A 72,089-nucleotide genomic window follows, 5' to 3' on the forward strand; every position below is an offset into this window, starting at 1 on the left:
TAAAAATCTTTCGAATGTGGTCGATATGTTGAGTTAGGGATTTTGAAAATATTACGATGTCATCCATGTAAACAAAGCAGAATTTGTAAAGATAGTCACGTAGAACTTCATCCATCATTCTTTGAAATGTGGCCGGCGCATTTTTAAGACCGAATGGCATGCGTAAATATTCATAATGGCCGTTGTTTACCGTGAAGGCAGTTTTTTCAATAGAAGAAGGGTCCATTCCAATTTGATGAAACCCCTGAGCTAAATCTATAGTGGAAAAGTAAGCGCATTTTCCTAGGCTATCAAGGATTTCTTCGATTCTGGGAAGAGGGTATTTTTCTTCGCAGGTGACGTCGTTGAGTCGGCGAAAATCGAGTACCATTCTGAATTTTTTCGCACCCGAAGCATCTGCTTTTTTGGGAACTATCCACACTGGGGCGGAATATGGAGATATTGAAGGTTGGATTATTTTATTGTCAAGGAGTTTTTGAATTTGAGCTTGAATTTCCTTGTTCATGCTAGGGGGATGTCTGTATGACTTTACATATATGGGTCGATCAGCGTTTGTTCGAATCACATGTTTCGTTTTGGTGGTACATGTAAGGTCACAGTCCTCGTGATAGAATATGTCCTTGTATTCATGGCAAAGTGGAAGGATTTGCGAAATTTCTAATGATGTTAGATGGTCAAGGTGAAGATGGTCTTTAGGATTAAATTTTTCTGGAGTAGTTTTAGGTGGGTTGATTAAATCAAATTGGTCTTGAGGAATTACTTTTAGGCGTTGGTGAAAATTAACATGAACATTGGGATTCGGGTTTGGGATTTTACATAGTCCATTTTCGACATTTATAAGACAGTCGGGGATCACATGCTCATTTATATTAAATGACGGCAAGATAGCTGTTCCTTTTTCATAATTGACTGGAATGACTAGATGTTGATTATTAATATTTGTAATTGGTCTATATAAAGGTTTATTGTAGGCTAAGGAGAATGGAATTTTGATGTTCTTGAGGGTAAGAGTTTTATTTTTGTAATCTATCAGGGCATTGAGTTCTCTCAGATCTTTTGTCCCAATAAGGGCATCAAAATCATTGTGCCAGTTTAAGACTTTCATTTTAAAAGATTTTTGAATACCTAGCTCTGATAAAAGTGGGATGTCTAAATTTTTGTTCTCCTTGTACGTATTTTTACATGATGTTACTTTAAAGGGCTCATAAAAAAAATTGTTTGGGAATTGCTGTGCCAACTTTGGAGATATTATGGAATCGGAGGCGCCTGAATCTATTAGGACAGTCATTTGTTTTTGAGGTAAATAAAAATAAGGTAATTCGATTTGCTGGGCTAAGTTATTTAAGTTGACTCTTGATTCGAGGCTGGGTATTGAAAATTTTCTTGATTATCAAGGTTTTCCTCTTCCTGGAAGGATTCGTAATTTTTGTCAGAATAAAAATCACATTGTTCCAGTTGGTTCTGTGTATTCCCGTCTTCGGAATAGAAATAGGGTGTGGGCTGTTCGTAGGTCTCGATGTTGGATAATTCCTCAGAGATAAAGTTTTTTGGTCCAGTACGTTGGAAAAAATTGGTGTTTCTGGCTGATTGTGGTCTTTGTTGGTAGATACGGGAGGGCCCAGCTGTCGAAATTGACATTGGGATTGGAGCGTCCTGTTGCGGGGGTTTATAGGGAAGGTTGATTGGCTTGGATTGATTGCCAAAGACTTCAGCATTGGTAGGATAACGCCTTGGGATAGGTCGTGGTTGTACAAAAACTGGTTGGCTAGGGAAAGGTTGTGGAGCACGGGGTGGGACTGGGGCACGGGCTTGATTATTTACGCTGAAATGTTGGTTATGTGGGCCTGCATTTGTATTTCTATGAGTGGGATTGTAATTCGGATTTGGGAGGTTAGAATGATGGTTAGTAAAGCTTATTTGTGACTCTATAATATTAAAATTTACAACATGAGCATAAGCATCATTTAAGGTTTGAGGTTGTTTAAGCATTAACATCGTTTTTAGTGTTTGTGGTGAGTTTGCTGTAAGAATTAAAACTGATGTCGTTTCGGCTTGACTTAAAAGTAATAATTTTGAAGCTTCATGTTCAACTTCGGCATTTATTTTGCAGATAATTCTTTGCATAAAACATTTTAATCTTTCAACAAACTCTAAAATCATTTCACCTTTATTTCTTTTAATATACTGTAATTGCTGTAACAAAATCAAATATGTCACGGGATCACCAAACTTTTTTCTTAATTCTGTTTTGATTGAAGGCCAGTCATTTAAATCTGGGCGTGACAATAAGAAACTTTGTGCACTATCAACTAACTTTGACCTAATCGCAGCTAATACAACTTTTCTTTGATCGTCAGAAGTTGCGGTAATGTAATACAAATCGTAAAATTCATCTATAGCTCTAATAAAGCTTTCTAGATGTTCCTGGTTTCCTGAGAACATCGGTAAAAGAGAAGTGAAAAATCTAATATTTTCCATTGTATTATTATTTAAATTTAATTTGTTTAATAATGAAATAAGTTCTTCTTGAACTTCAGAAGTTTCCTGTGTCACAGGTGTTAAAGTACTATCTAAATTAATTTCTTCTACGTCTGAGTTTTCTGAGCTATCTGAATCACTATCAGAATTAATGAAATTTAACCCTAAAGCAACCCTATTTTTTAACAAAATTTTTCTCAATCGAGCAGAAGCGTCAGACATTAAATGGCAATTTGACAATTACTTACAGTGGTGACATGGTTTGATCCACAGAGTCTATACTGCAACAATTTTCCTCAAATGGTACCAATCTTATGCCTGGATAACGTCGAACTGGTCTAGATAGGATATGGTTTAACACACAGCTACGGTTATGTTTTACCAATGTCCGCAGAACTGCAATCTCTATATTTAGTTGGAAAAAAAAAATTCTGTCTATTTTCCACTAAAAATGTTGAAACACCTTTGCAGTTCAATGTTTTTGGTAGCGCATGAAGAATTAAAATTCACTTTCGCACAACGGAACTTCCGATAAAGGACGAAATTGCGCTATCCTGTTCGCAGCGCCAGTTAAATAACAAGATCGACGGAGCTTCTTTTAAAAAACATTTATTAAAATAAGGTTAACTAGGAGTACAAACGTATGGTGAACAATAATCCCGAACAGCGAGCTTTGACACGGAACTAATGCTAAACTTAACCTAACGACGATTGTATATATAGAGACAATTTACATAGTCAGCTATAATGACTATTCTAGGGATGTGACTTGCTAACTACTTTTTTCAGGTTTAAAACGATCATTAAGTTTATAAGGTCAAATAGTTTATCCAGGCTTATTTACGCCCCGAAATTGGGAAATTCCCAGTGATTCCACAGAAGCGAATAAAATGGGTTTTATTACTCTTCACAAATTTTGAAAATATTATATATATATATATATATATATATATAATCCTTTTACCCTTAATTTAATCGTTTGTTCTTTCTCTTCCATTTCTAAGGCAAAATTAATAATATTATTATCTTAAATCTGTATTTTAAGACAAATATTAAAATATAAATTTAATAGTAAATATATTTAAATAAAAAAAAGTAAATATATTAAGCTATTATAAATACACACTAGGAAAGAGATAAGATAAAATTAGGAGGATCCATCATAAAATTCTCCGTCTTATTGATACCTAAAATTACTTAAAAAATCTATAAGAAAACTTTTCCCTTATCGGCATCCCTTATGGATATAGGATGAAAACAGAAACAATAACAAAGCATACTTATTACTTAAAAGATCGATAATGTCGAATGACATTTCAGTAATTGACATTATGGGCTGTGAAAAATCCCATTAGCTATAAAAATAGGCTAATGTTTGTAGATTGGGTAGTACAAGAATGTCTAAAGACGAACGATGCCGAGTGACAAAGAGAAAAGGTTAGCGAGTGCTAATCGCGCATAGAAAGATATTTTCTTTCTATATTTTTTCTTGTCTATTTCTTTGTTTATCGAGTTAGAGAGTACCGCTGCAGATTTCTTTAGATGGTCGCCGGGGTTTTGGCCCAGCGTCCTCTCCAAAGTGAAGGACACTGCGAGACGTTTCTTTGACGTCCTCGCAGAACCTTTCTTCATGCCATCTTAGCTTTGCGTATAGTCTTTTTGTAGTCGGTTTACGCCCTACGGTATGGCTCATAGTTGTTACTGATTTTGGTATGGTTGAACAATTTGCGTACTTCAGACCGTATTTTGTTAAGATTTAATTTAACTGATCATGCTTCTTTATAGTTTTCTCAAAGGATTGTAAGTTTCACTGTAGGGTCGATTTATATCGTCCGGCCCAGTCAGTACTTCTCACGATCCTTTACTGAAATATGGGTTTGTTACCGATAGTAATGTCAAACCGTATGTGTCTGTGACCTGAGCATTATGGGTCCGATGACACCACCAAGTTCCTGACCTTGATGCCGATATAGTTTTAACTAATATTTAGGCCTTTAGTTAACCTCGGTGAAAACCAACATCCGCCTAAAAAATCAGCGAAAAACAACAAGACTTCCAAATATCGAAAAAGGTCTTCATGTTATTTTTTTTTGACAAAACGATGAGACGCTGGAGACTATTTTATATATTTAAAGAATGCCTATGTCAAATATAATTAATCAGTTCCAAAAGACATGAGATCTATTTTAGCCTAAATTTGAGCACCGACCGATAGAGTAGCAGGCATCTAAAAAAATTATACCTTGCTCACAGCCATCCGCAGAACAAATAAATCCGGTTAACTGCATCTAAGCATATTATTCATCAAACATTTTAACAAATATGATGCAACATTTTATAATTAAATTTAATTAAAAACTAATTTATGTTTAAAGAATCCAACCAAAATGACCTACATTTACGGAAACGCATTTTTTAATAAACCCTTAGTTAAGACGGTATTAAAACTAAAAGTTAAGAAAGTTTCAATGTTATGCAGTTGACAAACTAAAAAGTTAGTATTGAGAGAAAAGTTTACTTCCACTTCCGCATTGCTCTGCTATCTGCTTACAGCACTTGAGAAGTCGTTTAGAGCTTCACTTTAATTTAACTCTTTTTTTCATGCACAAGCGCTTTGACTTTTATCAATTTTTGTTATTAATTTAAAAATAAAATATATGTTTGAATTTAAATACAAAAAAGAGAGATATACATATGTACATACAGATAAATTCCAGTACTAAAATCTTTCAGCGAAGACAGCGTTGACCCTCATATTTTTATATATTTTGATCTCTCTTTTAAAACGGCATTCAATTTTTTTAAAAATAGCACTTAGATTTTAAATTTAATCTAATCTAATGCATCCAATGGAATTCTTAGCCTTTTACTAAAAAACACTTTCCTAACAGAAAAATGTCATATTTAATATCATATTATTCACATTTTTATATTTAAAGCCTAACTTTAGCCTAACTAAAGCCTTAACCTTACTGCACCATTTTTGTTGGTGATTATATCATTGTTTTTACAATCTAAGGACTTATTTTAGGTATTTATTACTATTTTTATGGGTATTTTCTGTTTGAACAAAGATATCAAAATGTGATTTTCACTGAAATTTTAAGCTTTTAGTTATTTTACAATCAAAAAAGGATACATTGCTCCAATTCTATAACTGCGTAATACATGTTTAATTGTAAAATGGCGCCTTCTAGCGTCTACTGTCAAATATATGTTATCATTTTGGATAGGGTATGATAAATTATTTTACTAAAATTATATTAATGATATCATTAAATCATCTTTTAGTTACTTTTAGCTTTTACAACAAAGGCGATATTATGGTGACAAACAAGCTACTCTTATTTATAACTTTGAAAGTTAAAAAAAAATCAATAAATCAATAAGTCACAATAAACCAAAAATTATTGTAAACCAATTTTTAAATAAAGTATCATTATCACAACTAAAGCAAACTAAAAAAAATAAACAAACAGTACATGAGTAGATATGCAATTCTCTCGCTAAACAAAGATTGCTATAAAATAGACACATAAAAGTGTGCTTTGCAACTGTGATATGAAAAACTGTAAAAATTAAAGTTTTAAACTAAGGAAGAGCTCAAAGTTCGTAGCATATGATATTGCTTCTTTCTCGGGTAATAAGACTTTCGGGTCTATAAGACCTACTATAAGATCTCTGGTTGAAGCATTTGAATAAGGTTTATATGTATACAGATCGTGTTATCGTGAGCTACGTATTACCCAAAATAATGGCAACACCACTTGGTTACGGCTTGCAGGCGGCGGAATTTTTCGTTTTTATTTTTTGAACCGGGAGTCAGCAGACCTCACTTTGCTGTGTTACTGCACGTTGCATTAATAATTTTTGAGCGGTATTTTCGTCTTTTTTCACTATGGCTGTTTATGCCCCTTCCGAAAGAGTTCAACTAATTAAATGGTTTTATGGAGGCAATTCGGCAGTACAATGTAGAGATTTGTTTTCAGTGACATTTGAGAATAGACCGACTTCTTGTGCAAAAACGGTTTTAAATGTGGTTACAAATTTTGAGACATCTTCTTGTCTTCAAGATTGTAAGAAATGCCACACAAAACGTTATACGATATAACAATATAGAACGGCGGGAAGAAATGGTTTGCAGTACCCTAAAACTTGATTCGACGAAGAATGGAATTTTGTGAAACCATGATGGAAAAGGCAAATGAAAACGAATATTTAAAAAAAAATAGTTTGTTTTCTGATGAATCTTCTTTTCCATTACATGGCAAACACAATCCTTCCATTGTTCGTTATTGGTCTCAGGAAAACGAGCACAGAAGTTTTCAGTTTCGTACCCAGTATCCTCAGAAATTGAATGTTTGGGCAGGTATTTTGGGCGACAATGTTATAGGGCCTTTTTTTTTTATTGATGGCACTTTAAACGCCCAAAAGTACCTTGAGTTGCTGCAAAACCAAGTTCTTCCTGCCGTTCAAATCCTACCTGATGTAGACCTGGGATCGGTCTATTTTCAGCAAGATGGCTGTCCTGCTCATAACGCGGCTAGGGTAAAAGAATTTTTAACAAATACTTTTCCTAACCACCTTATTAGTGGGACTGGCGATATTAAATGGCCTCCTAGATCTCCAGATTTGTCTCCAAATGACTTTTATCTGTGGGGTTACCTTAAGCAGACCATTTACAAGCATGAATTTAGTAGGGCAACAAATTTAGAGGAGTTGCGAAATAAAATTGTCGAAGGTGTAAATTCCATTTTACCTGAAACTCTCTTGGAGGTGCGAAATAGCTTTTACGATAGGTTAAGTTTTTGTTTTAGCGAAAAAAGGCGGTTTATTTGAGCCTTATTTAAAAAATGATATGTTGTTAAGTTTGGTTATTAGAGTTTTATTTCTGATTTTTTATTATATTTTTTATCAGAGTTGATATTTTATTTTTTTATTAGAATAACGCTTTAATTTTTATTATGCAAAACACAGCATATTAAACATTTTAATCAGCTCTCAACAGGGCACAGCTGAAAAGAAAGAACCTCTGCGGTTCTGAGAAAAGAAGGAGAAGGAAGGCTAGAGCTGCAGAAGAGGCCAAGGGCTCTCTGGGCTCGGCTTCCGCGGCGGCCCTGGCACCTACTCCCTCAGAGGCTTGCAAGCCTGGGGCTTCCACTGAGGAGGGACCAGGCACCAAAAGGCTCAGGACACCCGGATATACGCCTACCGAGCGCGCTGGCGGGGCTAAGGGACCGCGGACCGCTGAGTCCCGGCCTCAAGTCAGCTATGCGCGATCGGTCGGCAGCGCCAAGCTGCAGCTGGCAGTGTGCCGAACGGGACAGCCCGAGGTCGGTTTCACTGGGGATCAGCTGCTACAATTCGTGGACTCGGTGACTGAGGCCATACTGCGGACATCGTCCGGCAGATCAGGAACCATGTTCTGTTAACGGCCGCGAACCAGGAAAGTCTGAAGTGACTCCGTCGGGCACTCCCAAGTCTTTCTCCTTGGGAGGGGGTCACGAGTGGATCCCTCCACGCTTCGCTTACGCCGCGCCATCTTAAGGATCCCGGGTATTAGACAAGTCTGACAAGGACACCCTTGGACAAGGGACCCAGGCTACTGGAGCTTCAAAATCTTGGCCTCCCGTGCTCCCAGTGGAGAGTGTGGGAGCGCAAGGAAGAGGCTAAGAACCTCAGGCTGATGGTGGGGGTGGATGAGGAATCAGCCAAAACGATAAGGGACAGACAGGGCTCGCTATTTTATAGCATCACGAGGGCCTCTGTCTCCCTTATCGAGAGCAAGAAAGCGGCTGATGACACCGGGGTAGCTAGTTCCACAATGGCCCCCGGGCCCTCGGCCGCCTACTTAGAAAAGGCTAAAACCGCAGCTTCCGAGCGGCCAGGGTAATCCGTAGACGATGGCCCTTCCAGCTCTAAGAACTAAGCGTGCTGGCAGTCAGCCAGCCCCGCTCCATACAGCATGCCTTTAACATTTCTGCAAGCGAATCTACAGCATGGAAGAGCGTCCACCGCTGTTCTGTGCAAAAGGCTCACTGAGCTCCATATCGACGTCGCCTTATTACAGGAGCCCTGGACTTACCAGGGCTCTATTAAAGGCCTGAGTTTAATTGGCGGCACACTACATAAACATGTACCGTGTGAGAATGCCCGCGCAATCATCCTTACTAGGAATGTGCGGTGCTTTCTCCTCTTAGGTCTCTGTACAAGGGACCTAGTAGCCGTCAAACTGTCAATGGATACGGGAAAGGATCTGGTAGTCTGCTCTGCCTACTTTCTCATCGAAATTGAATCACCCCACCCTGGCCGTCACACTTTCGAGTCGGTGGTCGAGAACTAGTCGGTGGTCTTGCGGATATGCCGGTAAGGTACACACTTCCGGCCGACACAGAGATCGGGACTGTCAACCTGACTCGTGCAATAATCGCGGCATTCGAGTGCAGCTGTCTCCTCAGACGGAGACCCGCCAATGCCAAGAATGCCTGCTGAAACAGTAACACGGAAAAGCACCGTGACACTACGCATCGGTTCCTTCGCAGGGCTGAGCGTACTAAGCTTGCCACTAACTGGGATGCGTTCCACGCAGCTCAAAGGCAATACAAAAAGACACTCAGGGACTCCAAAAGACAGTGCTGGAGGCGGTTCTGCGATGACGTGGAAAACACACCCTCCGCAGCACAACTGTGCAAAGTACTGTCCAAGAAACCTGGAACTAAATTGGGGTTGCTGTCACTTCCAGATGGCGGCTTTACTACCAATGAGCGGGAGTCACCGGAGGTCATGCTGCGCACTCACTTCCCAGACTCCAACTCATCTCGGGATCCTCCTAGCTGTTCTCGGGCTCCGATTCGCTTAGAGCTCGAGACTGCTAGAAGAATAATTACCTACAAGAGGGTGAAATGGGCAATCAAGACATTCCCCCCCTTCAAATCTCCGGGCATGGATGGATTATATCCATGCCTTTTGCAAAACCGGTTAGAGGTACTAACCCCACACATAGTCAGATTATTCAGGACGTCCCTTGCTCAGGGGTACGTCCCAAAGTTATGGCGTCAAGTGAAAGTCGTCTTCATTTCGAAACCTGGAAAAAGCGGTTTTACAGATCCCAAATCGTACCGACCTATCAGCCTTACCAGCTTTATGCTGAAGGCAATGAAGAGGCTGATTGTACCGATCAATATCTTATCCTTAAGGAAAGCATCAGGCAATGTACTCAAAGCAGTACTTAGCAGGTCATCTAGCTATAAGGTCTGATGATGCATTATTAGCGAAACATGTCACCTGATTGATTAAAAAGACATTTTGAGACTGAGACTTGGAGTTTCCATTTTTTTCTCTAGTTACGTAGGTCTCTTTGAGATAATGGACGAGTTCTTTCAAAATGATATGAATAAAAAGTATCTAAGTAACAGGTCTTAAATAAATAACTAATATTGGCATAGTATTTATTTTATAATTTTAAAACTGCATTTATTAATAACATCACCTTAGAGTGCCAATCGTTGGGTAATTTACCCCTTTTCTGGAAAAATGCATATGAGTTGCTGGTATGTGCAATCAGTACTTTTAATTCACGGTAATATTAAAATTATAAACATGTGAATTAAAGTAACGGCAAACAAGTTTCCTAAGGCAATATGCGATGGACTTATAATAGCCTTTTAGGGAGTTATTTACAAGTGTTGTTTATCAGTTTGACAAACACAGTTAAGTCCTAATTAAGTTAAAAATGTGCAAATAATTATTTGACGTGTGAAATATATCGCTGCATATCAAACTCGGACTCATGAAGCAATTTACGAAAGCTTTAAATAAAGAAGAAAAGTGTTTTGATTATTTAAAAACTGTTTTCCCGAAATTGAGCACAAATAAAATAAGCGCTGGAACTTTTGACAAGTCGCAAATAGGATAACTTATGAAAGATGAAAGTTTTCTCAAGAAAATGCCAGGAAAAAAAGGCGCTCCTGGTCATCCTTCGTATTAATTGTATACAATTTTCTCGGTAGTCTTAAAGCGACTATTCGGAATTATTCGGAAACGTGCTCTTAAACACCATGATTTGCATATAGTCACTTGAACCATATCTTGACAACTTTGGAGAATATAGTGAAGATCAGCTTCACCACGATATCGAAATTATAAAAAAAATATCAAGGAAAATGGAAAACTTACATGATGGGGGATTTTTGTTATCTTTAGCGTTACCGACTAGGTGCATTAGTTTCCAGGAAATAATTAAAGAGCAGTTTTAAAGTCGTCAAATAAAATGCATTAACATAATATACTAACAAAAAATGATTAATAAAAAATCATTATGTTTTTCCTAAATAATAGTGAAACCTTATTTGTTGCAAGTATCTTCCAACTAGTCTCAGAAGTCTATTACAATTAAAGTTGTCTTTCCCTTTTGTAGTAAAAGTGGCAATAAGCAAGACTTTACCCTTGCAATTAACAAAGGGTACATATAACCATAAGATACATTATTCATACTAATTCTAATAAAAATCATTAGTTGACTATTATTCTCTTGACTTCGATCAGTTTATTTTATTGATATTAATTGAATGCTATAATGATGAAAATCCTTAAGTATGATATCGTTCACGCTTATTGTAATGCAAAAAATAATGAGGGATTAGATAATTATGTCTGATTTATACCTTTAAAAAATTTATCCATAACTTGATTTTTAAATATATTTATTAACGATTAAGATGTATTAAAGTAGTTAAGTTATTATTGCGAAAAATTACTTAAGTTTTTAGCCTTTTTTTTTAGGTGAAACTAAGTTTTTTGCATTGTGTCAAAACTTCTCCGCAGAAATTAATGTTTAAAAAAAGTTATTTTCTCTCTTAATGGCTTATCATTCAAAACGGCTTATCTTTAGATACTTAAGTTTTAATCAGATCATATTTGCTTATTAAATATGAAATATTTTTATTAGAAATTAAGATATTTTTATTCATTCATTCATGTTTGAAGTAGAATAAATGTTATGCCACTGTAATTAAAGAGCGTTATTTTCAAATGAAGTTCTGATAATGCTATTGTACTCCTAGTATTAATATTACATATATATAATGATATCTAATAATTTTATCACATAATATATACGCTGTGTCTAGCCTCCCGGTACCGGTATCCGAATAAATCCCGGTAAAATGATGACGTATATAATGACTTAAAAATCTACCGGTATTTATATCAAGCTGTACTCGCCTCCCCGTACCGATGTCCGCATAAATCCGGGTATGTATTGATGACATAATAGTATTTCGCCGGTGTTTCTATAAATCCCGTTAGATTTTATAAAATAATTAGACACTATTTCAATATCATTTTCAAAATTTGTATAATATTCTTTATAATCAGTATAGTTTAATTTTAAATTCTATTAAAAAACTTTTGAGTACAGAAACAGATGCTACAAAAAATAAAATGATTTATTAATAGTTTAATTTAAATAAGTTTAATTTAATTTAGGTTAATTTAATAATATTAAACAACAAAAAAAAAACAAACAAAAATTGTGATAAAATTTAAAAAATATTGTTTTTTACAAAAGGCGCAAAACCAAGTTTTTGGCTTCTTTTTCACTGTAGTACATTTAATATGCCGTTTAAGTAGGTATAACATGTAATTTTTTCTTCTTTAGACAATATATATAGCCACATACAGAGCAAATTAAAGGACGTTGGGATTTTTTCTTACATAACGTTGTGACCAAATTCCATGCATCATCTTTAAAAAACGTTCTATAATATAAAAATAAAAACTTGTAATATTATATAGAAACCATATTTAAGACATGGTTACCTACCTTATTAAACTAATGTCTACATATTCATCTAGAATTGAATGAGGAACTCTTTCTATGTCGGTCTTAACAAAAGTTTTCTCAATAAGCACAGTACTGTCAATTGTTTCTGAAAGATTCTTTTCTACCACCCAGCTTAGAATTCTCTTCTGTTTTTCTTGAAAATGTAATCGATTAAAAGGAACTATACCATTGTTTTTCTTTGGTATTCCAATGGCAGTTAAATCCGCGCCCTTTGGTCGACCTCGTCGTTTAAAGACTTTTGGAAGCTTGATATTTCGTAAAATTATAATTTTATTTTCTAAAAATGATTTGTTACGGATTTTTTGTATAATAAATAAAAGATAAGTTGAAATTTACCTTTAGGTGTATCTGTCAAAATATCAGTTTGAACATTAAACTCTTCAGAAACTGAATTACCTTCTGTATACGACATACTATTTAAATCATTCGTGGCTTCACTTGAAAAAGGGGTATAGTGAAATATGTGTAATGGACAAAAAAATATTTTAAGCTCACCATAATTTTGATGTAAATCATTCTGTTCCAAATCGTAGTTTTCCTCTATAGCATTAACATTAGTTTCGCCAGAATATATTACTTCCATATCGTTAATATTAAACGTGTCTTGAACACTTGATTTTTCACCTGAGGCTAAAATTCAACATTATTATGATAATATAAAAATAAATATGTATAATGAAAAAGGGCCCTTACTCAGAAAAATTTCCCTTACTTACTAGGCAAAATAATGTCGTCCTTAGTATCTTAATTTTTAATTTTTAAAACTACTTCATGTTCTTCTTTCCATAACATTTCTAGAGTTTTGAGTGTATCGAGTCTATCTTCAAATAAAGTATCACAAGATTGTCCCATTAAATCAGCAAATAAATCTGTGACAAATAGGGCTTTCCTTCTTTTCTGACTATATGTTTGAGGCTTATTAATTGGTAAAGTATTAATATTAATATCCTACTCCATTTCTTTCGAATTGTCATTGTTACTATTAAATTTTAAAATCTGTTTATTTATAAAAAGACGTTGCGTTGTTTTGTAGTATTCTAATGTCCACCGCTTATTTACGACTTCTTTAGCAAACAGAGGAAGACCCAATCCTTTTCTTAGCGCAAAAATATGTCTACATGGTAATAACATTCCGGTGGAAAAATTGCATGTACAAAAATCTATCCCACAACTAATATCTCCTTCAGACGTTTTAAAAGTGTATTTATTGCTAGAGTCGGTAACAGTAAACACTGAACGGTTAATTTTGTTGCTAAGTTGTAATTGCTTAATAACAATTTTTGCTGATTCTTGAGTTAAATATTCTATATACTTTTTTTCATCATAAGATATATCCAAATTGTAAAGAAACTGTGTAAAAATTCTTCGAGGCTGCTGTTGCGTTTTATTACAGATTTAAGTTTAGAATTTATTGATTCAATGCGATTATTGGTAGTGTTTAGGAAATTGCAGTTAAAATAATTTTTTGTCATGGACCATTCATCTTTAATTCTGTACCAGTTCACATTAAAACAGTCTAAAACAACTTTGGGAACATGTCCTCACATAGTTTTGTACAAGTCTTCAAATTCCTCCATAGTTTTTGCGTAAACCATCTTTTGAATAATTTCAAGACTTAAGTTTCTTTGCGTAGAAGATATTCCCATTTTTTTGTAGGATATTTGCCTTTGAAATGTGCGCATGGAGTGGAAAATACAAATAATAACATTAGCTTCAGGAAAACACTTTTTAACAATTTTTCGTTCTAGTAAGTCTTTATCAATCATCACACACTTTATTTCGGCCCATTTAGGATTTTTAAGCTTAAACTCATTTAAAAACCATTCAAAACTTTCTTGCGCAAGTAAACAAAAGGCGACTACTTCGGTTTGGCAATTTCCATCTTCACATATAATTAAAAATAAGGGAATACTTATATTAATTAACTTATAAGTTCCGTCAAGACTTAAAAACTCTGGAAAAGTATCGAAAGTCATCTTTATTTTCTTGGTTTGAATAAACATACCTTTAAAGTTGTTAGTTTCGTCTTTTAAAGTACTGACTTCACAGTTATATGATTTTCTTAAAATGTTTACGCACTGCTCTAAATCTATGGGTGTTTTGTTGGCGGAACTTTGCTTTATGTTAGACAGATCTTTTAATGTTAGCTTTAAGCCGGTATCTTTCTCCAATTTTTCCTTAACTTTTTTTTATTTGCATCTAATAATAATAATTCTTTTGCCGGGGTAACTTGCGTTGCTGTGGCAAAAAATCAAATAATATCTTGCTGGTTTCGTGATTGTGTTCTTTTTGAATTGCTTTGACTTCTAAACATTTGCCATTTTGGAAAACTCGGAAAGCAATGCTTGCAGGACAAGGATTTTCCTTCTTTAAATTTCTTACCTCTTTTATATTACTTCCCTTCTTTCGAAATTTTTGGCGTCCAAATATGCAGCAGTACTTTAGCTCATAGTATTTTAATTCTGGTCTAATAGTTTTTTTAATTCTTGACGAAGTAATAAGCCTCGCGTCTCATTTCTAATACTTTGAAAATGTTTTACTTTCATATTCCAGATTCATTTTCAGAGCTCGGTTTACATCCTCAAAACTTTTAAAGGTCTCGCCCACAAAAAACACCATCGTTACACACTTTTACACCACTTAATATGCAACAAATCAACCAATACTTTTATAATAATTTATCTAAACACTGTACTCATAAATGAAACTATCGAATTATTTATAGGTTATGTTTCTGTCAAAACTTCTACCGGGATTATTGTAAATACCGGTAGACAATTACGTCATCATACCGCCATTATATTTTACCGGCATTTATTTGGATACCGGTACCGGGAGGCTAGACACAGCGTAATATATACTTAGATTTAAAGCAACATCGATATTATTATGATCAGTTAACGACTCCGATAAATTTAAAACCTTTTAAATTTTTACTAGTTACGGTCCTGTTGAGTTATTTAACTAAATAATAATTCTAATATGATCAGTTACCGTTAAGTAACATAACATAAAATCATGATTTTATGTTGTAAAACTTTTTGCCGCTATACATAACAGCTGTTTGTTATAAATTCTTTTGTGTCAGAATATTGCTTTAACTGCCAAGCGCAGAACATGGCTTCGCCTAGGTGTACAGAATAAAATTAGAAAACTTAAGGGTAGTGGACAGATGTTTTAATCATATTGCGAAAAAGGTCGAGTGATTAAATGAAAACGGCAGCAATCCTTGTTTATGTCTACGAAAATGTTTTGAAATAGTACCCCAGGCTATTGCGTCTAAACTTTTTCAAGATTTTTGAGGTTTAGCAAATTGAAACCTACAAAATGCATATCTATTTGGCTATATTAAGTCCAACCTGATTAAGAGACGAACAAAAAAAAAGAGATACGGTGTCGAACCTGTACGAAATCATACGTAGTAGGACACAATTCCACTTATTAAATTTGCAAATGAGTATTTAAATCAATCTATGGAATTAGCGGAGGAAGATGTGAATAGCTTGTAAAAAAATTGTATGAACAACATTCGGTTCCTGTTTTGACTCAAAAAGAAAAACACCAACAACCCAAAGAAATATAGTGAAGCTGATCTTAAAGATATCAAAGATTTACTGCCAAAATACGAGAGCCATTACAGCCCCAATAAAAATCCTAATGTAAGTTGTACATGAGTGTTAAGTACAAAACCGCATCTCTTTTTGAAGAATTTGCAATGAAAGTCATTCAAGAAGGAAAAACTCAAACAATATCTCGTAATAAATTTAGGAGAATATTTACTGAAGAAAATAATATTTCCTTAAAGGGTCCAAAATCCTATGCATGTAATGAAAATCAAATCAAGATTTTTACGGTCAGGAAACCAAAAAATCAAGAGCTGCTAAAAGAATTGGAAGGTGCTCAGGATCTGCGCCTCAGAGAGACTGAAGCAGCTAGAAATAATTTAAAAAATGCTATTGAAGAGGATAGGACCATATTAAAAAAGATCTACGTCATTATATTTGATGAGCAAGTACTTCCGACTCCAAAGTTAACAACCGGGCCATGTTTTTATTAAAAAAAAGTTGTAGTATTAAAATGTTAGCATCTACTGCTGTAATGAGCTGGAACAGAGTTACTTCTACCTATGGAATGAGTCTGTAGCAAAAAGAGTCTGCGATGAATTATAAGTAAGTATTTTAAGACATTGGATATCAACGGTGAATTTTTATGTGCCGTTTCTGACAACTGAAGCGGACAAAATAAGAACTGGACCATTGTGGCGCTGTGGTTACATCTTTTAGCCCAAAAGAGATTTTCCAACATATTTCATGTCTTTCCGGAAGTCGGACACATAATGCTGCCTAGTAATCGTGACTTTGCACGTGTTGAAAAAGCAGCATGAAAGCAGGCGGCAGTCTATTCTCTCCAGCAATGGGAAAGTATTCTTAAAATAGTTCAGAAATAAAGACGAAGGTTTTTTTTATTTTCTGAACTTCGTAAGGACTTTAAGCGGCCTCAAGATATAAAAATAAGCTCTGCCATAAAACTGGATTTCCGTTGTAATGATCCTTTACGAAGTTTTATGCATGAATTTCTAACTGAAGGAAGGTGATATCTCCATTTTCTAGCAAATGTAAACATGCAACATGTGTTATGAGATGTTAGCCATTAAGTTAAATTACGCAGTTGAGTTATTTATGTTAATAAATGATAATTGGAAAAAAAATCCGGTATAAATTGAGATAAAAATTTAAAAAATGAGTTCAAGCGAAAGTGATGTAGAAATTTTAAACAAAACAGAAGTTTTGTAAATAGTGCTAAATATAAGAGAAATGTTATTAAGAAAGCTAGAGTATAAGGATTGGAGTACGTGAATTATTCTGGCAAACAGATTCCTGCAAAAGTGATTGCTCGTGATCTATGGTAAGATTTATCAAATCATATTTTTAGTATGGTTAAAAATATTATGATCTACTTTTAGTTGCCACAAGAAGTGTCTGAGCAGTATTACTCCAGATGAAAAACAAGCTATGCGTAATTTGTTTTGTAATATAGAAAGTAAGGACTTGCAAGACGTGCATTTACAAAAGCTTATAGAAAAAAGTAATGTTTTTTGGAAAAGACCTGTTATAACTGATACTAGTAAGCCAAAGTCAGTGAGTGCAAATTATTTTATTCTAAATGGGGTCAAAAGGGTACACACAAAAGAGCGTTTTTAGCAGTTTATGGTATCTCTAAAAAGCGTTGCGGACAAATAGATAACTTCTGAAAAATAACCAAACACAATGCAATCAAAGGAAATGTTTTTTTGGTTATATTTTAAAAAGAATTATGATCTGAAATTTGTCCTGTAGTATCTGCGAGAAGCTTAATGCCAAAATTAAAAGTGACACATTTAATGAGAATGTCAAGCGAGTTGCAATTGAGGAATTTATGGTCCACAAGAGAAGAAGAGTCTGTATTGATTTTATGCCCAATGTTTCGCTTTCACAAATTCCTGTACAAAATCTGTATTATTTCTGTCAGCTTACTGTTTGCACTTTTAGAATACATAGTTTAACAAGTAAGAATATTAGATGTTACGTCTATCATAAAGGAGAGGCAGGAAAAGGTGCAAATGATGTATGCTCCATCCTTAAGTATTATTTGGTGATAACTCTAGTTGTCAAAATTAAAATAAAACAGTTGTTCCCTTTCTAATGAGTTTAGTGGAGCTTAAAAAATGTATAAATATTCAGATATATTTTCCCATGAAAGGACATTTTTTATGCCCTGTGACCGAGATTTCAACCTAATAAAGAGACAGCTTAATAATACAGAACGATTATACACTATCAATAAATATATTGTACTAATTTCAAAGGCCTCCAAGAATCAAAAGAATTTTTTAATTATTGTGTGCAGTAAACTAATATATGATTTTAAAAATTGGTGCCCGAAGTTTTATAAAAAAATCATGTTTTAGCAACGAATCTTATGAAAAATCGGTTGCACGCTTCTTTAACTATTTTATTATTTTGACAATTAATAAAATAATTTGCCAGGAATTTATAGGCTGTCCCTTAATTGACACTTTTCGTCTTTTAATAAATACTGAGATGGGTTAAGCCCTGGAAGTTTAAGACAAGCTTACATTGAGAAACTGCCTATGAATAAAAATATAATGGGCGACATATTAAATACAATAAAATTTATTTCTGAAAAATTTTCGGAATTTTGGCAACAAGTCTTATCCTGGCCACAAGCGAAAGGGATTCTAATTTAAAGTATTTGTATGCATTAATATATGTGATTAACACTAAACTATAAGTTAACACAACTGAAATAAAGCAAATGTCAAAAATTTCAGGATTGATGTTTTATTTTACTGCAGAAATGGAACATATCTATAAGCCAAAAATGGCGTTTTCTAGAGATGCAAATTAAAACTAGGTGATAGCATTTCATTAAACCCACCGAAAAGTACAGTTCATTGATAATTTAAAATGAAAAGAATGACCACTAAAATTAAGACTATTCAGTTTTCTTCTAAGCCTAAAAAAACATTGAAGTTAATATTTTTATGTACGATTCTGTTTAAATAATCCTTCTCATTAAAAAAAATAGAATAAAGAAAATGAGATCTTTGAATTAGTTAGTATAGTCAGAATATGTTTTTTGAAAGTTTCTCAAATTTTCTTTTATGTTGCATATTAGGTTTTATAGCTGAGGTCTTTAATTATGCTCTCATAGGAAGGAACTGACATATTAATATCATCTAGCTAAATAAATATTATCGCCATCCTCAAAAAATTTAAATTTCATTAACTGACGTTATAGTTAAGTCCATTCTTTAAGCTTATTTGAAATGCACTTAGTTCAAGAGAATTTAGCTATTTTAGTTAGTCAATTTAGTTAATCGTATTAAAGTACTTGTGATAGTGCACCGAATTTTAAACCATTTTACCACTACATAAAATACCAATAGTCACATCGAAAGAGTCCATTAGTCGCTAATTGACGTTTATTATATATATATATAATGACGTATATTAACGTTTTAAATTTTAAATACCTAAATGCATCAACGAAACAATTGATTATTTAAGCAATTAAAGCTTATAACATTGCCATACATAATGTTACTAAACAAAACCCTTTTGACATATTTAATGAAAGTTTATATACGTTAAATCCGTTCGATTTAACACACGAAAAAATTTTAGAAAAATACATTACTGACTGCAAGGATTGCGTAAGGAATTTTTTATGACAAAATAAATTTCTTAATATAAAATTACATCTAAATGTAAACCAACAAAAAATTTAGAAAATTCCATAAATTCTATGAGGCTCAAATTATTATGAGAAAATATCTGCGCGAATCAAAGATAAATGCGTATTTAAATACGTTGAAAAAGACATAAGTAAACATATTATTTCTAAGAACAAAAATGTTGTACCTAAATCCATGATACAAAAACCCAAAAGAAATCCTATTGTCCATTGTCCCTCGGAATAATAAGCCTCCTTACTTCTGCTGAGCCTCGCAGTCAATATATAATTATCGACATTAGTGACAGCGACATGTCCTATCATACTCCACAATGAAGCCTAATTTCCGCTTTAACTAGGAAATGGGAGAATTGCCTCATTACATTTATTTTATTACCAATTTCAAAAGCACTGCGTATTAACTATCTTTAGGCAGCATAATTCTATATTCTACCAAGCTATTTTTAAATGGACGACTACGTATATTGTTCGGATAAAGAAATAAAATTTCTTAAGTAGTTATGCACTATATAAAAATATACAGTGCTTTCATTTCAAAACGATCCACCCTTAATAACTTTCTTAAAAAAAAAAAAAAAAAAAAAAAAAACCACGTCAAATTAGATATACAGGGGGACGTTTAATTATGCAATTACTGAAGTTCTGTCAATCACCTCCTCACCTCCAGCTAACCTCACTTTAATATGTCAAATGGCTACCCCATGGTGTGATACAGTATTTTAAAGGGCATTCATTATGCTATCAATGGTTGTAAAAAAAAATAAAATTGATTGACCAAGAAGCAATTAAAGTGTAAATCGGTAGGGTAGAAAAACAAATTTAATTAGTTTAACAAATTTATTTTATTAAATGTTCAAAATGCGCGCCGTTATTAGCAAGACAATAAAAAAGCCTATTTTCAAACTCCTTACATTGGCAAGGGTCTGCCCGCTAATTTCTCTGCATTCTTGAAATATTCTATTTTTTAAATTCTCAATACTCTCAGGTGGGGTTTTATAAACTTTGCTTTTTAAGTAGCCCCAAAGAAAAAAGTCTAGTGGGGTTAGGTCCGGAGATCGCGCAGGCCATTCGATTGCACCACGTCTGCCAATCCACTTTTCTCGAAAATTTTCATCAAGCCACTCTCGAACTACCATAGTGCGCGGAGCTCCATCCTGCTGAAAATGTAATTATTTTCATTCAATAATATAGCACCATGTTGATCTACTTGATTTTCCATAGATTGGATGATGGAAGGGTATATTGCATTTTCTAAAAGGTTTAAATAAATTTCGCCGGTCAAATTCTCTTCCAAAAAAAATGGCCCGATTATTTCATTCTCATAAATTCCTGCCCAAACATTAATTAAAAAAAATAAAATTAATTAATTAATAAATTAATTAATTAATTAATAAACATTAATTTATTAATATTTTTGCAAAAAATTTGAAGACACTCTTTTTTTTCGCAAATAACGGTACACATTCTTTACCTAAAAAAATAAATAATTTGCTTGAACTAAATGTACTGTTTGTTACCACAAATTTTAACTTCTAAATTGCTTGTATTTTTTTTTGATGATCTATTATAAAAAATGTAAGAATTTCAAAATGATGTAGGTACCACACTAAAAGTATTCATTTAAAATACCAAATTTTGGGGTAAATAAAATATTCAATATTTCTAGACATTTTCCCTAACTATTTGCTTACACATTTACCGATTTCATTTTTTTTGGTACCGTAGAATAGAGAATTTTACGCTGCTTACTATGATGTATCACACGATGGGGATTCCCATTTGACATATTAAAGTGAGGTTAGCTGGAGGTGAGGAGGTGATTGACAGAACTTCAGTAAATGCATAATTAAATATCCCCCTGTATATCTGATTTGACGTGTTTTTTTTTTTTTTTTTTTTTTTTTTTTTTTAAGAAAATTATTAAGGGTGGATTGTTTTGAAATGTAAGCACTGTATAAAATTTTTAGGTTTGAGTATGTAATATTTTATTTTAAATGGTTTGGTAGAATATAGCAATTTTATTACCTTTTTAGATAATTTAGAAGATGCGTAAATATGTACTAACAGTGTTTCAGAGGATTTTCACAGATTTTTTCTTAAAAAAAATAATGCAATTTTTCTGTATGTAATGTAATTTGCTAATGATTAGTAGGTATCAATCGTAATTTTCTTTTGAACGTTATAGTTCAACATAGGTCTTGAATGTATTTTCAGATTTAAAAGTGAAAATGCATAAAAACCTATGTGTGATCGAACTTCATTGCACCAGTAATCTGTGGACGCGAGTTCATAAAAACTGGCATTTAGCAGAATATAAAAACGTGCTGTTTACAGTGTTACGGTTTTGATTAGCGAGTGATAACTACCGATATATGATTTTTCCAGTATTTTAAAACGATTTAATAGAGGTAAATTATTTTATAATAAAACATACCTAATGAAAAATTAAAAATTTGTGTAGATCTTTTAATACTTTTTAATACCGAAAATGGGCATTTATTAATAAAGCCTTATTGTAAACTAGACATAGGAACAAAAACGACACAGAAATATAAATGTTTTTCATAAATATATAGAATAAAAACGCATTATAGTAGTAAAAGTACTATAATGTGCTTACTACTTTTACTACTATAGCATGCAACTCCAGTGCACGGCATCGTCTACTGGTCTGAGCAAAAAGAACATTTCCCGCAATACGAGAACTAAGGCGAGCATGTTGAAAATTATATGTGTTAAATGCGAATCTAAATTATCGCAATTGTTCCATTTACAAGCGCTATTAAAGACTGAAACTGGTAAACTTACCGAAAAGATATCATTACTAGACAGCCGGTTTCAGGATATTCGCGATAGTATGGGTGGTAGCGACGGTAATGTTAACTTGTCACCGTTAGATTTTGAAGAAATTATTTCCGAGTCAAACGAGCGTAATATTCGTAAAAAAACATTGTTCTATTTAATGTAAATGAACAGCCCGCAGACTTGGATAGGGATCAAAAAATTAGTAGAGAAAAGGCTGCAGTTGGTGACATATTAAACCTTATTTTTCGAGTGATATATCTACAAATATTGTTTTGTCTCATAAATTAGGTGCTTATTCCTCAAGCAGTAAACGTCATAGGCCAATTAGGGTTACCTTTTCAAAGGAATCTATAATGTTTATAACATAATTAGGAATACAAAAAAATTAAAACATAATAACAACCTAAAGAACATATCGATTTTTTTTATAAGACCCCTAAACAAATAAGTTTTTATCAAGAGGTTAAGGCTGATCTTAACAGAAGGGTTAATAGCGGTGTCATATATTAAAATTAAGTATGTTAATAGAGTGCCCAGGAATGTTTCTTTAAACTTAACGAGTCACCCTTTTAAAATAACATAATACCATTTTATTATCAAAATGTTCGTTGTTTAAATACAGAAGTAAACATATTCTATAACTCCGTCTCTGTCAGTTTTTTTGGTCTTCTTACGTTAACGGTAACTTGGCTTCAGGGTGATGTGTCCAGTTCCGAACTTTTTCCTGACTCTTATTTGGTTTTGGCCTAATAGAAACTTGTGTATCTACGGGTGAAGGAGTACTCCTTGCAGTCAAACAGGAACATAGGACAGTACCTCCTGATTTTTCTAATATTTCTCAACCATTCTCTTTAACACGTTAACTGCCAGTCTCAATTAGAAAAAAATAATTACCGGGTCCTACGGTAATTTTTTTTTCTAATTTTATTTATCTAATTAATTAAATTAATAATTCTAATTTTTTTTATCTAATTTTTACGGGTGTGCATCAAAACGAACGCATGTGTAAAAATTTATGTAATTTTTGCTTTTTTTAGTTTAAAAAAGCTGTGTCCAAATATGGTACACGTGGCACCTGATTGCACAGGTTTTATTTTTTGATGTCGTGTGCCATGTGTACCTTATCTGGACACGTACAAGGTCAATGTTGATTCGCCTGGAGAGATAGCAGCAGTTGTACGGTTTTCACTAGAAGCGCAAAGACTACATGCATTTTATGTTTGTTGCCTTCTTCAGTCATTCTTTCTATAAAAATTGGTGTAAAAACATGTTGTTTTGTGGGCTATAATTTGGAGGAGCAATGGCGGCAAAGAAAAGAATTATTTCTGATACTGAGATGCAACAAGCAGTGGAGGCTGCAGCAGAAGAAATAAATATTTATAGAGACCTCGACATGAGTGACGAGTTTTCAAATATCTCAGATTCTGATTTGGATCCGACATATTTGGCCGGCGAAATATCTTCAAGCAGTTCTGAAGAAGACCGCCCTAAAAAGAAAAAGATGAAGTATGTACGTCAGTTAGGTACGTAGGAGGTTTGGCAATTTAATTTTTTATACATAGTTTATTTTCTAAAATATTATTAGAAAAAAACAGTGTTGTAAAAAGTTTCAATATACTAACTCGCGTACGAAACTAAGTGGAATACTTATGTATATTAAATTTATGTCTAAAATTCATATTTTCTCTTCCTAGTAATGATTATCTTCTTATACACTACCCTCCATTTTTTTAGATACTTCCGAGCCTTCAACGTCTGCTCAGTTAGGTATAGACATAGATTCTTCAGGCAATGATGAAAGACCGGAGTGGAGACCAGTTTCAGGAAATTTTTCCACATTCGCTCTACCAATGAATATTGGAATTTCACTAGCCTTGCAGACCCCAATGCGCGGTAAGGATGAACTTCATTTTTTTGAATTACTTGTATCCGACGATGTTATTAATAAGATCGATGTCGAAACAAATAGATACGCGGAACAGCAAATTATTCTTGCCATAACGAATGAAAATATTGGCCAATATTCTGGCTTAAATGCATGGGTGGATACTAATTATAATGAAATACGAACATTTATTGCTATTTTAATTTGAATGGGATTGGATAAAAAACCATCACTAAAAGATTATTGGCGCAAACATCCATTATATAAAAACGAAATATCAAAATATTTGCCGCGGAATAGATTTGAGCTGCTTTTACGTATGTTTCATTTGGCAAATTATGAAGATTATCCTCCCAATGACCGGCTTCATAAAATTCAATGCCTTGTTGATATGCTGAACAAGAATGCTTCTTTCTGCATTATTCCAGAAGAGTCTCTTTGCATCGATGAAACCATGATTATCCTTTCGATAGTATATAAAAGGAAAACGACATAAGTTCGGCATTAAAGTTTATAAAGTATGTCTAGATGGAGGATTTACTTACAGCCTGAATGTATATTATGGTAAAGAGAAAATAAATGGACATTCGGTTGCGGAATCTATTGTTATGGAAATGTTGCAACCATTGCTTGATAGTGGCCGGACCTTTTTGCAGACAATTGACGATTGGTACACCTCTATTCCTCTTGCGGAAAGTCTATTTTGTTTTTAAAATTAGTTTGTTTATTTTATAATTATAAATAACAATTTTACATGTTAAATGACTGCCCATTGAAAAAATAAACGTATCATTTAAAAACGTCCATATTTTGTGTCATATTATTTCGAAAAACAAAAATATTCCCGAGCCATTCTCAAACAAACTATTTTCTACGCCAGACCAATCCATACATACATTTCAATCAACGCTCAATGTGGCCGCCCCATGTACACATAGCAGTTAACGTGTTAATTGATATAGGATGTAAAATTTATAATAAATATTTTGTTTTAGCTATCATGGTCATTTATTTATTGCCCTCTATATCTAATGATTCGCTCTTTAGTTCGCGAATGATCAAGATGTGCGGGACTCCAGAAGTGCTGCTCTTCTTAATTTTATTGATATTTTAAATTTAACTCAATATAATAAAATACTTAATTCAAATGATAGGTTCTTAGACCTTATTTTATTTATTTATTTATTTATTTATTTATTACACTCTCACAAATACATTGGAAATGTAATTACATGTTAAGAGTACTTACTAAGCCAGTAAAGGCGAGAAAAAGAATGACTACAACTAAAATATACTAACTAAACAAATTAACAATATAAAAAAAATTAAAAACATAAAAAACAAACAAATACATATAGCAGGTTCTAAAACAAATATGTGTACTACCTATACTTTGAACTACCTAAAATCACAGATCTAATTTGTCCTACAGAACTATTAAAGAAATCTATATCCCATTTTTGTATATATTCATTATTTTGGTACATCATTCGATTTATAGGTGAACTACTTGGAGTTAAACATTGGAACAGCTTTTTATTTCTTATTCTTAAGTTTACTTTAGGAACCACAAAAGTTATGTTGTTAATTAAGGAACCTTTCTTATACTTTAAATTGCTTACAATATTATATATAAATAGTATATCATTTAAACTTCGTCTAATACTTAATCTAACTTTACTAAATTCATTCAGCATACAATACATAGGGACAGGTATTATGAGTTCTTAAGTATAGATACCTTAAAATCCTTTTGCACTTTTTCAATCATATCAATATGCACCAATTACAGTGGTGATCAAATAACAAAGGCATATTCTAAATGTGGTCTAACCAATGTATTGTATAACATTATGATTGATTTTATTTGTTTAAAGTTGTTAGTGTTTCTAATTACAAATCCAAGAACTTTATATGCTTTATTGACAATAGCTTCATAGTGCTGGTTAAATTTAAAGTTTGACTGCATGTACACACCAAGGTCCCTACATTCACTTTTCCTGCTTAGTGACAAATTATCAATCATGTAATTAAACTTGGTACATTGCACTTTTCGTGTAAAGGTTAAAACATGACATTTACCAACATTTAATGACATTCTATTGACCTTAAACCACTCAGACACTGAGTCTAAATCACTCTGCAACTCATAACAATCTTTAATAGATGATATATGTTTAAATAACTTAAAGTCATCTGCAAACATGACACACTCAGAACCTTCTACAGAATCTGGCAAGTCCTTAATAAAAATCACAAACAGTAATGGACCAAGGTTACTGCCCTGTGGCAATCTAGACACTGCCATGTACTTCACAGATAATTCTCTACCCATCTTAACTCGTTGAATTCTTTTCTTTAGATAGGAAGCTATAAATTTACATGCGGACAGAGAAAAACCGAATTTACCCAGTTTAGTGATCAGCAGACCGTGATCAACCTTATCAAGAGCTTTTTCACAGTCCGTCATGATCACATCTAACTGCTCCTTATTGTCAATAGCCTTAGCTGTTGCCTCGGTCAGAAGGTCAAGATTGGTGACAGTCGAGACTCCCGGCAAGAAAGGGTGCTGCTGTAGAGCAAATTTATTTATAAAAGTGTTCAAGATATCTTGGTATAGTTTCAAAAATTTTTGCAAGAGAATTGAGAACACTAATTGGTCGATAATTGTTAACCAAACATGCATCTCCCGACTTAAATATATTGCAGTTACTGTTGCATACTTCAGCATTTCAGGAAATGTATTCGTCATTAGACACAGATTAAAAATTGTTTTTAGTGGAGCATACAAAATATCAGAACATCCCTTATAAATATAGGAAGGTATGTGATCATTACCAGTGGCGTTTTTTGGCTTTAATTTTTTGATACTTGCTTTAATGTCATCGTCAGATATAAAGGAAAACATAAAACTGCCGGAACATTCTTCAAATTTAGGCTCCTCAGACTACCGGAAAACTGACTCAAAATATGCAGCAAATGTGTTAGCAATGTCTAGAGCACCACTAACAGAATGACCCTGAAATGAAACCTCTGTCGGAATATTAGGTTTTAAACGTTTAGATCTTATAAGGTCTCAGAAGGTATTTGGGTCAATAAAAACATTGTTTTCAACTGTCTCATGATACAATTGCATGTCTTGTGTAGTTTGATATTTGATTGTGCCCCTCAGGGTTTTAAACTGCTTTGTAACCTCCAAACTAGCATTCCCTTTTTTTATTTGTCTGTGGAGTTTACTTTTTAACTTTATGTTTCTTTTTAATTCTGTAGAAAAATAAATTGGATAGCTACTACTTTTGCAAATGTCGCTCTTTACTGTTTTTTTCAGTATTGCTTGATCCAAGCATTCATATACCTTTTTGTAAAATAGATCAATAGATATGTTTACATCTTTAGTTACTTTAAGATCTGACCAGTCAACATCCTTCAATAAATTATACAACTTATAGAAATCACCCCTTGAATAATCATAGATATGCTCACTGTGTGGAAGACTTATTCTCTTTTGTTGTGATATAGGCAGAGTCATACTAACGGAGGGATGGTATGAAACCTCCTCTAAAATTGGACTATCGCAATGTTTTAAGTCTAAAATCTTCATATTTGATAGTACAAGGTCTAGTTGCCTTTTGTTATAAACAGAGTTGTGTTGATTAAGATTGTAAAAGTTTAAAAGATTATTTAAAAACTTACTTTTCTCACAGCCTTCCGTTGAATGTAGTGGTAAATTGAAATCACCTAAAATTATTACATCTATATTCTTATCTAAAATACACTCAAATTGATTAAAAAATTGGACATATATATCTAAATTTACATTAGGTGGGATATAAACAGCACATAAATAAAATAATTTCTTTTTACTTTTAATATTTACCAGTAAGCACTCGAGATTAGAGCTATTAGGAATATCCATGCTTACATTTAGCATGCTCAAATTCTTCTTCGCAGCCACAAGAACTCCACTTCCTCTTCTGCCATCATTTCGGTCATTTCTGAGTACATGGTACCTGTTATCAAGGAGGATCTGCATTATGAATACCATCCGTCAGCCAGGTCCTAGTCAGGATGATGTGCATGCCAATGTAGCATGTTCTGTTGCTCAAGACGGCTTTTCATTATTAAAAGTGGATAAACATCATCGCCCATTGCTTTTTTAATTTAAACTGCAATTTTTTACATTATAATCAATTTAAACTCCATAAAGATGGACCTAAGACATTTAATTTTCGAAAGGCTAATTTTCCAACTCTATATCATGCAAACTTAGAGCTGACTTTTCAGCAATGTACGATGCACTATCAATTGATCAAGCTTGCGATATCCTTTCCGATATTTTAAACAGTATGTTTCTGAGCACAGTTCCATTTAAGATTGGCGGGAAAAAAGGTATCCTGAATAGTATATATTGGATATTATTGCATTAATTAGAAAAAAGCAAGCAACTTTTAAAAGATGTAAGAACTATGGTTAAAATTATAATTACAAATTATAATTTTAACCATAGTTAAAGTCTATAGAACAATACTTAAGAATCAAATAAACGTTGCGTTTCAAGGATTTATCCACAACATCGAAAGTCATATCCATAATAATAGCTCAGAGTTTTGGTCATTTATACGGATGAAAAAGGGTAAATCCTGAATACTTGGTATTTTAAAAGATGGGGATAGAGAATTTTTGGCGTCTAAAGCTATTGTTGAGGCATTTTCAAGATGAATGTGTTCGTGGAGTCTGATATTTTTTTAGCTGCAAAAAAATTGAAAAAATAAATTAACTGCAGGTACTGACTCCATTCCAAGCTTTGTTGTAAAGGATTGCATACATGTTTTTCCAAGCCGTTTCTTTTTATATTCAACAAATCTATATAAACTGGTATTTTTCCAAGTTGTTGGAAAACCACCAGAGTCATACCTGTTTTGAAAAGAAACGATCCAACTGAGCTGCATAATTACAGGCCTATTTTGATTTTGTGCAACTTTTCTAAGTTTTTTGAATCCTGCATTCTCCATCAAATCTACTCACAAATTAAAAGCTTCAGATCATCAGATCAGCATGGATTTATGCAAAGTCATGGGTTACAAATTTGACTTGTTTTTCTCAGGTACGGCTGGATCAGTTTGGCCAGGCTGATGTAGTCTACATGGACTTTCAGAAGGCATGAGATCAATTAGACCATAAAACTTTTCTTTTTAAAATTAATACCTTGGCATTTTCGGATAAGCGAATTGCTCTTGTACAATCTTATTTAACTAGCCGCCATCAATTCGTCGAAATTTAGGGTTTCCGTTCTCATAGTTACGAGGTTTCCTCAGGTGTCCCACAGGGATCTAATTTAGGTCCCCTTTTTTTCTGATATTTATTGATGACCTTACTAAAATTATTAAAGACCCGACACTCAACTTTGCGGACGGCCTTAAACTTTTTCTTAATATTATCACTATCCAGGAATATATTGATTTGCAAGATCAAATTAATAAAATTAATATATGGTGTAAAACAAACAAGTTGTACTTAAATAAGTCCAAATGCTGCATTTTAACCTATTCTCGTAAACAGAATCCAATAATATTTAATTACGCAATTGATAATAATATTTTATCAAGATGTAGTGAGATTAGGGACTTATATATTACTTTTGATCGTAGCTTTGACTTCAAAACTCATGTAAATAATGTCGTTTCAGCTGCCTCTAAATGTTTGGGATTTATTATTCGCAATAGCAAGAATTTTCAAAACCCTAACATGGTAAAAATTCTGTACTTAGTTTTGTTAGAAACCAAATTGGAGTATAGTTGTTAAACTGGGTGCAAATCGAATTTTCTCCAATTTTGTGCCCACCTTTCTCTGGTTTTTGAATTGTAAAGATTTCCTTGATGTGGACTGTATTCCGATTTTGGCGATTTGATATTAGTAAAACACCCTTCTGCTACTTAAACATCTGTTTATTTGGCACACCACCAGTAATCCTATAAAACAATTGAATTTATGGAAAATAATTTGGCTTAAACTTAGAGTTACGTTAATTAGCCAGTTAAGTTATCTAGCCAAAACGAACAGGTTTTATCAGGTGAAGCCCAGCGCAACAGTTACCCTTATTTATATAAATCGGTAAAACGTTTTCTAGTCGTTTCGAGCGCGACCGGCTTGCGCATCTTCACGATCTAATCGGCAGGGTTGCCGATGTTTACAAGAAGTCTCGAAATCTCCAACAGTTGTCTTATTTGGCATCCAATTTACTGAGTTGATATTATGAAGCTTGAGTATGTGCAGCTTAAACTTTTTAAATATTTAGCTTTCAAAGAGGATGTTGTTTATCTGCTCGAGGACTAGACAACGATTTTTTGTTAGATATGTTTCGACTAGTATCCTTGCAAACCAGAAGGCATAGATTAGGAATTACCTTTTTATATAAACTTTTAAATAATAAAATTGATTGTACCGGGTTACTAAATCAAATTAGGTACATAATTCCCAGGTTAAACGCAAGATGTCTTAACTTTTTATTATCAACGTCCTATAACTAATATGCTAACTAGAGCACCAATAAATTATGTCTATTTGTTTAATACTTATTGTACACAATGTGATATTTTCTATGATTCTTTAAAAGCAATAATTAGCAAGGTTAATTGATCTATTACTGTCTTCTATTATTTACTTATTTTATTGTTTTGGTTAGGGTTATGGGTAATTAAGTAATTTTGTTAAAATATTTTTTGTTTCTTTTTCCTCTTTGGTTTTTTTTTTTAATTTTTTGATGAACTTTATCAAGGGTTATTTAATTTTTATATTTTCTGTAATTGAATGACTTACCTGTTGAAAATATATAATTATTTACTTATATTTATTTATAAAAGTATGAGAAATAGTTATTATATTTATACAGCTAAAATAAGTTATATAACGCAACATTATATTTAAGTTCATTATACTCAGGTTCTGTCTAATACGATAATTTATACATAATACTAGTTACTCGATTTGACTAAATAACTCCAGCGAAACTTCATCACCCCGGAAAATAGGTTCTCATTAGCAGACTGTCTAAAGCATGGACAATCGAAACGGATAGAGGGAGGATGGGGGAAACTAAATGAAGATTAACTACCTTTAATCAGCCGTTTTATGACCCGCACAAAAAGGATAAAGTGTGTTGAAACGAAGGGGCTTTTTGTTGAGATTAGATTGTGATGGGTTTTTCAAACTTTATTTACCAAATTAACATTAACACTGTAGTTAAAGCTTGAGCTGTAATAATCTAGCTATCGTTTATCCTCACTTCTATAATATCTACCTATGTAAGATAGTTACATTATATGATATTGTTACGCGGATAATTTAAAACTATTAAGTTGTCAAAATTCTTTTACTTCCTGTTTTGGGATATAATATTTCGATATTTTCATTATATTTAACGTAAATATTATTATAATTCTGATCGCAGCTGTCTCTTTTTAAGAGTAGACAACATACTTGATCTGTTACGTTCGATAGTCCGAAATATGATGAGTCCGTTACACATAAAATGAAAAAATAAAATAATGCTATGTACAGAATTAGATTACCTTTAGTTCAAGATATCACTCGACCCCTTTTCCTATTTAAAAAAATTGATATGACATATGATATATTGACGAAACTATCTGCAAGCAGGAGGAGTCTAGCCTAAAACATTTAAGACGGTACAATATCTAAGATTCTGCCAATAGATAAGGATAATGCGACAGTGATAATAAATCTCGTAATCGATGAAAACAAGGTCCTATATTAACCACTCTGAAGCATTACTAAAGTACTAGAGGTTTTGGCTTTTATTGAGATGCGTAAGTAATGATAAGCTTTGATTTTTTTTTATTGAAATTTCAGTCCGCACCAGTACCACCAGTGATTGACTCATCACTGAACCAGTCATCCGAAGTCGGCGTAAATAAATACGTGACAATATTTTTTTATGAATTTAATAATAAGTAATTATTATGTATTACTTATTTCTAAAGTTCTAGTTAAATTTTATAATTACGTAGCTGCATTTTTTTTTTTTTAATTTCGCATAACTTTATGAATTAACTGATACGGCACTTTTAAAGTGAGTGGATAGAGTTAGCAAACGCATCAGCGTCCATCAAAAAAATTTCAAGGCCTAAATTGTATTAAATTCTCTATTTTGATTAATATTTTTTGATTTCGGAATGAATCAAGAATATGAAACATCTTGTATTATACCTGGATTTTTACGTAAAATTGAACAATTACAACCCTTAAATATGTTCTTTCAGTGTAATGTAGTGACAGTGGCAACACCGGTACAGTTTCCACGTGGCGTGAGTCTACGTCACTGCAAGTGAGATAAGACATACAGCGTACTTTGTTTTTCACCGTCATTGCTTTACTATTTACTATCTCTTATCAATTTTTCTCATGTTTGTAACACTAGCGGCTTCATAATACCGTTGATATCTGTCATCTTTCAATCGTTAACTTGTCATCACTCAATCAAAAAAACACTCGGGATTCGCCAACTCCGCCATTTTCATCATTCATTTAACAGATACAGTGAGTTGTGCAACAATGTAGTTGGTTGATATACCTCCATGATCTTATACCTAATTCAAAAAAGTAGTCCATTTTTCTTAAAGAGACCTCTTAATAATAAAAATTCAGAGATTGGAGAGACACAAAGTCAATAGTCTCAGATTATGTTTATTTTTTAAAAACTATTACACGTGTTTCGCCCTTAGGCATCATCCGTACCTTTGCCAGAGACATTGTTTTTTACAAGAGGTATAAGGATGTCTGTTTGGTCTGTAGTGGGGATGAACTCGGACTGGATAATTTTTTGTATTTTTTAAACTCTCTACATCCTAACATAACTTTTACTTTGGAAAAAGAAAAAGACGGTAAGCTTCCTTTTTCAGACTAGAGAAAACAACAAAATCAACTTTGATATTTATAGAAAACCTTCCTCGACGGACAACATTATCCAGTTTGATTCTACTTCCCCCTATTTTCATAAATTTGCTGCATTCAACTCCGTTTTCTACCGGTTATTTAAAATACCATTATCAATAAACGTCTTTCAAAAATCATCAGCACGTGACTTTGCCTGAAATGGATTTAACGCGCTTTGTCGGGAAGGTGAGCATTTAGCAACAACGCATCGCTAAAGCAAAGTAGAACACTGTTCGTCTCGCAGCAGACGGGTCAATGTTACCACGTTACCAGAGATCGGGAGGAACCGATTCGTGCATTTTTTGGTTTGCGTGTGGTTGGACTTTTTTGCGTTTACTTACAAATAAGTCGCACGCGTATTTGGTATTTCAAGACGTTTGATTCAGTAAAGAAAATAACATGTTTGTATTAGTTCAATCAAAATATCCTCATGTTCTTTTGGTAATACAGTTTATTCACTATTCAAATTGATCGGATTTAATTTATTCATAAAAAATGCTTTTATATAGGAGGGTATTAGTATCACAAATTTAGGGAAAGAAGGAATGAAATCTAAAAAAGTATATAATTTGGTCTCACTTTCAAATATATGTATCTAAAACAGTTTTTAGTAATTAAGATATAAATAATAAATTAGACATTTGAGTGACTTCCGTCAAAAAAGAGTAGAAGCAACCCTATAGATCGAATAAAAAAATTATCTTATTTACAAATATGCCTAACACAGTTAGTTGGCAATTAAAATACAAAAAATAAATTAAAATAATAATGTACTTTAATTACCCACCCTACATTAATATCACAAATTAATTTATAAAGTACAGCCTAAGAATATAAATCTAAATAAAGATAATAAAACACAAAATAAATTAATCATAACAAAAATTAACTATATGAGAAAAAAACACACAACACAACATTTATCTCAAATTATAATTACTAAAGATTAACTAAACCGAGAACTAAACAGTGGGTGTGCCAGGCGTAGTAATGCAATAATAAATATCTAATAAAAATGATGTTTATTATATATATATATATATATATATATATATATATATATATATATATATATACCTAGTTTAAAGGACTAGCGGTTCTCAAACTACTGAGTATTTTAACATTTTATAAAGTACAGCCTAAGAATATAAATCTAAATAAAGATAATAAAACACAAAATAAATTAATCATAACAAAAATTAACTATATGAGAAAAAAACACACAACACAACATTTATCTCAAATTATAATTACTAAAGATTAACTAAACCGAGAACTAAACAGTGGGTGTGCCAGGCGTAGTAATGCAATAATAAATATCTAATAAAAATGATGTTTATTATATATATATATATATATATATATATATATATATATATATATATATATACCTAGTTTAAAGGACTAGCGGTTCTCAAACTACTGAGTATTTTAACATTTAATGCAGTTTTTTGGAAAATAATCGCAATTCTTTGTCAAACAATTAATTTATAACAATCATACATAAACACTAGTCCAACAAATGCTGAAAATGGCCACTGTTAACCTCTATGCAATAGTACAGATTTTGTTACCTGTTGGCATTCAAATGTAATCCTTTCGCGCATTTCTTCTATTAAAGCTGGTTGGGTAGCATAGGTTTTACTCTTTAGGTGACCCCACAAAAAAAAAATCCAGAGGAGGTCAGGTAACTGCGCGGCCCATTCAACAGAGCCTCTCCGTCCAATCCAGCGACCAGGATAGTTCTCATTTAAATAATTGCGGACAGCTATTACCTATTGAGGGGGCGCACCATCCTGCTGAAACAACAACTCGTCTTCAACGTATTGACTGTTATTGTCATTTTCAATCATGTTGGTGATTGCCAAATCGATAGCTTCTTGTAAGATCTAATTTTTAACCACACCAAAAGTTAAATTTTTCGGGATGTTGAGTATGTGCTTCGTGATAAATGTGTGGATTGTGGTCCGACCAATAACGGCAATTATGACGGTTTACAGTGCCGTTTAAGAAAAACGAGAATAATCTGAGAAATAAACGTTAAACACATAATTGGGATTATTTAATACTCTTCCACTAGTTATTTCACAGAACTCCAAGCGCCATTCCTCATAGTCTTTATTTATTTCGTGTATCAGCTTTATTTTATAGTCAAAATCTCTAGTTATAATCGCTTGTATACTTCCCCGATTGATCCCAGATACAGAAGCTAACTGTCGAGTGCTTAGTTCCATATTAACATGTCTCAAAACCGCAACCTCTACAGCTTCGTTTCTTACAGGTTTCTTAACATTCCTTTTTTTATTGGCCACCGACCCTGTTTCCCTGAATTAATTCTATGACATACTTTCTTTGTACGTTCCTGTTTTCTTCACGTTCATTGAATAGTTCAAAATGTATTTTGATTGTTAGCAAAAAATGATTCCACTATTTTTATTCTTTCTTGTAGGGTATACACCATTTTGACTATTCCTACTTTGTTTAACACGATTAACTAAAAATCAATGACCCGATTTCACTCTGATTAATTCAAACCGACCTCTAAGTGACATTACTTATTATTTATTTGTATTTTGACATTCTTATTTTTTCCCTCCTAAATGTCGCTGTAAATCTGTATTATTGCATGGCTTATAATGATGGCCATTTTCAGTATTTGTTGGACTAGTGTTTATGTATGATTGTTATAAATTAATAGTTCGATAAAGAATTGCGATTTAATACAGTTTTTCCAATAAACTATATTAAATGTTAAAATAGTGAATAGTTGGAGAGCCGCTGAAGTAAAATCCTTTAAATTAGGTGCAGCCGTAAAGAAAATCAAAAGACGTTTCAAACAATGTATAACTCAACCCACTATTCCATTTAACATTTTTGAGGATAGTTCCACCCTAGCTAAGAAATGACAGATGGGGGTGGTATTATACTCTGAAAATGTTTCCTCTTGGTAATCTAAATTGACGTGCCCGAGCGTTTTCTTTTTAAAATCTTTACGAGCCCGACATGGCCGCCGTTTCGTTTTCGTTTAGCCACCCTGTATATACAGCTCTCTTCAAAGAGAAATAAAAAAAACAAATTAATAATAATTTCTTTTAATGTTAATCACCTTTAAATATGCCTTCTTAAATAGTTCTTAGCAATCAGAATACAAAAAATTAATTATGACACACGCGTGAGCTTCATCAAAGGGGCATAAAATAAACCCCAAAGTTCAATTAATTTAGAAAAAATTTGTGTCTCACTTTCAAATACAACATGCTAGTTGAAGTTGATGTGTAGAGAGAAAATAATAAACAAAATACCATGTCTCAGAGACATGTTTTTTAAAATGATGGGATGCAAAATCACTCATATTCTCCACCACACCACGTAGATAATAATAATAATTTTGAATTCGTTACATTAGATTACACTTATTTTTTTTGTGTTTATGGATATTGTGTACTTATAATGACGTAGGTACATGTTTTAGAACAAGCTGTATAGAATATAAGACAATATTAAACAGTTATGTATACAAAAATAAAAATTATAATATAACGAAGTGGTATATTCTAATGAAAATAGAAAAACCAAACAAATGTAATACAAAAATTGTCATTTACAGCTCTAGAGGGGTTTCGAATTTCCATACCTCTATTATGCCTGGGATCTATGATTTCATTCTTTCCTTTCCTTTTTCCTTTTCTTTTTCCCATTTTTTAAAAATAATTATAAAAAACTTAATAGTATAAAGAACAACGTGCACAAAATTGGAACACCTTCGCAATAAAATACTTCTAAGTGAACTCCCAATCAACATTTCAATTTTACATAATATTGAATCGCTGTTGACCCGTAGCCGATACCGCCGTTTGCACAGATCGGGCCGAACACGCGTCACACGTTTCTTGATTTGATTCATGCTAGCCAGGCCGTGCGTTGTTGCCAAATGATACTAAACTTATCGGCGGTTCAAGAAATTGTAAGAAAAATGCCTGAATTTTGTATTTCCATTCTCAAAGGTTTATTATTTATTTTTTTGAAACGGTTTTTTAATAAAATGTTTTTAAAATCGATGTATCTAGAAACATATGGAAAGATTTTTTTATTTATCTTTTTGGTTTTTGAATAAAAAATCAAAATTTTAGAAATAAAAAAACTAGCACCTATCAACTCTTGAAAGAAATATGTACATTTCACCAGTGAAACCCGGATTAAAAAATATTGTAAAATAAAAAAGTTATCCAGGAAACAGGAATTTATAGGTGAATAATCCCCTGAAACAGATTGCCGTAAATAATGGGTTTCCATTAAGCATAATTAATAAAATTTATTTCAAATTCCATAACAAATACAAGCTCTCCTATAATTTAATCCATAACACCAGCATTACAAATTCTTGATTTCATTGCCTCATTTATTTTGGTAGTATCTCCTCCCGATTGGCTAATTTTTTTAAAAACTATAATTTACAGATACCTAGCGTTTAAAACTTCCAACACTAAACATTAAAGATAAAAGGGATCCCAATCGGGAGTTTACTCACTTCACTGCGGGGACTGTAATGCCGTTTTACATCTGAAAGGAAAATAATAACGAGAGTGCAAGAACACTAAAGAGAATTTAACAAACACAAAGATACCGAAATCACCGAGACTAAATCGGTCTTTGCAAACCATTTATTGTCTTCAAAACAATTTCCTTCCGTCCCGTAAAATGTAAAAATCCTTCATGAGTGCCCCAAGGGAAAGAAGCTTGACTTATTAGAGAAGATGGATCTAAGATCACCAGGGCAAAAAGAAGTCCTGTACTGTCTTGTCTGAAAGATGTTTTACCTTCGAACCGCATTTGTAAGTTTAGCGCTTGCCTACGAACCCGATGGTCGCTGGTTGAATTCTCGACCAAGTCATATCTCAGTTTTTATTTTTTATTTTTATTTTTTTGCTCTATTTCCGTTCTCCCATTCAACTTAACCTCATTCTGCTTGTTTTGTTTACTTTTATTTTATTTACTTTTGAAGCCGGATTTAATGTGAACGTCAGCAATATTTTTTATGTATTTATTTTTTGTTTTAACTTAAATGTTTATAATGTTAAACGAATAGCTTTACCAGGAAGTTGTATCTCAATATTGTAATTCGTGTCTATGCATTGTTGTTTTTTATACTAGGGTTGCTTTCTACTTTTAGATCTGATGATGCCTTAGAGCTAAACACGTGTAATAGTTTTTTTCTCATGTCAAATTGCACTAACCTAACTCGCGTTGACTGTCGTTTAATTGTTTCCAAGGTAAAAACTGACTAAACAATTGGAACTGAATAAAATGTCACGAAGCGCATTTTTTTAAGGCAGATGGAACAATTTCGAAATATTTAGAATTTTCTTCATTGTTTTAGCCAAAAGAGACCAATAATTTCAGGAGAATACTCACTGGCAAAGCAAATAAGTATATAAATTCTAAAAAATATAAATTACAGAGATTTACAATCATATAACTTAAAATGGGGTCCTCAGAAAAGATGAACTACTTAAAGACTATAGAGCAAATATTAATCTAAACGTTAGTAGAACGCTGAATAAATCCTGATAATCAACTTTTAATTACAAAATATGAATAAAATAGTACAGAAACTAAAAGAATAATTTACGTATTTACATTTTCATAATAAGATAAAACTAAGACTGCTCTGGTCAATGGCAATAGCCGGAACGCGTCGAGCAAGTTAAAGTTTTTACGAAACACTGCAAATTTGGATTTTTTATTTAACTACTCTTAGTAATATGACAATCCACCCTGAAGAATACCTCATCTCTCTATCCTCACTACCTTTAATTACCTATGTATTTAAATACTTATTTATTTATTGGAATAAATTCCATCCTTTTAAACCAATGAAACTAAAGCCAGGAATGAGAAAAATTAAATAAAGATAGATCAACGCGTTACAGACAAATATTATCATCATGAATATCCATACTAAAAAAGCGTAACAAAGTGTACTAAAAAACCGTAGTATTGGTTTTTAGTTTTATGTTAATATACCTTTTGGAGCAAATGGTATACTACCGTGTATTTATAAGTTGTGAAAATATATGAAATGCGGTCTACCAAAACGTTATCCTATTTTCAGAAACTCGACTTAAATTTGTATTTAAATTTTTTATAGTTATGAATGGGCCTGCAAATGAAATTTTATACTAATTACTAATGTGTCTAAAATATTTTTTACCTTTTAGACACATAAAATATTTCTAGAAGGTAAAAAATATGTAGAAGTGTCAATACTGTATAACTGGAAATATTAAAAAGAAACATTGTTATTGTTATGCATAGTTGATGCTGCAAACTTTTAAAAATTTTGTCTACTTTATAAGAAATAGATCGCCAAAATTAATCGTGGGACACCGTGAATAGTAATAATAATTTATAGCAAAGACACAGAGTTTATTTCTATATTGGTTATATTACTAAACTATTAAACCTCGGATTATAACAATCTTATATACTTAACCTAAACCGTTCTATTTGAATTTGTTATGCTGGATATTGTATCATAAAATAAAGCAATCGAACAAATTACTTTTTAATCCATGCATATTAATCCCAATAGTTAAATAGCACTCTGCTATTAATCTAGGGTAGTGGAGAGAGATAAAGAGACTAGAGTTTCAAGAAATTATTTTATATCGAATAATATTTATAATAATAAATATAGGTATTCTCTAACAAGGAGGAAAATAAACTCAAAGCCAGAATCTCATATAGTGCAGTAAAAACGCGGTCGAAAGACGCTTATTTATCGATTTATCTCAAAAACCGCTCTACCTAGTAAAATGATTTTTTTTTTAAATTTGAAACGCATCTCTTTGCACACATATTGCAATAAAAAAAACTGAAGTAGTATTTTTTTTTGTTTATCAAAAAATTTTAAAAATGTGCTGGTCACCGTTTATTGAGAGACTTTTTTCAGCAATCGAAAAACTTTTCTATTTGAAAGAATTTTACCATACAGTCTGCGAAGAAAATATAGCAGACACATTAAAAAAGTTAAAAAGAAACTACAACCATTTATCTCTAATAGATCTTGAGTTATCGATTTTTCAATTCGGGGTTCCAATCGCAGGAATACTTTCGAGGTTGTCCCGCGGCAACTTTCTACTAACCGCGCGCACTGCAAGTACGCTTTACTAGGTATTTATTATATTAAAATTTTTAATTTGAAATACCTATTTATTTGAACAGTTGATACCCCAAAATTTGAAATTTGAAAAATTGGAGTGCACAATATGTTTAAATGCGTCTAGTATACAAATAAACCGGCGCGGCATCCCGGCAATCCTGCGCACTCCGTTTCGTTGAGATTAGTGGCGAGTCGAAAAAATATAAATGTGCTTTTTTAGTTTTTCAAAGACGCTAGCCCTTTCATGTTAGTTGTTTTTATGACTTCTTGCGTTATTTTACGAAAATAATATTAAAAATAAGAATCAAAGACGATTAATGTGCTCATATAGTATATAGTGAGTAGTTGTGTTTTAGTTAGTATAATATAGTGAATGAGTGGTTCTAAACATTGAAGACATGGATGTAAAATGTATTTTTTGTGGCAAATCTGTAGACCAAGGCGATAATTTGCTAGTTCAGAATCCTACCAAAACCGGTCTGGAGACAATACTTCAGGCAGCAGAAAAAAGAAAGGACACTTGCAGGAAAAAATTATTGGAAATGGAAAAGGAGATTTTGGATGGTAGAATTAAACTTAAATTTCATGTTGCCTGTAAAAAAACCTATACAAGTACCCCAAATATTGGACTCCTATATTAACCACGAAAGAACCTGTACCGGAAAATCTTCGAAGTGCTCTATCAATTTGCTGTTCCGACAGAGGCTGCACCACCCGATGTGTTTGCGTAACACATGGCTTGAAATGTTGCTGCCAATGCAAACTCAAATCGTGCAGCAATAAAATGAATTTTGAAACTGAAATATCTGATTCGGAATCGGAAATGTACTAAATTTTGGAAAGTAAAAAACTAATGTAACGAGTGCCTTTTATTTATGGAGAAAAGTTTTACATGCAGCAAGTGCATGGGAGCAAACCGTTCATAAGAACTACCTTGATTTCGATTTATCCTCAGAATGCCACTCAACCCTATTTTCTGCCTTTTATTTAATCCAAATCCTAATTAAAGTCGTATTACATCGAAATCACTAACCGGCACGTCAGACAGAAACGTACTACAGTAAACTGAACAGACTGTTACAGTAGTAAAAAGTTAAATTAAGTACAGTACAATAAAGTACAGTTAATAAAAAGAAGAAATTGTCTGTGACTACAACCCGCGGTGAGTGGAATAAATCCCTTTTTAGTTGGCGCGTGATCACTTACGATTTGAGCTCCGAATTCAAAAATCGATAACTCAAAATCTATTAGAGATAAATGGTTGCAGTTTCTTTTAAAAACTTTTTTAATGTGTCTGCTACATTTTCTTCGCAGACTATATGGTAAAATTCCTTTAAATAAAAAAGTTTTTCGATTGCTGAAAAAAGGATCTCCATAAATGGTGACCAGCACATTTTTAAAATGTTTTGAATAACAAAAAAAAACACTACCTCAATTTTTTCTATTGCAATATGTGCGCAAAGAAATGCGTTTAAAAATTTAAGAAAAAATCATTTTAGTAGCTAGAGTGTTTTTTGAGATAGAGCGAGTTATGTGTCAAAAAGTTGAGTTTCTAAATTATCGCGATTCTTAAAGTTTTTTCAATATATAAAAAATCGAGACATTTTTTTTATTATTTTTAATTATTTTTTAATATTATGTTCGTAAAACAACGCAAGAAGTCATAAAAACAACTAACATGAAAGGGCTAGCGTCTTTGAAAAACTAAAAAAGCACATTTATATTTTTTCGACTCGCCACTAATCTCAACGAAACGGAGTGCGCAGGATTGCCGGGATGCCGCGCCGGTTTATTTGTATACTAGACGCATTTAACCTTCCGGAGCTCGCGCCATATATTGAAATAGAACGCTCGCAAGCGGAATGTCAGTCCGCGGTTAAAGTCGAAGGCTAAATCAATTTTTTTTAGAATGTTTATGCAATATTAACCAAAAATAAATGTACAGATTCTAAATAAACAAGATTTTATTGTAAAATTGCATAAAAATTAATAAATCTAAACATTAATTATTGGTAAAAAAGGCATTTAGCAAACAAAGTGACAGGTAATTTATAATCAAATAAAAACTTTAAATTTATAGGTGACATTAATATATATAAATTTATGACATTCAATACATGAATAACGTGAAGGCCTATTTTTTTTGCGATCGCAGAATGCGCATCGTCCTCGATGACCAGCTTGTGTCGGTACTCGATCTGGTCTAGGTGTTTCTAATCCAAAAATTTAACTTATCCTTAGTTGTATAACCCTGGGAATGCACTGGGTGACACGTCGGCGAACATGTTCTTCTACCAACTGAAAAGATAAAGCTCGCAAAAAATTCCTTTGTCGTATTGCAGTAGCATTATTTGTCGAAAAAATGACAAAAGAGTTTATTCCAGCCACATTGAGTAAGGAGTAAAATATGACCATGGGCCATCGTCTGGTGTTTCGAGCACAATTGTATGCTGCGCATAGTTTGTCTACACAATCCACTCCACCTTTAGTAGAGTTGTAATCCATTATAATTTCTGGTTTGTTTGTGATGGTATCTATTTTGTCATCATAATGCATACTTCACAAAACTAAAATATTTTTGTTTTTTTTTGGTACATGTGATACCAATGTACAATTACTTCTGAATGCAAATAAACTTGATCCAACTGGACGACGTGATGGCTGTGGAAATTCTAAGGGCAATTGTCTTTTATTTTTCCGTACAGTACCCAAAAGAGTCAGCTTAAAATCTTCATAAAGCGATGTCAACAAATCCATACTGGTAAACCAGTTGTCAACTGTCACATTGCGGCTGGTTCCTTTGATTGGCTCACATAATCTTTGTACAACTGCAGTTGGTAAGTTACTACATTCATATGGTCCGCTTAGCTGCTTCCCTACATACACTTCCATATTTGAAGTATAAAAAGTTTTCGAATCTGCTAAAGCAATAATTTTAATCCCGTACTTGTTAGGTTTACTAGGAATGTACTGGCGAAAATTACATTTTCCTCGAAAAGCTTCTAGCTTTTCGTCGATTGTCACGAATTCAAATGGTGTATATGCGGTTTTAAAGTTATTTACAACAGTATCAAAAACTTCTCTAACAGCAGCCAACTTATCAATTTTTTTTCTTTCATCCCTAGTTTCCAAATCATCAAAACGTAGGTGTGCTAATAGAAATCGAAATCTACTTTGAGACATAGTTAGCCTAAAAAGCTCTACACCCGTCGCATTGTTAGCCCACAATTCTTCAAGACTTAGACGATTTAATTTTAGAACCCCCGCCAAATATAAAAGCCCAATTACTGCCTGAATTTCCAAAATATCTGTATCTTTGCCGTCTCTTTCCCGACTATAATTTGATCTAGCTGATTGAATGTGTTTATTTGTGTAATGAACGATTAAATTCAAAATGTCATTTGTAAAAAAATATTTCCAAATCGCAATTTCTGTTTTTAAGCCCTTAGCAGCTACTTTTACTCCTGGAAAATGCTTTATTATATTCTGAGCTCTAGTTTTTAAATTTTTTTTCGAAATACTCTTTTCCCACTTTGTAATTCCATCTTTACCAACAAAGATGCATTTCCAAATTATCATCATCATCATCATCGTCCTCTTCTTCTTCTTCTTCTTCTTATTCCACGTCCGATATTTCTTGGTCTAAAAAAAAAATAACACAAAGAATTACTAAAAAAAATTATACAACTTTTTCAAATTTTATAAAAGAAAAACAAAATAAAACACTTACCTTTTATTTTATACAGAATAAAAAAATAGGAAAATAACTAACATAAACGCTCGCGTGCGGACTCACAGTCCGCAGTCGTAAATATTTTGAATACAACTGCACTTGTTGAAGACACTTGAACTTCTGATTAACTAGTACGTCGCGGCCAAAAGATACTATAATTATAATATACTATATAATACTATATAATATACCATATACTATATAATATACTATATGCTATAATTATAAGCGGCGCGAGCGCCTAAGGCGGCCGATTTTTAAATTAACATATAAATAGTGAACCTGCGGAACGAGAGTCCGCGCGCGAGCTCCGGAAGGTTAAGCATATTGTGCATTCCAATTTTTCGAATTTCAAATTTTGGGGTATCAACTGTTCAAATAAATAGGTATTTCAAATTAAAAATTTCAAAATAATAAATAACTAGTAAAGCGTACTTGCAGTGCGCGCGGTTAGTAGAAAGTTGCCGCGGGACAACCTCGAAAGTGTTCCTGCGATTGGAACCCCGAATTGAAAAATCGATAACTCAAGATCTATTAGAGATAAATGGTTGCAGTTTTTTTTTAACTTTCCTAATGTGTCTGCTATATTTTCTTCGCAGACTGTATGGTAAAATTTTTTCAAATAAAAAAGTTTTTCGATTGCTGAAAAAAGTCTCTCAATAAACGGTGATCAGCACATTTTTTAAATTTTTTGATAAACAAAAAAAAAACACTACTTCAGTTTTTTCTATTACAATATGTGCGCAAAGAGATGCGTTTCAAGATTTAAAAAAAATCATTTTAGTAGGTACAGCGGTTTTTGAGATAGATCGAGTTATGTGTCAAAAAGTTGAGTTTCAAAATTACCGCGATTTTTGAGGTTTTTTGAATATGAAAAAAATTGAGTCACCCTAGCGATGTCGGTTTCAGATGTGTCGGTTTCAGATGTGCAGTAATATTCCCAATAATTTAGTATAGGACTTATCTGGTTATACCTCGAAAAAAAAAACGCGAGAATTCGAGCCGGTTTTTACTCCGCTAATAAATGTAGCATCTATTAGGTTACGCGTTTGGCCCAACGGCATCATTAGACCTAAAATAAAGATTAAAACATCCAGCTATGGTTAGACAATAATTCACAAAACAGTGCCTTATTTTAAGTACAATAATATACATTAAAGAACAGTTATGATAACATATTACAGGTAAATGTGAAATGGTAATTTTTGAATACTTTGTACTTTGAGAATAATGGATAATATTTTTAATTTATATTAATTTATTTAATAAACTTTTAATTATGTAATGCCACTCAGGCTGCTCATCCAAACCTATAAAAAGAACCAAATTGCACGGAAGGGTTGGAATGAATGGATTTAGAATAATGTTTACTGTTCCAAATAGTTCCAAAATTTGTGAGACTTAAGTGCAAAATACATACAAGATATTTTACTACAGCAATAAAGAAAGCTTAAAATATCTGGAACAAAGAAGATATTAATAGTCACATAAGAACTTTTCTTATACTAACGCAGATGATTTTTAAGTTAAATAAAGAAACTTTCTTTCCATCTGTGTTATTTTTTTAGAATTGCGTTTTAGATTTAGCATTGAGGGACAAGGTGGAGTCATTAGGATGTGAAACCTTTAAGAGATTGAGTAAGAAATTTTTGGTGCAATTGAGATGAGATAATGTAAAAATAAAGAAAAACCTATAAAGAAAATCTTTTAAATTACAACGTAAAATTTAATTTTTTGTATAAAGTTGACTTAATAATTAGAGAAACTTTGGGCGTCGAAGCTAAAAATATTCTCCAAACTACAAATATGTTAAACAAAAATATCCATAAAACAAAAATTACAACATGATCTCGTTATCATTTAGGCAGACAAAGAGACTTGTCTGGTTGTTATGAAACGCGCAGACTATGTGAAGAAGGCGTGGATTTTCCTGATGTCGATCATTTTCAGTGTTTGACTAGAGGCCCTACAATATAATTTTTCACCAAATTGAATCTCTTAGATAAATCGTTGTTGACATTACAACGATGTCTTGTTGTGGACCCTATGAATCCTAAGACTCCCCTGCTCTATGGGCTTCCAAGGGTTCATAATAAAGGACAACCAATCAGGCCGGTGGTAACCTTTGTGCATTCCCTTTGCTTTGGTGTCCTTGTGATTGAATGGAGTTTTGAGAAAAGTTACGGGCTTTAAGAGCTGTTTTTCCACCAAAAATTCCATTGAGTTCGCTCGGTAACTACTTAAAATGTATAAAGATACCAGACAACGCAATTTTATATTCTTTAGATGTCAAGAACCTTTTTCGCAGTATACGACCTACTGGCTGCATTAAACTAACTGAATCATTACTAGAAAATTCTAGTATAAACATGCTGATCCCTTTAGACCTAATTTGTCTACTAAAAACAGTTTTAGACCAGTTTTTTTCACAATTTAATGGCCAAATGTATAGACAGACAGTTTGCTTATTTATAGGATCATGCCTTTCTCCTTTTTTGAATAAAGTATATACAGGGTGTTCATTTGAAAACTTCCCACCACGGATTTATCGAAAACCACTGTTTAAAAAAAACGCCGAAATACGTCAAAAGGTTTGTCAAGGGGAACAACTTTCTAACCTCAAATTACTTCACCCCCTTTCTCCCTCTGCCCACCAGGGTCATCCCCTTAAAAATTTTAAATGGCAGTAAATGGCGAGTAATAGCTTGTTTAAAAGGTCTTTCGAAGTCTTTTATTTTTAAACTCTAAATTATAAAACGTCAATTATAATGGAGTTTCCAAATAAATGGATAGGGCGAAAGGGGCCTATAGAATGGCCTACTAAATCTTCTGATATAACGCCGTTAGACTTTTTTCTATGGGATCATTTGAAATCTATTCTGTTTACTCCCCAACCTGAAAGTTTGGATGAACTTCGTCAACGCATCATCGACAGCTGCCATGATATCCCACAACATGTTTTTGAAAATGTCCGTTAGGAATTTGAACATCGTCAAAATAAAAGACTTCGAAAGACCTTTTAAACAAGCTATTACTCGATACCCCTTGTTATTTAAAATTTTTAAGGGGATGACCGTGGGGGGCAGCGGGTGAAGTAATTTCAGGTTAGCTCAACTGTCTTATTTCTTGGTATTTACGATTAGTCTGCATGAAAGAATTTCGAATTCGATAAACTCCAATATATTCAGATCAATAACTTTTTTCGGTTTAGTATCTCTTCAACTTGCTAACTTTTTTAAAAATAATTTTAATCTTACAATAGCCTTTAAAACTGTAAACACTTTGAAAGAAAAAAATACGGTAAGAAGCGGGTTCACAAATCTGGGGTAAACTCATTGAATTGTGGTGAGTGCTCAGCTGTGTATGTTGCTTAATCCTTGGAGAAGAATTTTCACTAAAGTAAAAGAACATCTTAGCCTTTTTAATAACTATACGATTACCGATGTCGTAAAAATAAAATCAGCATTTGCTAGTCATCTCTTGTCAACTGATCACTGTTTTGATGTAACTGTTTTGCGTGAGTTCACACTTGCAATAAATAACATAACAACTGACAAGGTTAGTGAGGTATATATATAACCAAAAAATTCTGGGCTTGATCCCCGTTTAATTTTAAAAATCTTTTAATTTTTTATTGTTCATGTTTGTATTTGTTTATATTTTTTAATAAGAAATATGAAGTAATGCATCGCAATTTATTATTATTTGTTGTTTAAAGGTTTATATTTTAGTTAATTACGATACACGATGTAGTTACCATCTTACGTTACAGTAGTCTGTTAACATAAGTATTTTCCTAAATGTGTATAATTGTACTTCAATGAAGGTATTTTTTGTGAATTATTTTCTAACCATACAGGCATGTTTTAATTTTAATTTAAGATCTGATAATGCGAAACAGGAAACCTAACTAAAAGAGCTATATTTGTAAGACTTTGACTTTGAGTTTATGTTCCTCCTTGTTTGATAATATTAAAATCTCTTTGAGAATGATTGACTGTTTTAGTGCACCTTATTTCATTGTGATTCTTCCTTATTCAAAACTGACTTCAATCAATTGTTTTCTTGAGGAGAACCAATTCTGTGAATTTCTCGTATATCGGAAAAACGACAATCTACCTTAATGATATTGTTGATTACATCCAACAGTATTTGGAATTATTTTAATTATTATATGCAATTATATTAATCTTTCTATTGTTGCGATCCATATCTAGAAGTGTATTTTTCAACTTATTATTTTTTCTGCTTGACTAATTCTTTCTTCTACTTTAGCTTATTAAATTCCCTTGCAAGTTTTTTTTTTGGCTAGCATGAATTTCCTCCCTTATTTTCTTTTTACTTCTCCATGATTAATTATTTTTTTAATTTATCACTTATAAAAATTAATACTTTCACTTATATCAAAAAAACCTGGTATAATAATTCCAAGTTTGGTTCTGTGTTTAAGGTAGTGCACCAACGGAAATCGATATAACTGTAGTTTTACTTTTGGCTTTTCCATTAAGTTTTCGGGAATCCCTAAGGTAATAAATCATGCTCTCTCACATAATTTATAAAGGGTAAAGCTCAGTATATTATTCAAAGGTATACATAACTTACTTAATTGCTTAAATATCGCACTATTTACTACTAAAACTTACTATTTACTGCAGACCTGTAAGACTAATATCGTTGCTTAAACTGTAAAAACTAATGAAGTCACGTATTTTTATTAAGAAATCTTATGATGATCAAATTTATGTTCAAAATATTTATTTGAGCTAAAAACGAATGTAACAAAGACAAAAGTAATTACAGTAGAAATTTAGAGAACAAAACCATTTATTGGAAATAAAATCAAATTACTTTCAAATATTTTTAATTGGTAAAAAGAGCTAAGCAAATTATAAATTGGATCCAATTTTATTTTACACGTACCAAATGTGATCGGACTTTTTAATTTTCAAAAGTCAATAAGTATTTTTAGTGCGCTTTATAAAACTTGAAATGTAATATGCATTTCAGTAATAAAAACGATGTGTACTATTTACAAAAAAAAATAAATAAACAGATGTTTAAAGCACCATCATAGTCATTTAAATTATGCATGAATAGACAAAAGTTTAAAGGTAAAAATAAATTATGTTTTTGGTATTTTTGAAATTTGTATGCTAGAAATATAACTATTATAATATTGTAACGAAATTCGGGAACACACTTTTATTGTCAACGTCAAAAGCACTAACTCGCCTTGACTGTCATTTAATTGTTTCCAAGGTAAAAACTGACTAAACAATTAAAACTGAATGAATTGTCACGAAGCGCGTCCTTTTTTTAAAACCCGATGGAACAGTTTCGAAATATTTAGAATTATCTTCATTGTCTTTGCCCAAAGAGACCAATAATTTTAGGAGAATACTGACAGCCAAAGCAAGCAAAAGTATACAAATTCTAGAAAATTAGAACTACCGGGATTTACAATAATATAACCTAAATAACCTAAATTGGGGCCAAAATGGGGCTATCAAACAAGATGAACTACTTAAAAACTAAACAATATAGATGAAAATAATAAACCAAACGTAAGTAGAACCCTAAAGAAACCCTACGAATCAACTTTAACTACAAAATACTAATAAAATTGTACAAAAACTAGCAGAATAATTAATGTATTTACATTTTCATAATAATATTATAGTTTTTAATACTACTAAAAGATATACGTGGAATAAAAATAAGTAAATGATAATTTTCATTATATACTTTGAAATATTATAAGCATAAATTATTTTTTTTAATACTGATGCATATATTTCTTTATAAAACTTACAATAGTGAGTTATTGCCATAATATTATGTCAAAAAATGTCTTTAAATATATTACCTTGTTTATTTTAATATATTTACCTTGTTTATTTTACCAGAGGCGGATTAAGTTGTACATTATAACGCTTAAATTTTTAGCACCCTGTATGATAAAGACTCAGACATAATAAATATGGAACTTTGAATAAAAAAGAAGAATTTTGAAAATCTAGAACACCATCTAGTTAGTTAGCTATAAAAAAATTAAAAATTATCGTTTCTTGCATTCTTTCGATACAATTAAATTGATTTGACCAAAAATTAAAGCAGTCACGGTCCACTTCGTTTCTTCCAATTTTAATTCTGATTTAATAATTATTTGATATTCTTTGTTAAGAGTTGTGCAATGGGTCTCGCCCCTCTCCTGACCTTAATTTTTAATTTTTAATGAATCACTGTCGTGCGGTGTTTTTCCGATAAATGGAAACGTTCATATGTCATTCCAATATTTAAAAACAATGAAAAAAAACGTAATTAACAATTACCGACCAATAAGTAAGCTTTGTATTTTTGCCAAGGTTTTTGAAAAAATAATTTATAAATATATTTTTAATGTTGTCAAACGTTTGCTAATTTCTGAGCAACATGGATTTCTACCAAATAAATCCATTGAATCTAACCTTCTTGAATATACGGAATACATTAGAGAAAACATGGATAGCGGAGTTCAGGTGGATGCTATCTACACTGATTTTAGTAAAGCTTTTGACAAAATTAATTATACCATAATGAAATATAAATTAAAAAGAGTCGGTGTGGACGGCATTTTTCTGGACTGGTGCGAATCCTATTTAAGAGGTCTGACTTTTTCTGTATTGGTAAATGAGGTGTAATCTATGAATATAAAAGTTACCTCTGGGGTACCGCAAGGATCCCATCTAGGACCTCTGCTTTTTCTTATTTGTCTTGATAATCTAAAACTTTGTTTTTCAAGCTCTATGGTTCTTGGATTCGCCGATGACTTAAAAATTTACAAACAAATTAAAACCCCGCACGATTATGAATTGCTGCAAAAGGACTTAGATCAATTTCATAAATACTGTCTTAAAAATAACTTGTATATAAAGTCAAATAAATGTAATGTTATCAGTTTCACTAGAAATAAAAATCCAATTCAATACAATTACAGAATTGGTAACAGTGCCTTAAATAGAGAAAACGAGGTTAGAGATCTGGGCTTGACATTTAACAATAAACTTACATTTGAAAAACATATAGATTTAACAATTTCAAAGAGTTTTAAATTGTTGGGCTTCATAAATAGACAATCTAACTTATTTTCAAATCCATATACATACTTAACACTCTATTATGCTTATGTACACAGCAAGCTTAATTTTGCTTCAATAATCTGGAGTCCTTATTATCAAATTTATAAAGACGCAATCGAAAGGGTACCGAAGGGGTAATTCTGCAGTTTAGCGGCTTTTGTTAAAACTAACGAAAAATGGTCGGGTTTTTTGCAAAATGGGTGGATTTGGATATATATTTTTCACTAAGAGTGGCGGAAAGCCAAATTTTATCACGAAGAGGATGTTATCGCGCACTAAATCACTCACTATGGGACATGAATAGAATAACGTCATTAGAATAACTCTGTATTCGATTAGTTTTGACAACAAATAGGTTACAACTAAGGTGAGGTTAGGTGTGGTGTTGCCAGTTCTGTCGTCTACTGCGTTTTTTCACTCTGCAGCTTCAGCCTTGTCCCCAGTGTGGCTGACTCATGAGTGCCTTCTCTAAAGTGGCGAATTCACTCTATATTTTTTAGTCATGTGAAATGTAAGATATTATGCGTAAAATAAATTCACAAAAACTGTTTTTACCTTTTCTTGGTGGGTTGTCGACTCTGGGAGTATATGTGCAGTGTTTTGGTTTGTTCCGTTTCTCTATCACCGCGAGGGGAACAAGGCGCTGCGCACAGACCATAAATATACCCAACCCAACCCAACTCAATCCAACCCAACCCAGCTCAATGCAACCCAACCCAACCCAACCCAACCCAACCCAAACCAACCCAACCCAACCCAACCCTTTTTTTTTTTTTTTTTTTTTTAGAGGTGTAAAATACATTTACGTAGACGCTGGGGAAAGTGGCCCAGGTACTGTGGGGCTCGAGGGTCTCCGGTGTTCTGAGAGCCCTAATACCCACTAAACATCACCCCTTTTTGGTCTCCTCCCACATTTTTTGGCACGGTTCCGATAGGAATAAACTTCAAAAAATGTGGAGCCATCCAATTATGGATCGTGTAGTCGTTCTTCTTCCTCTTTCAGTTTTATTATCTTTGTCATCATTTGTGTTACTGAGTTCCAAGTTCTTTTGTCCCGAAGCATTAGGGTAACTAGATTATTTTCAGTTATAATTTCCCCTATCGCGAGATTTGTTTCCTCCCTCATGGCTGAGAATCTGACGCATTCGAAAAGAGTGTGACCAGCCGTATCCTCTTCCGTATCTCCATACACACATCTTGGGCTTAGATTTCGTTTAAATCTGTACAAGTAAGAGCTAAAACATCCGTGACCTGACAGGCATTGCGCTATTTCGTAAGTAATTTCCCCGAAATTTCTGGAAAGCCATGGTCTAATATCACCTATGAGTTTCCTTGTCCACTGTGCAGTATCTCGTTCTTCATCCGAAAGCCAAATATGTTGTCACTGTTCGATAGTTCTTTTTCTCTCGTCGTCCGTGATTTGTTGCACTGTTAGGTTTTCATCCTGTTTTTAAATGCGTTCGTATATCCTTGCTTGCTCTTCTACCATCAGAGTTAGCGGAATAAGACCTGCAATGACCAAGGCGGCTTCGGTTGACACAGTGTGATAAGCACAGATGCACCGTACTGCAATTTTTCGCTGGCAGCTTAGCAAACGTTTTTTGTTTATTTTGAGCTTTAAAGCTTCGTTCCAAATAGGTGCGGCATAGAGTATGATGGATTGCAGCGACATTGCAAGGACTTTTCTTTTGGCACTTCGAGGGCCTCCTATATTTGGGAAAACTGCTTGCAAAACACCGAAGACTTTGTTTGTTTAATTCCTTAGTTCTTTTGATATCTTCTATTAGTTTTGCATTTATAATTCTCTCTAGTAGCTTTCCAAGAACGTCTAGCCGACAGATGGGTCTGTAACTTTTTTCATTGTTTTCTGGCTTTTTTGGTTTTTCTATCAAAATTAATTTTGCCTTTTTCCATTGGGTTGGGAAGATGCCTTTTTTTAGACAGTCTGAGAACAGTTTTCGGAAAAAGTCTATATTTTGTAGTACCACCTGTTTGGCATGTTCCGGTTCCATACCATCTGGGCCTGGAGATTTTCTTGATTTTATTTTACCAACTGCATAACCAACCCAACCCAACCCAACGCAAACCAACCCAAACCAACCCAACCCAACCCAACCCAACCCAACCCAACCTAAGCCAAACCAACCTCACAACGGGGAGCGTAGCCTCCGTTGGGAGGTTCATTAACACCCAAGAGTTCATCAACACCCAACAGAGAGCTTACGCTCCCCGTTGGGTGTTGATGGAATGGGATGGGTTGGGTTGAGTTGGGTTGGATGGAGTGGTCTTTGGATGGAGTTTTAAAAATCGAAGAGAAATACGTTTCACACTAGACAACTACGAAATCATCCCAGACAAGACCCTTAAATATCTAGGAGTGGTATTAGATTATGCATTAAAATTCACGCCGCATATTAAAAAGTCTATAGAAAAAACACAGAAAACAATAAAAGCCCTAAACGCCCTGCTACCGAACATTGGAGGACCGAAATCAGGAAAAAGGAAAGTATTGGCATATACGGCGCAGTCTATCATCCTGTACGCAGCACCAGTATGGAAAAACGCAATACATACAGCAAAAAATGTAAAAAGGTTACTCTCATGTCAAAGAAGTCTCGCACTGCGCTGTATATGCGCATATCATACAGTATCTACTGAAGCGGCTCTTGTCATATCGGGACAGATTCCTATAACTCTTTTAGCAGAGGAACGTGCCGCTGTATACGAAATGTGTAAACAAAGAGACATTACTACAGACCCCGGAAAAAAGGAAATCAACACCGCAGAAAGACAGCGCATCCTTGAAAAGTGGCAGGTTAATTGGGAAAACGCGCAAAATGGACAATGGACTAGAAAGCTAATCCCACGACTCACGGTAAACAGAAAATTTGGGGAAACAAACTATAGTCTTACGCAGTTTTTATCCGGACACGGTTGTTTTGCGGCATACTTGTACAAATGCAAACGAAAAAACTCGCCAGCGTGCATGTACGGGGACTCCTTACAGGATGACGCGGAACATATGCTGTTCTTCTGCCAAAGATTCGAAGTTTTAAGAGCAAACCTACAGCTCGACATTGGAATCAATTTACAAAAAGAAACCCTCATGGAAGTAATGCTACGAAGTAAAGAATGCTGGAGCAAAATAACTAAATTTATGCAAAAGATCGTTGAAATTAAAGAAAAAGAAGAAAGGGAAGAAATGCATTAAAAGAAAGGAGAAGAGCAGAAATAAAAGTGAGTAATACGGATGAAGCAAGACTACACGCCTACTCCTCCTGAGGAATATCCACAATGGACATTGCCGGGAGAGAGCGGAACGAACACAGAGGAAAGGGTTTTAGTCGGTCGCTGCGGCGGAGTCCGACACTGCCCATGGTCGCCAGATGACCATGACCATGGGCGTGCATAGATATGCATTTTCCTAATTGGGTTGGGTTGGGTTGGGTTGGGTATATTTATGGTCTGTGCGCAGCGCCTTATGTTCCCCTCGCGTTGATAGAGAAACGGAACAAACCAAAACACTGCACATATACTCCCAGAGTCGACAACCCACCAAGAAAAGGTAAAAACAGTTTTTGTGAATTTATTTTACGCATAATATCTTACATTTCACATGACTAAAAAATATAGAGTGAATTCGCCACTTTAGAGAAGGCACTCATGAGTCAGCCACACTGGGGACAAGGATGAGGCTGCAGAGTGAAAAAACGCAGTAGACGACAGAACTGGCAACACCACACCTAACCTCACCTTAGTTGTAACCTATTTGTTGTCAAAACTAATCGAATACAGAGTTATTCTAATGACGTTATTCTATTCATGTCCCATAGTGAGTGATTTAGTGCGCGATAACACCCTCTTCGTGATAAAATTTGGCTTTCTGCCACTCTTAGTGAAAAATATATATCGAAATCTACCTACTTTGCAAAAAACCCGACCATTTTTCGTTAGTTTTGACTGTAGTTTGTTGTGTTTTGAAGTAGAGTCTCCTCATTTGTTAATGCCAATGTTTTATATTCTGATTTAGATTTGGATTTTTTCAACCTGTCTGAAATAAAACTGAAGCAATTTAAAAGCGCCCTTCTGTCAGAGATTTAGATATTTTAGTTTAAGAAAACATTTCTATTTTATATGTTTATATAAGTTCCAAAGAAGGTAAAATTTTCTTGATGAATTTTTTTGGTTTTTTAGTTAGTATTTCTTAGTTTTTATAGTAGTATACATCTTAGTTTCTTAGTTAGTATACATTTTGATGTGGATACTGTTGTAGGTTTACCTGTTTGTATTCTTAAAAGATTATAAATAAATAAAAAATAATGCAGCTTTTTCGTTTACCAGCGGTCTTCTCAAAAACGGTTAATTGTTTCGAAAAAATGCAGAAAACCAAAATTTTATATTTTTTTAGCCCTAACTAGATCGTGTTACTAGATTTGTAATTTTCTGGTCCGGTGTATAAGATAGGGGCCATCAGTAAGGTCAGCCTTTTAGAACCCTCCACTACAATTGGAATTATCATTTTTGGGACGAAAAATGAACAGAGCCCTCAAAAAACGGGGACTAGGCATATTTTCAGGAGTTTTGACGCATAACTGTAGTAACAGTTCCAAATAATCGATTTTCATCAATCAATTTCTGTGGGTTGTAGTTATGAGAGGGAACAATTTAGAACACTAGAGTTTATAGGAAAAAGTCTTATTTTGACTCCAACAATTCGCTCTTAAAATATTTAAATCGAATTTTGTGAAATTGCTGTGCATTCACAAAATTCAATTTTTCGACTTTTAGTGAAATTGCTGTGCATTCCAAGTTAGCATAGTTAGATAGAGTAGCCCTAGGCTAGATGTCGCCATGACTTGAAAAATGTTTATTACTATTTTATTAGATAAAATCCAAGAAATACATTTTGTATAGCTTTATAAGGATTCTGAATGTAAGAATTAAATCATTACGAAGCTTTTGATCTTCAAAAGTTAGCAAGTTTGCATTTGAAAGTCTCTCGCTGTAGGTAGGTCTCGATATACAAACTATACGTAGAACGTGTAGCGCGTCGCTGCAACAATTCAATTAAATTTTTCGCACTTCAAAACAAGTCGCGCACCAGGTCGGCGCACCAGATGCGACCTGCATATTTAATAATAGCCCGGACAAACGTGGTATACAACTTTATAAAATCGTGGAATAAAATTTTAACAAAAGTTTTTTGTAGCAAATACAGTATAGAGTTTCCACGTTTCACAATTGAGGCAATATGCTGGGACCAAGAGAGATCCTTAGTTACTATTAGTTCGAGATCACAATAAGATCCTACTTTTTTAAGTTCAATGTTATTTATTTGGTAGGGTAGCTGGGGATTATTTTTTTCTAAATGTAACACCACACACTTGTCCGCGTTAAGAGGAAGTAAACATTAACTGCACCACTTTCAAATAGTGTCCAGATCGGTTTGTAATTGTTGATGGGAAGTTAAGGGCACTGCATATATTTTTGTATCGTCAGCAAACATTGATACCCAACATTTAATTCTAAAGGTAAATTACACGTGAAACCAGGAACAGAAGAGGGCCGAGGACGGAGCCCTGAGGGACTCCGCTGAATACTGGATAGAATTTTGGCATGGTGCCTCCCACCCTCACACTAAACTTAAAAACTCTCCCACCCAATTTAACAATTCTCCTCTAATACCAAGATGTTCTAGCTGATGTAATAATCGTTTCGGGGGAACTCTATCAAATGCCTTAGCAAAGTCAATGTGGATGATCTATTGGTTATTTTTTTCTAAGGCTGATATCCACTGGTTAAGGCATTGAAGCAAATTAGTAACCGTAGAGCGACCCCTTACGAATCCGTGTAGGATATTAGGTTTTACATAATTTTATTATATTGCAAACAAATAAAAAGACAGTTATTATTATTACATTTTTTTTAATAAAATTTGCAAGGAATACCCTCGTCTCCGTCCTCAACATATAACAAAAAAATGGGTTTTTTCTTAATTATCCCAAAAGTAAATGGACAAAGCAGGGTGTTGGTATCAACATAACAGGAGATATGACAAGAAAAGTCGCCGAATTTCTGAATCTTCCGAATCCAAAAAAATACACTGGGCACTGCTTTCGGCGATCTATAATAGGCTAATATTAATCAATGCGGGGGTGTCTTACTTACTGTAAAGCACCATAGGAGCTGGCATTCCAGTGCCATTGCTGAAAGATAAATTGACTAGTCCATTGAAAAGAAAAAACAAGTATCCAATAAAATAGTGAAGTATTTCCTCAAAAATCCCTTTGCTGCCTTTGCCAAAAAATGGCCCAGCGACCCAATCATATTCGTGCGCATATTCTTGTTCACCTGTTATTGTTATTAAATAATATTGTTGGAAATTTAAATAAATTTACAAAGAATGATTGTAAAATGCAGTACAAAAAGTATAGTATGCAACAAGTTTGAAATCGGCTCTTTGCACACGGTTGTAATGATTTATTACGAGCCGTAAGCGAGTGACTATTTCTTTCGACTATTTCTATCCTCTCTTAAAAAAGACTATTTCAAAACTTATTCCACTTATCTTTTTTTTTCTGGTTTACAAAAACTTTTGTATAATTTAATAAAACTACAGCAGTTAGTTAATCTTTATTTCTAGTTATGATAATATTGACATGGTAGAGGCACCAACTACAACCCATTCGAAATCCTGACTATTATTGTACTAAAATAGTGTTAGAATCCAAAAATTTCGTATTTGAAAATCAAGAATTAATTGTAATATTTTTACGAATTTCGGTAAAATACTTGTACTTCAAAAATGACGAAAATCAGTGAGAACTTTTACTTTTGGAAGAGGCAAAATATAAGCACTCTTCCAAGATTTAGGAAAGAACATTTTTCATTATTCATATTACTGGTTGTATTAAAGTTATCTATACCATCACTTTTAATTAGAAGAGAAATAGAAGTTATTTTATTATACTCTACAGCTTGAAAAAATACCATTTCATATTTTTTGCCATTGATTTCAAAGTTTACTGTGTCGTCACAGTGCATATCATTTCAAGAACAGGTTCAGTTAATAAAATGCTCATAAGCGAATCTGGTATCTTTTTTGTTTTAATTGGTTATATTTTATTAAACTCCTTCTACTTTTCTTTATACGAGCAATTAGAAAATTTATTTGAATAAAACGCTCATTCCTGATCGCGTTCAAATTCGCTATTGCTATAGCAATCCTATTTCCATTGCAGTTTGAATTTTTTTTAACCAAATAATCTCTCATTTTTTGCAGTAGTTTTATGTTTTTTGTAATCCCTGGCGTGTGTTTTTTTTATAATAATTTAGATGAAATTAAAGGCATGTTTATTAAATAAATATATAATAGCGAAATAAATATTTTAAGAAAAATAAATTTTAATTGATATATTTTGTGATTAAAAAAAAATTTAAATGTAGAATAAAATGCGAGGAAGATTTACTTTAAAAACATGTCGTATTACTTAATATGCAGAATCATTAGAATATACAAAAACTATAATTTTTTATTATAATCACGTCATCGCTGAAGGAAAATAAAAAATCTCTACAACAGTATCATACTAATTTAAATATTATCCCAATACTAGATAATCTCAATATACAATAGGATCAAACCCGCTCCTTTCACTAAAAATTTACAATTTTAAAGTGGTAGACTGGACAAATAGGTTTTACCACATGAAAGGCATCTTCAACCGGTAAAGAATCTAGTTAGTATCGAAATTGAAAGATTTTACATTTTACTTAAGCTTTGAGGTAAGAAACCGAAAAGGCATCCACAAAGAGATTTCGATAGTTTGTTGGAAAATATTTAAGGCAGCAGGAGCTTTTGGGATTCGAAGTCTTTGACGTTTTCTAGAAATACCCGGAACATTTTAACGGGCAAATATTTATTATTTTAGATTTAAATATTAAAAGCTACTGGAGGAGATACTTAAGACGTTTAATGCTAAAATCGCCCAAGTAAAAATAAAACTATTATTGTATTAATATTACAGATCGCTTCGGTTTCTACTAACTTATAGAGTGTTCTAATTGACCAAGTCAGTTTTCTTAAACATGTCCTAGATGGTGCCACAATACTACTAATGCATACTTTATTAAATAAATATAAGATGACGTAACAGTGGCCCAACGTTAGTAAATATCGCTCGATGGAGTCGTATCTTTAGTGGCTTATCTGTTCAACCTTAAATTATACCGCGTGTTAAGAAAGTCAAAATTAAATTATAGATCTTCTTTAGATTTACATTAGGAAGATAAATTTGCATCTACAGGAGGCATCACAACAGTTAGAGACCCAAGTTACCATTGGATCGAAATTCTCCTCAAGAATAACCTCAGATAACACCAAAAATAGGAAGATATGCTAATGCTTATTTTTCTCAGATGTGGTTTCAACAAGATAGCGCTCCTCCTCCTTTTAAAGTTAATGTTAAAATTTCTGAAATATGTTTTTTCAAAATCGTTGGATTGGTATAAGAGGTGAAATTAAATGGCCAGCAAGAAGCCCTGATAGATGTTACACCTCTAGACTACTTTCTTAAAAAATTTAACGTTATGCGACAAAGCCGGAAAACATTAACGTATTACAAGATCAAATTAGAGCAGAATTGATAACTTTCGATTTGACTAACCTGATATGTTAGAAAAGACAATAGTTTAATGCTTAAATACTTTGTTTGTATCATTTTTTATAGGCTAGTATTTGCATGTTTATCTATGATAACCTTTACATATTAATTTTATAAGCCATTGTATCTTTTAGTCTGTTGAAGTAATTTTTAGCATATGTTACATGAAGTTGCGTTAAAATTTTGCGTAGAATCGGAATATGCATGAAAAATAGATGTAATACCATTTAATGTAAAAAAGGCAACTATTGTCTTTACTATTGTTATGATGCATCCTATAAATGCAAATTTATCTTCCCAATGTAGATCTAAAAGAGATCTATAATTTTTATTTAGGACACTTTCTGATAAAAAGGTGCGTTCACGAATTATTAAGGGGTCAGGGACTTTTTTTAAATACACTATATGGGTCTGTATATTGGGGTGTGTTTATATTTTGTGTGCCTTAATTTATTTGTTTATTTTAAATACAATCATAGATTTACTATAGCCGACCTCGTATGGTCTCAGATCCGAATCCTGGCTTGGATATATTTGTATTTTATTCAGAATTTTATTTTTTCGAATTCGAACTAGCTATACCAGCGGATTGTCTCGTTGGATTCAAAATGACGAAACTAAGACAAAACTGTTGGAATTTTCCCGATAGCTCCCATAAAAGCCGAGATATCGGCCTTCAAAGTTTGGGTTTTTTCATTTTTCGGGTTGACCCCCCCGTTTGGATTTTTTTCAGAAAAAAATTTTTTTTTCGAATTTATTTCAAATGAGAGCACTTTGAAAATTCGGAAATTATCACTTTTTGACCTCGTTTTTAAGGCCAAAAATGAGCATCAAAAATGCCATATTTTGACTATCGTAAAAGTTACGACCTCGTTGGATTCAGAACGACGAAACTAAGACAAAACCGTTGGAATTTTCCCGATAGCTCCCATAAAAGCCGAGATATCGGCCTTCAAAATTTGGGTTTTTTAATTTTTCGAGTATACCCCCCCGTTTAAATTTTTTCCAGAAAATTTTTTTTTTCGAATTTGAACTATATTACAGGTTAAAATTGGCATTTTATACTCTTTATTAAAAGCACTGATTACAGTTATATTTTCAAAATAGATATTTTACAAATATTAATGATTGGTACTAGTAATGCCCTCCCTGTAATAGCCTCCCAAGTAACCCATAGTTCTGTTCTCTAGCAATTTCAAATTACAGTATTCTTTTTTTTAATGACACATTTAGTCTTGTACATTTCAGCTTCATATTGTACTGGTTGTTAATGAAATTTTATTTATACTCTTATAAAACCCGGTTCTGGACTAAAGAAATATTTTAGAATTTAAATCATATCCAATATTGATTATTCCATACTTTATTTATTTCTTTTATAATGAATAATGTTTAATTGGCCATGTACAATTGTGTATGTTGTACTGTCCATAGTACAATAACTGATTTTGGCTTGACCATACCAGATATGCTGGTTGATTTTACTCGGACTGACCTATCTAATTTTTGTCTCTTTTTATCTTATGTAAATATTAGTTTTCTTGGAAGATAGCAAGAAGTTACTAGTCTAGGGAAAATCGAAATTGAGTGTCATAGTGACACATATTTTCATTGCCAACTTCCTTGGGCCATAAATTTAGATATTTATTTTTTTATAAAAGGATTTTATGCTACTTATAAAAAAAAGTTAAGTTATTTTCGATTAGCAATATATTTTGTGCGTGATTGCTTAAATACGGGTTTGACCTCTGCGGTCGTCCCTTTTTACAGACCGCCATCATGAAGTGAAGAGTGCTTTAGTCCTTTTTGAAATTCGTGTGAATTTTACCCATATGGGGATATAATTGACTAAATGCGGTGATAGTAAATCAACTTTTTGGGTGTAATGCTATAATTTGTTTTTTTGTTGAATTTACTGGCCTTTATGGCGATTTAAAACCTAATAATTTTTCACGTGCCCTCGAACATCGGCAAAATGGCGGTCCTGATTGGCATTGGCAGGGGATAATTTAATTAACAAAGCTACATAACATGGATTTTGGACGGATTTTTTTTGTACGGACCTGATTTCTTCATGCCACATGGTACTTTTATTTTGGGGTTATGTACTCTACTGGCTCTAATCTAGAGGACATTTTAAACAACTGTGAGCTAACGTCTAACCCAGACCACTATTAGAGCTTGGCGTATTGTGAGGTGGAAGAGGTGAAGATTGGAAGCCTGCAGTTTTTCTTTGACTGGGAATTGGATGTCTGGGAGAGTCTCGAATCTGAAGTAGTCTGCTGTGTCTGGAGCTAAGTGACACAACATAACATTTTTTTTAATTCACTTATTTTATTTTTATTATCACAACTTTTATCTTTTGAGTTGAGATACATACATATATGACTTTACAATCTGAGCGGGGTGAAGCCGAATTGTGGTGGTTAGGGGATGTAATTATTTTTCTCATTCAAAGGCTGGATATATTTTTATTATTTTAATAATCCAAGGCCCACCAGGTTCGACTGTACTTGTCTCAAAAGTTTATTTAAAATTTTATTGACATTATTTAATCGATGCTATTTTATTATTGAATATTACTGATAAGAGTACATATATATGTGACAAGTGACTCCTGAGTTATGTGACGAGCCACCCTGTACAACCATGGAAGCCACTAGCTGCTGACCCTGCATTTTATTACAACAAAACTGTTTCATTGTTTATTATCGAGTTAGTCAATTGAAGTTGCTAAGACAATTAGCATGTAATTTGTATTAATTAATTTTTCAAATAAAATAATATTTTTTAAAAAGGCGTTTTGGTTGTTAAGATAGTTAAATGGCGCAGTCGGTAGGATAGTCCGGAGTTAGATCGGTTAGTGTATCGAACGTTCGTTTTAACGATTAATCGGACTATACGAAACTTGATGAAAATTCGGTGGAGGTATCTGCAGTGAATTTATCGAAAATTGCTGAAACAAGAAGACCACTATTGGAGATTCATCGGTGATTAGATACAAATCATCTAATTACGCAAGGAGGCAGAATATTAGAGTGTCCCTTATAGAAATGACCAACGCCTTTATGTAAGTACAGCTCATTAAGTTAATGTCCAATATAGATGAATTAAGCGTTGTATTGAATAATCTTAAAATCTCTTCAGTTGACTCACCATTAGATAATAATTTAAATTTAGAAAATTTACATTTAAATACTAGGATGCCCACTTTTAAACCGGAATATTTAAATTGTGTCCCGAATTTTGATGGGAACCCTAATGATCTTAACCGATATCTCGTAAACTGTGAAACTTTAATTAAGCACTTTTATGATCAAACGGATCCCAATAAATTTGAAAATGTTTATTTACTTAATTGCTTAATAGGTAAATTAATTGGAAATGCTAAAATTGTGGTAAATATTCAAAATGTAAGTACTTGGAATGATCTTAAACTAACTCTTGAAAGAAATTTTGCTGATCAAAGAGATGAGGCTTGCCTCAATCGCGACCTTGTTATGCTTAGGCAAAATTCAAATGAAAATCCCAATCAGTTTTATGATAAGGTACTGCATTTATTGAATTTACTTTGTTCATATATTGATAGTCATGAAATTACAGATGTTGCTAAAAATTTAAAACGTACAATGTACTCAGAATTAGCACTTAAAACCTTTGTATCAGGTCTTAAAGAGCCTTTAGGGACAAATATTCGGTGTATGCGGCCAAGAACCCTAGCCGAAGCTTCTCAATTTGTAAATCAAGAAAACAATAGCTTATACTTTCAGAATAATAATAAAATTAATAAACCTCAGTATAATCAAAGTTTTAATAAATCTATACAACAACCCAACTACATCCAACCAAATTTAAATAATCATAATAATTTTAACTCAAGTACACCCCATGATCTATTTATGAGACAAAATGTTTTTCCATCTCAACCAGTTCCTATACGCCCTAGAATTTTACCTCAACGTCCTCTGCCAACAAACTCACAAGTTTTTGGTAGACCACCCCGAAAATCGAAACGTTTTTAGGCCAAATCAAATGAGAGAAAAAGATCTTCCTCGACCGACGCCTATGAGCATAACTTCTAGACAATTCTCCCATAATTCTAGAAATAATCAATCTATGCAAACTTATAACCCTAATCAATCACAACGAAACTTCCAAACTAGACAAAATCACTTTGTGCCCTCAGGCCCTCGTAATTTTGTATCAGAAGAATTATATAATACTGAGACTAATCAATATTATGATGATTATGATGATAATTATTATTGCGATTCAAAAGAACCCACAAATTTTGATGATGAGGTTCATCAAAATAATTCCCAAGTTCTGTATGAAGCATATGACGATCAACAAGAACCCGAAACTTTAGAAAATTTTACAAAACAGCCTCCAGAGGAGACCAATCCTTAGTAGCTCCTATAATAAGCTTCAATTTAATTACTACCAGTAAACTACCCTACATTATATTTCCAGAACATAATTTAAAATTTTTAATTGATAGCGGTTCATCTCGATCTTTCATTAACCCTAACTTGGCAAACAAATTTTACAAAAAGGATATAATAGAAGACCCGTTTATTGTATCTCGTGGAAAAGAAATGTCAGCTCATAAATTTAGTACTCTTATACCAACATCCAGAATTTTTAACTTACCCGAACCTTTACAATTAAAATTCTTTTTATTTAAATTCCATGACATTTTTGATGGTCTTATAGGAGTAGATAATCTTGAAATTTTAAAAACAAATCTAGATTTTGGCAATGGTTACTTACGTACTCCTTATGCTGAAATAAAATTACTTTTCCAAAACACAAAACGAAACCTAAATCAAATAAGTGTAGAACCCCGATGCGAACAAGTTATAAAAATTAAAACTTCAATCAAAAATGGTGAAATCATTATTCCATACCAAAAAATAGGAAATTGTGAAATCCCAGAAAGTCTCTCTATTGCAAAGAATGGCATAGCCCTCACCACTATCTTAAATAGCTCTACTGATCAAATTCTATTAGATTTTTCCGAACCCATAAAAGTTGAACCCTTTGAAAGAAAAGAATTAGAATCCATTGATTTTAACTTAATCGATAATTTTACCAATAAATCTCCTAATTTTAAACCGGAAAAACTAATCAGAACAGATCATATGAATCAAGAAGAAAAATTTGCAATTTTAAAATTATGTAAAGAATACTCTGATATTTTTTATGATGAAAATACTCCTCTTACGTTCACAAGTCAGGTAAAACACGAAATTAAAGCCACAGATGAAACACCCATTTATTCGAAAACATACAGATATCCCTTTATTCACAAACAAGAAGTTGAGCGTCAAATAAAAAAGATGTTGGAACAAAATATTATAAGACCCAATGTATCCCCATGGTCCTCACCAATTTGGGTAGTACCAAAAAAAATTGACTCTAGCGGAAAACAAAAATGGAGATGCGTAATAGACTTCAGAAAACTGAATGAAATTACCATCGATATGCGGTACCCTCTACCCAATATAACAGATCTTCTCGATAAGCTAGGTAAATGTCAATATTTTTCAACCCTCGATCTAGCGAGTGGTTTCCACCAAATTCCAATGAACGAAAAGGACATTCCGAAAACTGCTTTCAGTTGTGAGAATGGGCACTACGAATTTCTGCGTATGCCTTTTGGCCTGGAAAATGCCCCCGCGACCTTCCAACGCGCAATGGACAATGTCTTTCGTGGAATGCAAAACGAAAAGTGTGCCGTTTACCTTGATGATATAATTGTCTACTCTACCTCTTTACAAGAACACATTGATAAATTACGCGCCGTTTTCCAACGTCTTCGTGAAACCAATTTCAAATTACAGCTAGATAAAACCGATTTTTTAAAAAAAGAAGTAGGATATTTAGGACACATTGTTACCCCTTCAGGTGTCAAACCCAACCCCGAAAAAATTAAAGCCATTAAAAATTATCCTATTCCAAAAACTACTAAGCAAATTAAGGGATTTTTAGGATTATTAGGCTATTACAGGAAATTCATTGATAATTTCGCTAAATTGACTAAACCTTTAACCAAATGTTTAAAAAAAGGAGCCACTATAGAACATAACGCTGAATTTATAAATTGCTTTGAAACCTGTAAAAATCTTTTAATGAACGACCCTATTTTACAATATCCAAATTTTAACAAACCCTTTAATTTAACAACGGACGCAAGCAATATAGCACTAGGTGCTGTGCTTTCTCAAGGACCAATTGGTAATGACCTACCAATCGCATATGCATCACGTTCTTTAAATGATAGTGAGGTCAATTATTCAACCATAGAAAAAGAACTTCTTTGTATTGTCTGGGCTACGAAGTACTTTAGGCCTTATCTCTACGGACGAAAATTCAACATAATTACGGATCATAAACCTTTACAATGGTTATTCTCACTAAAGGATCCTTCATCAAAATTACTACGTTGGCGAATTAAATTAGATGAATATAATTATACGATTTATTATAAAAAGGGTAAACTAAATACAAATGCCGACGCCCTTTCACGTGTAGAAATCCACGCCAATGATACGGATACTAATTTTAATTTAAGTAAATATATTGAGGAATTTAATCAGTCTCTTCAAAATTCCGAAAATTTAAACCCAGAAAATGAAAACCCTGACCAAGACAATATTTCAATGATTGTGCAACATGACCCTACAGATCAATGCCCCCAAACAAACGAAGGCACTGAAAATCTTCCCGTCGAAAACACAGACGATATAGTGCAACCTGATATTCCTAATGACGATAACGCAAATGACGACACTGTTCATACCAATGCTGAACAAAATCCTATTGTAGGTATACCGATCGTTGAGACACCAGTTAATTACGGGTTAAACCAAATAATAATATCTGTTGTTTTACATTCCCCGGCAATTCCCAAAATTAAAATTTTGTTTGAAAAAAAGAAACGAATTAATTTACAAATATCCCAAAATAATTTCGATATAGATATAATAAATTTTATAAAAGATTATGTAAAGCCAGGCTTGCAATATCACTTATATTTCGAAAATCCTGAGTTTTTTGAACCTTTTTGTGAAGTCATCAGAAAAACGTTTAAATGGCCATCTTTAAAATTAAAGCGTTGTTTAACTAAATTAATAGATGTCACACACAAAGACGATATAAAAGAAATTATAAAAAATTATCATGAATTAAAAACAAACCATCGAGGAATAGATGAAACTGAAAGAAGGATTAAAGAAAAATACTATTGGCTAGATTTAAAACATTCTGTACAAACTTTTATAAATGATTGTGAAATCTGTCAACAATGTAAATATGAACGCCATCCAGTCAAAGTAAAAATGAATGTTACACCGACAGCTAATCGACCATTTGAAATTCTCCATATTGATGTTTTTACTGTTGAAAAAAACAAGTATTTAACTATAATTGATTCTTTTTCAAAATATGCGCAAGCTTACCCAATTTCTACAGCCGAATCTATTGAAGTAGCTGATTGTTTATTAAATTTCTTTTCCCACCATTCTGTACCGAAACAAATAATTACCGATAATGGAACCGAATTCAAAAATTCATTAATTTCAGAATTACTTGATATACACAAAATTAAAATCCATTTCATTTGTCCAAATCATCCTGATTCAAATGGTATGATAGAAAGATTTCATTCAACTATTTTAGAGCATATTCGAATTCTAAATACCACTGGATTTTTAAAGACACCCACTAATAAAAAAATGATTTACTCTGTTCTCGCATATAATCATACAATCCACTCATCTACAAAATTTAAACCAATTGATATAGTTAATGGCCATATTACGGAAAATAGTCCTTTTGATATAAAACTTGATCAACTATTGATTAACGATTATGTCAATTCGCATAAAGAAAAAGTTAAATTGCTCTATTCCCAAATAAACGAAAAATTACATCATAATAAAGAAACTGTAATTGAAACCCGCAATAAAAATCGTGACGACCCTGAAATATTTGCACCTGATCAGCAAGCATATGTGAGAAAACACATAAGACAAAAAACCGCTAATGTTTTTAAAAAACCGACAATTCTTAAAACTACTGATAATGTTCAAAAAACGGTTTCCACAGAACTTGATAAAAAGATTCACATGAATAATTTAAAAAGACCGCGTAAGAAACCTTATTCCTTTGATAACAACGACGAGGAAACGACGATATAGAAATTAGAAACCTAAGTAGCCATGCTGGCTTAATTCCAATAAATTTAGGATCTGCTAAAATTCAAGAATCAAGCTATAATCTAATACACTATTTTAACCTTAATCCGTTAATTTTAGAGATAGGACAACTAGATAAGAAAACTAATAATTTAACCTTAGTATTAGAAAATGATAAGAATTTTTATAAAAATGATTCTCTTAATCAGCTAAAAATTTTAAGTTTAATTAAAGATAAGGTAGATATAAAGCTTCATGAAATATTACCTAATGTCAGAGTAAAAAGAGGTTTAATCAATGGACTAGGCTCAATATTTAAATCAATTAGTGGTAATTTAGATGCATCAGATGGAGAGCGGTATGATACGTTAATAAAACAATTAGAACAAAACCAAGAGAAATTAGCAAATAACTTGTATAATCAATATAAAATATCTTTAAATGTTATTGATCAATTTAATGTTACGATAAGCAAAATTATAAATAATCAAAAAATATTGGAAAATAAAATGAATGATATTTACTCATTGATTTTAGGATCTGAAGGACATTATTTGGTTATCAAAGATTATTTAGATCAATTAATTAACCTATATGAAGTTATTAATTCTGTTTTACAAGATATTGAAAATTCTATCTCTTTTGCAAAAATAAATGTGATGCATCCAAGTATTATAAAAACAAAAGATTTATATCATGAACTCCTTAAACTCGAAAAACAATTAAATAATAAAAAGTTACCTTTTGCAGTAACATTAGAAAATACATTTTTAATTCAAAAGTTTATCGATATAGAATGTTATATTGTAAATAATAAAATAACATATTTCCTAAAAATACCAATTATGCAACCTTTTACTTTTACATATTATCATTTATATTCTGCACCAATATTTAATGGGAGTCAATTTAAGGCGATTGTACCACGAAATAAATTTTTGCTTAAAAATGAGCTATACTATTCCTTCACGAGCGACCCTTGCAAGAAAGCTACCAGACAACAATATATATGCCAGAAGATGACACTTGAAGATATTACTGACGAAGCACCCTGTGAGATCCTGCTTTTGGAGAATAAAAATACTTCCACCTGCAAAAAGGTCCAAATAGTTGCTACCAAATCCAAGATTCTGCGCATCGAAGAATCCAATCAGTTTATTGGAATTCTTCCTAATCAAGAGGTCATTAAACTCAACTGTAATAAACAAATTGAGTCAATTCGTTTAAAAGGCAGTTTCCTTTTTAACGTACCTCAAAATTGTGAAATTGTTACCAATCAAGCGAAGTTCCTGATCGATAAGCCAATTGTAAGCATCCAATCAATGATACTTCCAAGAATCGTGGAACCAACGTTCGAAGAAAAATCTTCAAGTTTCAAAATCCACCTTGACGACATCAGATTGGACGAACTTCATGCTGTAAAACATCAAATTTTGCAAAATCCGCCCTTTCACCTAATCGAACAACAATCAATAATTGGAAGCCCTAGTTTATGGACGATATTTATTTATTTATTATTAATAATTGTAACTAGTTATTTCTGCTACAAGAAGTTCCTGTATACCAGATGTTCGAAAAGATCGACCAATCCAGAAGCTGCCAATGTTGGAGATGTTCAACTTCCACCCTAGCCCATGAAGTTGAATTTTAGGAGGGAGGAGTTATGTGACGAGCCACCCTGTACAACCATGGAAGCCACTAGCTGCTGACCCTGCATTTTATTACAACAAAACTGTTTCATTGTTTATTATCGAGTTAGTCAATTGAAGTTGCTAAGACAATTAGCATGTAATTTGTATTAATTAATTTTTCAAATAAAATAATATTTTTTAAAAAGGCGTTTTGGTTGTTAAGATAGTTAAATCCTGTGAGGTAAGACGCAGCCGGCTTCGTAGTACTACGAGTATATACTTGGGTTATATTATTTATTTTCAGACTACTCCTAAGATGTCAAATTTTCTCAGATAAGCTAGTAAATATTAGAGTAAACTAATAAAAGGGTAATTTTGATTGGGAAAGCTTCAACAGTTAGGGTTGTCATTTTTTTTTTGCTTAGGTCAATGTCCGTGGCGGGATATACCGGGCCATGTAAATTGTTAGTTAAATTCGAATTGAAGCTTCATTCCCCAAAAGGTTTGGGTTTAACATAATTTATTTTATTTTGACAACCACACTTTGATTGTGTATTTTTTTTTATCTATAAGAAATATATCTAAACTAAGAAATATATCTCTTCCACCTAACAATACGCCAAGCTCTAGTAGTGATCTAGGTTAGACGTTAGCTCACAGTTGTTTAAAATGTCCTCTAGATTAGAGCCAATAGAGTACATAACCCCAAAATAAAAGTACCATGTGGCATGAAGAAATCAGGTCCGTACAAAAAAAATCCGTCCAAAATCCATGTTATGTAGCTTTGTTAATTAAATTATCCCCTGCCAATGCCAATCAGGACCGCCATTTTGCCGATGTTCGAGGGCACGTGAAAAATTATTAGGTTTTAAATCGCCATAAAGGCCAGTAAATTCAACAAAAAAACAAAATATAGCATTACGCCCAAAAAGTTGATTTACTATTACTACATTTAGTCAATTATATCCTCATATGGGTAAAATTCACACGAATTTCAAAAAGGACTAAAGCACTCTTCACTTCATGATGGCGGTCTGTAAAAAGGGACGACCGCAGAGGTCAAACCCGTATTTAAGCAATCACGCACAAAATGTATTGCCAATCGAAAATAACTTAACTTTTTTTTATAAGTACTATAAAATCCTTTTATAAAAAAATAAATAACTAAATTTATAGCCCAAGGAAGTTGGCAATGAAAATATGTGTCACTATGACACTCAATTTCGATTTTCCCTAGACTAGTAACTTCTTGCTATCTTCCAAGAAAACTAATATTTACATAAGATAAAAAGAGACAAAAATTAGATAGGTCAGTCCATAGTATAAAGAACAAGAGTATTCTAGTTTATGTTCGGTGGTCAGTCCGAGTAAAATCAACCATCATATCTGGTATGGTCAAGCCAAAATCAGTTATTGTACTATGGACAGTACAACATACACAATTGTACATGGCCAATTAATCATTATTCATTATAAAAGAAATAAATAAAGTATGGAATAATCAATATTGGATATAATTTAAATTCTAAAATATTTATTTAGTCCAGAACCGGGTTTTATAAGAGATTAAATTAAAGTTCATTAACAACCAGTACAATATGAAGCTGAAATGTACAAGACTAAATGTGTCATTAAAAAAAAGAATACTGTAATTTGAAATGGCTAGAGAACAGAACTATGGGTTACTTGGGAGGCTATTACAGAGAGGGCATTACTAGTACCAATCATTAATATTTGTAAAATATCTATTTTAAAAATATAACTGTAATCAGTGCTTTTAATAAAGAGTATAAAATGCCAATTTTAACCTGTAAGAGCTACCCTCTTTTCCCCCAAAAAAAAAATTTCTAAAAATTTTTTTTTTTAAAATACTAATTTATAGGTGTATAGCCAATTAAGAAAATAATTACACTACCATCCAAATTAAATTTAATTATCTATTGAGTTAAGTAATGGGCAATTGAAAATAAGAAAAATTAATTAAATAGGTAGCTAGTTTCCAACTTCATCATAATAAGGTTTAAGATCTTGCACATGCCAATTTCCTTTTGATTTCCCATGCATATCCTCAAGTTCATAAATGCAGTAACCCACTTTATTTTTCACCCTAAAAGGACCTTCAAAATTACCTGCCAACTTAGCAGTAAAATAGTTCCCTGCATCTGACAATACATACAATCTTTTCCAAACTAAATAACCAATATTAAATTTTACATTTCGACGTCTTAAGTTATATTGATCCCTAGATTTCTGGCCTGCTTGTAATAATTTCGTCGATATAAATTCCCTTAGCTTCCCTAAAGATTCAACCCTTTTAATGGAATTCCCCTGAGATTGATCAGAAACTATATTTTGGTTAA

The 72,089-nt window shown here is 32.7% G+C and overlaps 1 protein-coding gene and 1 long non-coding RNA gene across 2 annotated transcripts; both read right to left on the reverse strand.

Moving 5' to 3' along the window:
- Positions 1-12,658: 12,658 nt before the first annotated feature.
- LOC126742268 (uncharacterized) lies at positions 12,659-13,657 on the reverse strand. The gene is made up of 3 exons (XR_007662517.1): positions 13,039-13,657; positions 12,818-12,952; positions 12,659-12,759 (listed from the first exon to the last, which is right to left on the reverse strand). It is a non-coding gene; the product is annotated as an uncharacterized LOC126742268 (long non-coding RNA).
- Positions 13,658-42,409: 28,752 nt separating this feature from the next.
- Positions 42,410-44,224, reverse strand: LOC126742209 (piggyBac transposable element-derived protein 4-like). The gene is made up of 2 exons (XM_050448810.1): positions 44,114-44,224; positions 42,410-44,025 (listed from the first exon to the last, which is right to left on the reverse strand). Exon 2 carries the CDS (start codon positions 43,972-43,974, stop codon positions 42,943-42,945), a length of 1,032 nt encoding a protein of 343 aa, XP_050304767.1. The 5' UTR covers positions 43,975-44,025; positions 44,114-44,224; the 3' UTR covers positions 42,410-42,942.
- Positions 44,225-72,089: the final 27,865 nt, after the last annotated feature.

This window comes from Anthonomus grandis, chromosome 11 (genome assembly GCF_022605725.1).
Source record: "Anthonomus grandis grandis chromosome 11, icAntGran1.3, whole genome shotgun sequence".
Taxonomy (NCBI): Eukaryota; Metazoa; Arthropoda; class Insecta; order Coleoptera; family Curculionidae; genus Anthonomus; species Anthonomus grandis.

Coding starts and splice junctions, on each gene's coding strand:
- LOC126742209 (XM_050448810.1), bottom strand. CDS start 43,974: ATGATGATGATGATGATAATTTGGAAATGCATCTTTGTTGGTAAAGAT.